The 72,089-nt window shown below is 38.2% G+C and overlaps 3 protein-coding genes and 1 long non-coding RNA gene across 7 annotated transcripts; 3 read left to right on the plus strand and 1 right to left on the minus strand.

The window, feature by feature from the left end:
• Positions 1-948: 948 nt before the first annotated feature.
• Positions 949-6,057, minus strand: LOC113298292 (beta-catenin-like protein 1). The gene is made up of 8 exons (XM_026546991.1): positions 4,843-6,057; positions 4,168-4,252; positions 2,663-2,759; positions 2,424-2,487; positions 2,251-2,307; positions 1,953-1,990; positions 1,748-1,829; positions 949-1,301 (listed from the first exon to the last, which is right to left on the minus strand). Exons 1-8 carry the CDS (start codon positions 5,914-5,916, stop codon positions 1,212-1,214), a joined length of 1,587 nt encoding a protein of 528 aa, XP_026402776.1. The 5' UTR covers positions 5,917-6,057; the 3' UTR covers positions 949-1,211.
• Positions 6,058-14,366: 8,309 nt separating this feature from the next.
• Positions 14,367-16,928, plus strand: LOC113292942. Of its 4 annotated transcripts, none has more exons than XR_003331958.1 (3): positions 14,367-14,472; positions 14,805-15,148; positions 15,258-16,928. It is a non-coding gene; the product is annotated as an uncharacterized LOC113292942 (long non-coding RNA). The 4 variants fall into 4 exon arrangements; XR_003331959.1 differs by lacking the exon at positions 14,367-14,472 and having other exon boundaries at positions 14,518-15,148; positions 15,258-15,285; positions 16,219-16,928; XR_003331960.1 differs by lacking the exon at positions 14,367-14,472 and having other exon boundaries at positions 14,518-14,917; positions 15,039-15,148.
• Positions 16,929-50,849: 33,921 nt separating this feature from the next.
• Positions 50,850-54,573, plus strand: LOC113298293 (protein DJ-1 homolog D). Its single transcript, XM_026546992.1, has 5 exons — positions 50,850-51,038; positions 51,224-51,340; positions 52,018-52,458; positions 53,459-53,821; positions 54,123-54,573. Exons 1-5 carry the CDS (start codon positions 50,988-50,990, stop codon positions 54,309-54,311), a joined length of 1,161 nt encoding a protein of 386 aa, XP_026402777.1. The 5' UTR covers positions 50,850-50,987; the 3' UTR covers positions 54,312-54,573.
• A 5,138-nt stretch (positions 54,574-59,711) lies between these two features.
• LOC113298294 (pentatricopeptide repeat-containing protein At5g13770, chloroplastic-like) lies at positions 59,712-61,776 on the plus strand. Its single transcript, XM_026546993.1, has one exon. The coding sequence runs from the start codon at positions 59,727-59,729 to the stop codon at positions 61,608-61,610; it is 1,884 nt and encodes a 627-aa protein (XP_026402778.1). The 5' UTR covers positions 59,712-59,726; the 3' UTR covers positions 61,611-61,776.
• The last annotated feature ends 10,313 nt before the right edge of the window (positions 61,777-72,089 follow it).

A 72,089-nucleotide genomic window follows, 5' to 3' on the forward strand; every position in this document is an offset into this window, starting at 1 on the left:
AAAGCTTCCTTTTATGCTTCTATAGCCTTGAAGTAAATTCTGCTGAAGAAGCTGAAGCCAGAGCTATTTGGGAAGTTTTGAAGAAAGCTATGGAACAAAAATTCACTCATATCATCATTTGATGCTAAAGATCTCATCAACCAATTTTTGACAGGCGTGTTTGATGTCATCTTTAAGGATATTCGGTACCTTTTCTTCCTGTTTAATAATCTGTAATTCTGTTGTTCATGAGCTTGCTCAGTGGGTAAAACAAACAATTCCTCTATGTAATGTACTGGTATGTTCCTCCAATCTGGCTTTTGCCAATTGTTGAGGGGATCATTAGCCTTTTTGAAGGCTGTTGTCCATTAAAAAAAATATATAACCGAAAGTACCTGAGAGGTCAGAAATTCCCTAGTCAATTGTAGTTCCTGTTTTTTGCTCAGTGTGACCATCACCGAAATGAAGAGTATGATCGATGTTCTAGCATAGTCCTGCGGTCTCAGTTAGGGACTGCAGTGCTGGGCATAGGAGAACTTGGTTTTGACCTTGAGATGGCAAAGGACTTTTATCAATTTTACGTTTTTATGTGTTTTACCTTAAGATGCACAGTATTACTCTGATCAAATAATTTACAAGGCACTTCCCACCTGTATCTTGGGGGGTGTGCAATTTGGTGTGGACTTTCTTGTTCAGGCCAGACTCGCCAGAGACCTCAAGGCCTACTGAGTGATGAGTTTAGCAAGCATCCAAAAACAAATTGGTTTCTAGAAGGGTCATAATCCAAATATTTCCTGCAGATAATTGCTCTCGACTAAAATATGGGATTGGCCACTAAATCCAGGTTTGCCTGAACCAGCACAACCACTAAATTTATCTCTACTGGATGTATTGGCATGCCATAAACACTGTTAGATTTCCAACATAGCAGAGTTATGTCAACTTTAAAAATAATGAGACCATGAAACAGAAATTAACAGGAGATTATAACATAATTTACTATTTAGAATTAGTTCACATTATGCGTATAAAGAATAAACAGGGAATTGCTCAGTACGCGGGTGTCGCCCAGCTCAATCAAGCTAGCTATGCTTTTCCAGCTTTTACATAAATCAACGTACTGCAGAATATTTGAAGAAATAATTCAATACCTGTAGGAGTTTTAATCAGGTACTACTTCCATCCAATGCCCAGACCTAATTGACAAAATTGTTCCAAAATTTCATAGCTGCTCAAAAGGAAGAAATGAACTTCTGGATCTTTGCCTGTGCTTGTTCTTTTTCTTCTGGTCCATCCACATCGCCAATATTGTCATGATATTCCTGCCATGCATTAAAAATTAGGGTCACATTGATACCATTTGAAGATAAAGAATTATTAATATATTCTACAACATAAAGTTGAAATTCTCAATCAAGACAGATAAAGCATTTATAGAGTTCCAGGAGTATGTTGTACTTTGCAACCCTAGTTTCCATTTCAGGATATGTCACAGTTCACCATAAGAACTTGTTTATACTTCGTCTGTGTCTTTCAATGGATTTGTGGGAGTAATGGGCAGAGGTGGCGAACATTTTAGAACTCAAGTAAGGGAGTTGGGGGATTTTGACCTCAATTACACTCTCGGGCAGGATTGTTAGTGGTTCAAAAAGGGACGAACCGATCCAGCAGTTGCACAGTTGTGAAAGGTAAAGTTTTAGATGCAAGTAAAGCCAGCCATATTGAAACACTTGATACGAATAAGAAGCACACTGATTACGATACGTACTTGAAGAATATCCTGCACATCTTTCCTCGTCAACTTTTGTTGCTTCAGTAGTAGTTCAATTCTAGCTCTTATTCGAGGATGCCTGCATAGTAAAAATAGCCTTCAATTAAAGCTCGGGGTTTTATGCTTTTATACAAAGCTTCCATACCGTACAAACACACAAGATCATCATAAGGAGAAGTGAGCTTTAGATGACAATACTTACTCAGAAGACCAAAGATGACCAAGAATGACAGCAATCAACTGCAGATACACAGAGGATAAAATTAGGACAAAAGTGGAGATCATAAATTTACAAGAAAATATCTCACCAAAGAGAGAAATGGAAGTAATGATTATTTCACTTCTCTGTGAAGTTCAGCAACATAACTTTGCCATGTGTTTCCTAATAACGATATATAAAAAAGAATAGCTTATCTAAGTGGTTCTGTAGTCTTTATAGTTTTAATTTTAGTTGTAATTTTCATCAACTAAGACAGCATGAAAACAAGAGCATAGCTGACCTGAAGAGTGTACAATCCAGATTCCAGTTTTCGGTTGTAGCGCTCGTCCTCATCCATCTGTGGTATTGCCAGCAGAAGAAACGTGGTTACAAGATAAGTTGACTTAATAAAGGTACATAAATACCATGTGATATCATGCAATGAAATAACAAAAGATATGCAAAGTGAGCAACCTCTAAATCATCAAGTTCAAGCTGGTTCATACGTTCCGTCTCTGCTTTAACTCTATCAGAATATCTGCACAATGTCAAGTTGTTGGAAGCCCATTAAGTTATCTCTGAAATGTCAAACACATATCTCTAGAAGCAACTCTTAGCTTATAACAATTTAACATGAAGTAGGAATTTATAATACAACTTTCAGCTTTTAATAAATAACGAGTTAATAACAACAAAACTTAAATGGGTATTACCGTATGTATAGCTCCATAAGCCGGTCTATTTTTTCACACTCATTTTCCACAAACTTACTCAGCAATCTTTCTCTTCTTGAACCCCTTTTGATGCCACCTGAACAAGACCGGATAACCACGCACGATCAGGGAATCAAATCAAACAACTCTAATTGAAGTAAAAGCAGGATGGCAATTAAATAAATGGGTATTTTATACATACCCAATATGTGAAGAAAATACGACCAGATATTAATTAACCTAAATATCTTAGACACGAGGTCACCAACAATGAGCTTAATAATACTTTCTTTTTATATACCCGCCCTGAAATTGTCTATAGATGCAAGTTACGGGACCAAACGGGTCAGTGAAATCAAATAATCATTTACAAACAGCTCTTAGTGAACATAAAAGCAGGCAAGACACTTGAGCAAAAGGTTCTTCATATGGACCTAAAATAACTGAAGGACATGAGACTAGGTGGTTACCTATCACAGAGAGGAATTAAAAGAATAAGCAGACTTTAATTTTAGACATGGGGTCATCAATTATGAACTTGACAAAACTTCCTTTACACCCACTCTGAAATTGCTCACAGTATTACAGATAAAATGGGCATGTACGTGTAGTTGACTTGCATGTCGCAATATATCAGGCCATGTAAAAAGAGTAGCTAGATTTTGAGGATCACATGGTCATTGTTCTTTTTGAGAATTACCAAAGAGAGTTCTTTCAATCCCTTTCTGTGTAGGAAGAGAATTTGTTCAGTTGAGCACTAACTTCTGCACATTTTATTACCAACTTAACTCCGCTTCCCAATCAAATCATTTTGAGAAAAAATCAACATCATGAGAGTGGGGACTGGACCAAAAATCAGGACCGTAATCAAAGGGTTTCAGGACTAAGCCTCAAAAACTAAAAAGGAAGACGAAACCGAGGTTTAGAAAAGCCTGTTGCCTTGTGCTTATAAAGAACTACTAAAATCCTAAACAGTCAGCATCTCAATGACCCAGTCACTGTCAAATGGGACTCTAAGTTGAAGCACATCTAGAAAGGTAAGGGACAGTTGGGCCATCTCTCAAATTGGTACTTAGTCACTTGCGCTAGAAGAATCCTTGAGTCAAATGGCTATGAGGTCATTACACTCCATTATACAAAAAATCAATTCCCCTAGTCTCGTGTTCCTTTTATGGCTACTCGACAGACACTCAAAGCTATTCCTGCAGAAATTATGGATGCAAAGGAGATAATTCATAAGAGCCTATCACAAACTGGAGAAGCTGATCATAGGAATGCTACGAAGTATGGCATTATTGATTTGGATACCAGGGGTAAGAATGGCATATCAGGATATTAGGAATAGGAGTTAAACTCTCCATATCCATAGAGGACGCATTATTTGTGGCTCACATGCCAAATTGGTCTATGCGTGGTACACAGAAGCTCAAGGCACTCAATGACTCAATTACACAACCAAAATCTGATAAAGATACCACCTAAGCTACCAAATTCACTTGCCTTACCGAATAATGATGCAATAAGAGATATGAGACGCTCTTCTAGTTCCTCCTGGTAGCTTTCTTTCTTATTTTTTTTGGTTGACGGAATCTGAGAAAGCAAATACAGTGCACCTTGTTGTTAGTCTAGGTATAACATAAATAAATCAATAAGTATACACAAGGGAGTTACATATAACATATAGGAAACATCTTAACATATACAAGTTCATGTGTCTCCATTTGATGTTAATATACTTTCAGCAGCGCAGGCCAAAGAAGCATTTGGATGCTTATGATATATGCACTATTATTCTTTTGTTTTTCGGACGTTGACTGACAACTCTAATGATATACCAACTACATGTGCTGAATAATGATTCCACAAAAACAAAACTCAGCAACTAAGTCAAATTATCACACCAGTTCTTCAGAAATCATTGGGCACCAAGTTTGCTGAAAGCAAAGTATTTATTTACAAAATAACAAATAAAAAGACAACAACGGCCTGACCTTTGTGAACCTTTACAAGGCTATAAACTATATCCGAAATTTCTGCTTATCATGGAACAATATGACTAGTCACAATCCTAAGACTTCACTAGCATGGTCACACATAAAATTCTTTAGTCATCAAACATATCAAATAGATGTTCAATATCACAGAAAGTAAAGAGTGAAAAGGAAGGATAAGAGACTTGCCTTACCCATGAAAGCAGCGAATGCAGTCTTCAACCCCAGAACATCCACAAATCGCTCACAAGCAGGTAAATACTTTGTCATTGCAAAATCAAGTGCCCGAATTGCAGACGCGTAAGCCAGTTTCTTCTGCTTCATAATAATAATCATTAACTCGACTCCTTCTGCTTTCATGAACCTCTCTTTATTCTCAACAGGCATTAACAAACAACATAAGCAATCAAACAAATTCTCCACCATTTCTTCTTCATCGGTACTCTTAGGATCCCTAGACTTGTAAAATGAAACAGCCTGAAGAACAACATCTACACCATTCATTTGCCCTAATCTCTTCTGATTTGCTGTACTATTCTGCAAAAGAATAGCTAATAACTCCGAAGCATATTGTTTATTACCATCAAATTCCCTAACCTTAATTTTCGCTAATAACCACCTCAATAGCTTGGTTCTCTCGCACACTAATTCAGCTACAGCTGGTTTAACCTCAACCATATTTTCAATAGTTGCAAGTGTATTATATATAGCAGTCATTTCATCAGGATCAGTTTCAGAAAGCCTACTAAGATTCTGAACAAGTAACTCTAAAGCATTGTTTTCAACTAATGAATCCACAAGTATCTTAGCTGGTTCATCATTATCCTCTAAAACATCTTCATCAGTAAGATCTTGAAGTAAACCAACAACATCAATAGCAATATCAGTATTATCATGACCTAATAAACCAAGAATCGACTGAACTGTGTTAAGATTTACTAACTCAGGATACAGTTCAGGTCCACCAGCAAGGATTTTAAGCTTCTCGATTTCTTCATGGAGTTCAATTTCAGAATCAGCAAATCTCTCAGGCTGGTCTGGATACTTCAATCGAGCTTCAATGTTATCTTTAAGTCTTCGTTCGAAGGATAATACAAGTTTTTTTAGGGTTTTGAGATCAAGAACTTCGATTGAGCTGTGAGATTTCTCTACAGCTTCAAGTAAGGAGAGATCGACATTATCAAAATCACCGTTCTCGAATTGGTCAGAATCTTCGTCTCGTTTACGCTTCGGAATGTAATTGCGGGAGTTCATATTATCCATCGCCACTGCAAAAATCTGAAATCCAAGAAGTATTACAGCTTTTGTATAGGAGAGAAGGAGGGCCTGAACTGGTTTTAGGGTTTCGTCGGGTTCTAGTGGGGTTTGGAAGGGGTAAAGAGAAGAAAGAATACAGATATACTCACTCCGTCCCTAATAAGATGCCTACTTGATTTTAAATTTTGTCCCATAAATAGATGACCTATTTCACTAATCAATGGATATTTATAAAACTACCCTTTTAAGATTTTTCCTATTTCCCATCCTCACTTTTCCTATTTCCAGTCTTCCATAATTCCTATCCCCAATTATCCTGAACACCACCCATACAAAATTTCTAAAATCCTAAATACTATCTCTTGACCTCTTATTTACACCCAATAATAAAACCACACCACAACTAAACAAAAACAAAAAACAAAAAAAGAAAACCTGGGTAGCAAATTACATTTCCATCTCCATCTCTACCATCGACCATTATCTCTTGTGCTCCATCTCCATGATTAATCACCACTGAATATATGGAAGGAGAAAATTTGGTGTGTGATGTAGGCTAGATATTAAAAATGGTGGAGGAGAGAGACCAGAGCATCATGTATTACTTACGATTATATTATACTGATTGGATTAAAATTAGTTGGAGCATTTGAGTTAACGATTTACACTTTGCTGATTGGATCATGCACTGATGTTTGTTATCTAGAATTTGTAACCATGTGTTAGTAATTGGAGCATCCACTGTCTTTTGCGTTAATTTAACCGTGTGATTTGATTGTATATTCACGAGTACTTCAAATCCTAAAGGATGATCACACTTTTAAGACTATCATGCTGATTAACAAAGTTAATTAATCACCTCTAAACTTTGTTTACAAAATAGGTTCTAGTTAGAATTAACATAATCCGATTGATCTAGCATCCAGATATGTTTTCCTAGTTTTTCAATAATGAGATTTTCCATAGTATGGTTTACCGATTAATCGCCGACAAAGAAAATTAAATGACGAAGATAATGAAATAGGTATAGTATGATAATTAATTGAATCTTAATTTAGGGTTTCTAACTTGATCGTTTTTTTTCCTTTTAATTGAAAAAAGGGATTAATGAAGAAGAAGACAAATAGTAAATGGTATTGGTGAGTCAATTTGACTTTTATGGATAGTATATAGGAAAAACTAAAATCAAAAAGTAAATTGATTTTGGTAATTCTGAAAGGGATGGGAAATAGGAAAAATGGGGGTAGGAAATAGGGAAAACCCCTTTTAATTGATTATTTTTTCTATAAGAAATATGTATAATTTGATAGTCATATTTATATTCGTTGCGTAAGTGTTTTAAAATGCTTTTCAACGGTATAAAGTTTATAAAAAACAGTGGTATAGTTTAAGAGATAAATCGTTTCGAAATTTTACTAATTATTGCTCATAAGGGTATAATTGTAAAAAATAGTTAAATATACTCCACTTTCCTCCTTGCCTTAAAATTTGTGCAAACTACAACTAGGACATCTTATTAGGGACGAAGGGAGTATATCCTAACAAAGAGGGCACGACAGTCACCGGTTGGAAATAGTAAAAACTAATTTTGTACCGGCAATTTTCCTTTTTTTCGTTTTTTTTTTTCATTACTTATCTTTATTATTTACATGAAAATATCGGTCAAAGCATCATTGAACAAAATATAACAATAGAAGCCAAATAAGTTGATCGAGAAGAGAAAATTCGAAGAATTTTGGAAGCATAGAATGTGTAAGTAAGAAGACCGATGAATCGAGTAATGATGTTAAGAGTCATCTCCGACCATTTTGAAAGTTTTCTTCCTTAAAAAAAATATGCTCCACGAAGAAGTAGTTTCCCAAGCTTTAGTGATTAATACAGCTATCCAAACCTTAGATCTAGAGTTTGTTAGAAAATTTCTTCAATAAATTCAAACCCAGTTGAAAAACCGTCTCAAAATTGACAAAGTGACACCACTTAAGTGCAAGGAGAACAAAAGGAGTTGAAAAATTCGATCAAAATAAACCGGTAAACGACATGAAAGAAAGAACAACTAACTTTAAAAGAAGTAAAAGTTCGAAGAACAATGCAAAAACAAAACTGACTAAGAAAACTAAACTAAAAACTAACAGAGAAGAAAAAAGAACTCTAATCGGAGAGCACCTAATTATCACCTTAAACCTCGTCAGAAATCGCCAGAGAAAGAATGAGCAGATAAAAGATAAAAAAATTATAACTATGTTTATTATTCTTGTCATTTGAGTTGTGTTATTTGAGCAGGTTCACTTAGTGTAGGATCGTATATGGGTTTGTGATGATGCCAATTTTGCTACAGTTATTTCGAAGTCATATCATCATTTGTTACCTGTAAAGATCTGGAGGTTAACATTCTAAAAAGTAATGTATTTTATTCTAGGAGGTTAGCATTCTAAAAAGTATTGTCATTTGATTGTAAATTCAATTCAGACTTTTTTAGGCTTTGGGATGAGAATTTTTCCAGTGAAATATCTTCAGATCCAAATTTTAAATACACGGTTATTTTATCGTGGTTGTATATATTTCCTTGAAAATGTTTGTTCTTGAGTGAAATATTTAAAGCTAGACACGTTTCCTGACTTGTTAAAGTTTTTCTTATTAAAGCAGTCCTCTCAAGCACGTTATTTATTTGGTTTATGTGTTTGTTCTGCCAAGAGAGTTCTCAACGAAAGAAACCAAATTTTTAAAAGATTTCTTTGGGCAGGTGTTACACAAGAAATCCACTATCAATTAGAGTTTTGTTTGTCAATTCATCAATCACCGATGATGACAATAGTCCAAAGATGATTTTGTCTCCAAGCCAGAATAGAGACTATTAAAGTATCACTAAGCTGCGACCTTCGGTGGATACTGTGGACTGAATTTTTCTCGTGTAGTTGAAAATCATGTACTCAGACACTCATTTTTGTTTTTTCGCCCGATAATTTCGTAGAAACAAGTAATAGTTTTTTTTTTCTTTTTGTTATCGACTGCTAAAATCGAAAATACCATAAGGAAAACTCAAAAAGATAGCTAAGGGTTATGTTATAATCGTAAGATGGCTCATCTTCATTTTCAAACTATGTTGAATTGGTAATTCATGGTTATTTTATTTATATCTATCTTACAAAAACAAATGGTTTTGGCTTAATCCAACGGTTTTGAATTGCCTTTTTCCAGCTATCGACGGTTTTCATTACTTTCAGAATGTAGAAAAGTGGAGTAGATAAATCGTGATTGAAAATACACCCTTCTCCCACGCCCTCATCAAACGTTCCAGATTCAATTTTGAAATTTCTTCTCCATAATTTCCATCAGTTACGCCTAGGGTTTTATTCAGCTTATTCGGCTCCAGCTTTTCATCCTTAACGTATGGATTCAATTAGCTCCACCATGATTCCCTTTGATTCAGTTGTTCATACGTTACCTCCAGCTTTTCATCCTTAACGTATGGATTCAATTAGCACTGATAAACATGAGTATAGAGATTCTAATGTAGTTGTGAGAATAATTCTTCTTATCTTCATTGATAGGCAAAAGCCTGATTTATACATGTTTACACAACTAGATAAGGCAAATAGAAGATACACCTAACAACTAGATAAGGCAAATAAAATATACACCTAACAATATCTAGGATATATACAGAAAGAATATATATGCAGTTACAACCAAATAAAAAACACAATAATGTCAAGATATATCATATCTTGACCATATCTTAACACCCCCCTCAGACTCAAGGTGGTGGAGTACACATCTTGAGTCTGGAAATTAAGAATCGAAGACGAGCTGCAGAGTGAGTCTTGGTGAAAAGATCAGTCACTTGAAATTATGATTTAACATGCGGAAGAGTGATTGTACCTTTCTTGAAATGATGACGAGTAAAATGACAATCTATCTCTATATGTTTTGTACGCTCATGAAAGACATCATTGTGTGTAATTTGAATAGCAGCCTTGTTATCACAATACAGTGGTGTAGGAGCAAAAATTAGAACTCCGATATCACGAAGTAGCCACCGTAACCAAATGAGTTTAGATGTGGTGTGAGAAAGTGCTCTATACTCTGCTTCAGCACTTGAACGAGAAACCACACTTCGTTTCTTACTTCTCCATGAAATCAACGAGTCTCCCAAGAACACACAATAGCCTGTAATAGATTTTCTATCTGTAATATCCCCAGCCCAATCGGAATCTGAGTAAGCTTGAAGAGTGAGATCAGACTTTGATGAGAAACACAGACCTTAATGAAGAGACCCCTTGATATATCTTAGAATTCTGAGAACAGCTGCATAATGAGTAGACCTTGGAGCAGACATAAACTGTCTGACTATGTGAACTGCATGACTTATGTCTGGTCTCGTAATGGTCAAGTAATTTAGACTCCCTACTAGTTGACGATACAGTGTTGGATTAGACAATAGAGTCCCATCTGTAGGACTGTATTTTACATTCAATTCAAGAGGTGTGTCAATTACCTTATTGTCAGATAGCCCTGCACGCTGTAGAATCTCAGATGCATATTTGACTTGTGATATGAAATAACCAGTGGGTGACATGCCAACTTCAATGCCAAGAAAGTAACTTAAAGATCCAAGATCTTTCATCTTAAAACAATCACTGAGATATGATTTGAGTTCAGTAATACCTTGTAGATCACTGCCAGTAATAACCATGTCGTCAACATACAAGAGAAGAATGACAATTCCTTTTTCTGACGATCTGACAAACATAGCTGAATCACAGAAGCTTTGTGTAAAGCCATACTGGAGAATTGCATTGCTAAACTTCTCAAACCAAGCACGAGGTACTTGTTTGAGTCCATATAATGCCCGTCGAAGCTTACATACTTTATTAGGTTCATGAGGCAAACCAGGAGGAGGTTGCATGTAAACCTCTTCTTGTAACTCACCATGAAGAAACGCGTTTTTCACGTCCATTTGATGAATCCCCCATTGTCGTGCTGCATCAACAGCAAGTAATGTACGAACTGTAACCATTCTGGCCACTGGTGAAAATGTTTCTTCATAGTCAACACCATACTCTTGTGTATAACCTTTTGCAACAACTCGTGATTTACATCGTTCAAACTCACCATCTGACTTGGTCTTAACTTTATAGACCCATCTGCTTCCAACAACTGATTTTCCAGGAGGAAGGTCCACCATTTCCCATGTGCCTACCTCTACATGTGCTTCCAATTCATCATCCATTGAATCTTGCTATTCTGGAATGGCTGCAGCTTCTCTGTATGTTTTTGGTTCATAAAATGACAAAATAGAAGACAAGGAACAGTGATAGTCTGCATACTTAGCTGGTGGTCTTCGATTGCGAGCTGGCAAAGAATTTTCTTCAGAATCAGGATCGCGTTCCTGAGTTGCACTGTTAGGTTGAGTCGTAGAGTGGTCTTGGTCATTCGTATTTGGTGGATCAACAACTAGAGGAGATGTACTTTCAGGAGTAGATATAGGAAAAGTGCTAGGATTGGATTCACTAGGAAATGGATCAGAATAAGTGAAAGACTCAAAAGATGATGATTTTCTGCTTGGAAGTGACCAGAATGGAACTTTCTCCCATAATGTGACATGACGAGAGACACGAAGCTTTCTATTAACTGGATCATAACAACGGTACCCTTTTTGTTCAATACCATAACCAAGGAAGACACACAAGACATTCTTTTGACCAAGTTTATGACGTTCACGTTCTGGAAGGAGTACAAAACAAGTTGAACCAAAGACTCGAAGCTCAGAATAGTTTGGTTTCTTACCATAGAGACGCTGATAAGGTGACATTCCTCCTATGACAGTTGTTGGGAATCTATTGATGGTGTAGACTGCAGTAAGGACTGATTCTCCCCTGAAATTTGAAGGAACTGAGCCAGAAATTAACTGAGTTTTAGCTGTCTCTATAATATGATGGTGTTTACGTTCTACAACTCCATTTTGTTCTGGAGTTTCAGTACATGACAGTTGAAGAATGGTGCCTTGGGTTTTAAGAAATTTTTTGAATGGATTGGAAATATATTCCCTCCTTGATCAGCACGAAAAACTTTGATCACTTTACCAAACTGAGTTTTTATCATGGTTGAGAAATCAACATATAACTTAAGAAAATCTGCTCTAGAGCTGAAGAGATATACCCATGTATAACGCGAATAATCATCAATAAAACTGACATAATACAAAGCACCTCCCTTTGACATAATTGGAGATTTACCCCAGACATCAGAATGTATAAGAGCAAAAGGTTCAGTTGAGACAGAAGTGCTAAGATTAAAAGAAAGAGCTGGTTGTTTTTCCAGTCTACAAGAGATGCAATTTGGTTCTTTATCTAACCGAGTATCTCCTAGTAAACCCTTATTGATCATATATGAAAGACGAGAAAAGGAAACATGACCTAACCTAGAATGCCAAGACATGAAGGGAGATATTGACACAAGTGCAGTGGGAGTAGCAGCTACGACATGACTTTTAGATTCCGCTGAGAGAGCAAGAGATTGAAGGAGATACAACCGTCCAACTCTACGGCCTATCCCAACTAGCTTCCCGGGTTTGAGATCATGTATAGCACAACCAAAAGGAAAACAATATGTGTTATACCTTGATCACACAGTTGACCAACTGAAATAAGATTCATTGTAATATTTGGAACAAGAAGCACATCTGGTACATAGAAGTTATTTGAATTGTTGACTAAGCCTATATGACTTGCAGTTACTGTTGATCCATCAGCAGTATGAATCTTAGGGGTGATGACAGGATGAAGACTTTCAAAAAACTTTTGATTAAAAGTCATATGATTTGATGCTCCTGAGTCGAGAAACCATTCTGTTGAATAAATACCTGAGGAGATAGAGAAGGCAGATGCAGCTGTAGGGTTGTTACCAATTGAGAGTGCTTGTTTAATCATCTCTTGAATATCAGCAAGGTTTGGTGCTGAACCACCACTAGGTACAACTAATGCAGTTGAGGTTGTCGATGTTGCATATGGATCTGTTGCAGATGAAACTGGAGCTGCCGTAAATCTGGTAGGTGTATTGAATTTGTTTCCTCCATTAGCATTGACCCTTCTCATGTTTCTTGAGGTTGGTGAGGTGCAGAATCTAGATGAGTGACCAAATTCCTTACAATACACACACTGTGTTGTGGGTGTGTCAGGTATTGAGGCAACATGTGATGTATTGGCCGATGGGAGATTGCAGTTCCTTTCCAAGTGTCCAAAGGTCTTGCAGTTATGACAATGTACTTGAGACATATCACGTTGCACTTGAGCATTTGAGTTTCTTGGAAAATTGTTAGGGCTGGATCGTGAGGGCACAACAAATACTCCTGATATCTCTGGTGTGATTCTTTTCCTTGTTTCTTCTATAATAAGTTCAGACAAAGCAACTTCCACCGTGGGAAGAGGTGAACGATGAAGGACTGATGCCCTAACAGACTCAAACTCATCACTCAAAGCCATTAGAAACTGAACTAAACGTGTTTCCTCTCTATACTTCTGCCACAATTCCAAATCTACGGTCCATATTGGTTCCATGAGTGCTAATTGATTCCAGATTAAAGACATCTCAGAATGAAAAACAGAAATAGACTGATCATGCGATTGTTTCATAGATCTAATATCTTGTTCGAGTTTATACCTCTGAGCAAAGTTGATTTGGGTATACCTTTTCGAAACAAAATCCCATGCATCTTTGGCTACCTCAAAACTTGTGAGTTGCATGCTTATGGAAGGAATGACTGTGTTTCCAATCCAAGTGAGAATCCTGTGATTGTTAATCTCCCATTCTTCATTTGGATCCTTTTTCTGTGTTTCATTTTCTTTCCCTTTTTCAACAGAACTGCTTGCTGTAGGTTTCTTTTCTATACCATCGACATACTTCCACATACTCTTTCCTTTAAGAAAACTCCTCATGAGGAATGACCAGTGATTGTAATTGGTTCCATCAAAACGGACAGTGATAGGTTGAGAATCTTCTCTTGACATGATTACTATGTTTTCTCTGGGTTGTATTTTCTCTGGATTGTATTGCAGCGGAAACTGGTTCTCAGATCTTTCCTACCTCTGATGCCATGATAAATATGAGCATAGAGATTCTAATGTAGTTGTGAGAATAATTCTTTTTATCTTCATTGATAGGCAAAAGCCTGATTTATACATGTTTACACAACTAGATAAGGCAAATAGAAGATACACCTAACAACTAGATAAGGCAAATAAAAGATACACCTAACAATATCTAGGATATATACAGAAAGAATATATATATATATATGCATTTACAACCAAATAACAAACACAATAATATCAAGATATATCATATCTTGACCATATCTTGACCATATCTTAACAAGCACCACCATATCTTGACCATATCTTAACAATCACCACCATGATTCCCTTTGATTCAATTGTTCATACGTTACCAAAATAATAGATACCCATTAACCTCTGAATTGTTCGACTATATATACCTCTACAGGTTATCTTGCGAGGGTTCCAGTGCTTTCAATCTCCTTTTTCTCTATCAAGATTTGTTCATGTAAGTTGCTGTAATTTTGGTATTTTTGCAGGGATATCTCTCTGATTTTGATACTGTTGTTATTATCATGTTAACCCAGCTCTAAGTTTAGGGTTTAAAATTACCAGTTCACTTTGTTCTTAGTTTTTGGTTTAGTAACAAAATGAAAGAAAGAATTGAAATCGAAGAGTTTGTGCCATGCATTCCTCATTGAGATTATTATTCTTAGTTAAATTATCTCAAAGGAACTCTCCATTTTATGTATAAGAACATCTTTATTACTTACTGCTGTCGTTTTTGGCATCCCATCTAATGACTCAAATTTTATAATGGTTTTCTTAAAACATGTAAAGGCCCAAATGTAATTCAGTTTCATCCATGTATTTTGGGCACTTATCGTGTTCCAAAGGTATCATTAGGAGGCATATATTGCAGGTATGCTGCATTCTTCGCGAACTTCTATTAGGTAAGGTAGTTCTCATAGTTGTATCACTATGTTACACATGGTACTTCAAGTTTTGATTGTATGCCGACAATCATTTCAGTTAGCTTGATAACTGTGGTTTTTGTTGTTGGAGTTTGATCAGTTTGGATGTCTAGGCATGCCTTTTATAGTGATCTTCTTGCTGAAGTTCCGGGGTTGAATCTATCTTTTCACTAGACAAAGGCGATGGATGACTCTACTTCGCTTGCTTGAGTATGTATACACTTCATTCACAATCATTCTCGCACGTTTTGATTCTTTCTATTTTTGCCTTCAATATTTTCTGTGGTTTAGTCTAACATTTATGGTTTTGACATTTCAGGTTTAGCATTGTGATGTTACAATTTTCAGTAAGTATGCGATTGGCTGTGTGTCTATATGAACTCTGAGATTCCTAACCTTGCAAGTGATTTTAGTTCGGTTCTGATCTGCGGTTTTGGGTTGACTTTCATTTTGTTGTTGTTAACTTAATGCATTTTACAATTTGCGTGACAAAGTGAAATATCTTGAGTCTTATAGCTATATATATGTAGGGTTGTTGAGTTTTATGTTCAAGATTTTGTGATTTTAGGATAGAGTAGCCATAGGCGTACAGGCTACAGCCGCTACCACTGTATGTAACACAAACTAATTAAAGAAGCACTGATATGGGATCTGGAAGCGAAAAACGCCAGTGTAGTTTATTACTCTTGGTAATCGAAATTTTAACCTTAGACTGAGATGAGGTTAGTTTGGTTCTTCAAGCCCATTGCTTATCTTCTAGCACCAATATAGGATTTTGAAGTGCCATTGTAGTCAAGGATTTGGGGGGTTTTAAGAACCAACTGCTTACGACATGAGTCAAAAGGCATAGAAGTGCTATATTTGATCCTTTAACCCAGAGAGCCTGAATATGTGATATATTTTGCTAGGAAAGTGCCTGGCCTTGGTTGGGCAGAATTTTCTATAGCCTTCACTCTTGAGATTCTATTACTTGATAATTTTTTCAAGTTGGGTGACCCTGATAATGAGTCTTACATGGCGTAGTATGTGAAACATGTTACTATTATTAACCGTCTTCTCCAGATCCTTCATTACTTGGAACGTTGTACCCGGCTTAGCTGCTTGAACGAACGGCTTTTAGAGCTTTCAGAGCATCAAATGAAGACAGAAATTAGGTCAACTTAATTTAACCATGGCGTCATCCTTGAAACCAATGCGACATGCGTCTTTCTCTCTTAATACAGTTAGTAATTTCTGCTAGCTTTTAATAGTTATGTAGCATCTAATTAATTGTATTGCAGGGAACCCACCATCCTAATTAGGAAGACAGTGTGTTATTATTAACCTGAGGAAGCTCTATGTTGTCTTTGAAAATGTAAAGAAGCTCCTACTCAGTGCAGCTTCTTCACATCGTAAGTTGTCTATTGCACCATGCCCCTCAAAAGCAGAAAAAAAAAAAACTTTCTTAGTGACTACTTCAACTGTTATCTTCCCAACGTGGGGACAATGTAGGTGGTGACAATCGCAAGTTAATTTTTATTGATGACCTATTTTGTTAATTCTTATATATTGTATTGTAGGTTGAAAATCTAACAAGTTAAACAGACAACATAATCATATTTGACCATGTTATGTGGTTTACTGAACTAGGTGTTGTATCATCAATTTAAGTTATTGAAGCAAATGATTGTGAATTTCAGACCTTATCTTCTTTCTCCTGGAAGCCGGTCTCAGGAACACCTTAGTTCAGTACTTGACAAACAATCAATATCGGTAATAGCGTCTGCCATGCATACTGTTGTTGCTGCTTTATTTTACTTGCAAGGATTTGACATGAAGCAGCGGGAAAGTCGGAATGAGAGGGAAGCTAAGCTTGGTACAGTGTTTTTTGTTTTGTTTTGTGAGGAATGGTCTCAATAGTCATGTACCAATTGTAAGGACGATGATTTTTCTAGATGCCACAAAGCAAGTGGTAACATTACGATATTAACAACCTTATTAACTCAAGAGATACATGGTTTGCAAATTGGTTTCACACATCTTTGTCATCATAAGTAATATGTGGGGGTTATCTGGCATCCACATTTAATATACGGTTAATGTAGTGGTAGTAAACTTGAGAACCTTTATGTTCTAAATATGGAAGTATACATTTTTGTGTTGTAATGTAAAAATATTAATATAGGTTTTTGTTTTGTGGCTGTATAATATAACACTTCTCAGCAAAAAAAAGGTATAATATAACACTTTACCACGACAGTTTGTTGTTATAAAGACTTGGCTGTTCCCGACAATTTCATTACTGCATTGAAGTTGCACCAGCCATTTGGGCAAGCAAACATATTATATATGCCACTCTTCGTCTTATAAGGGCACGAAAGATGACCAGGGACACAAGTCATCATTTGCAAAGACCAGGGACACAAGTCACACGACAACTAAGGTACTGCATGCTCCGAAACATTGAGCAAGCCAAGGAAGTGCAGGTTGGTGAGTTTAAGAAACCAAAATAAAAGCTTTAGTTGTGTGGGAAAATCGCCGAACTTGATATTTTCTAAAAAAAATGTGAGGATGTTGGTTTCCATACAAGGTGTTACCCAAAACTTAATTACACAAGGATTATATTAATTACCGAAATGAGAAGTGGTTAACCAAAGTATGTCAAGTTCCACTGATAATGGAAAAGGGCATCAGGGGATCAAGCAACGATATAGTTCAAGTGGATACCAAAACAGTAAACTCTATTAAGTTCAACAAATTGAAGGCGAAATACAGTTGATGATCAAAAAATCAATAAATATATCATCAAGCAACCGAAATATCATAGATTCTTTCGTATAGTACCTTTGACTAAGAGCGACAACAAACCAAATCCCGGGCCGTTAAGGCGCGGGTCATTTTTGTGAACACATAGATCACGAGGTCATCCAAGTGTTCACAAACAATACTCGCATACATCCTAACTCTAGAATTGTACATCGTATGCATAACGGGATGATTATATTGATTCATCGACTCAAAGCCTTCGGGCTTGTCATTGTCTAGTCGAATATTATCACAAATAATGTTCGTATAAGGAAATAAATCAAGAGACAAGTATAAATATAAAGCATATGAAGTTTAATGTTGAATGTAAGGTGCTGAAATGTAAATGAGACAGATTTACGTGGTTCGGCACTAAGACCTACGTCCACGGGGTTTGGTGTTTCACTATGCACTGAATGGTTACAAAGATAGTCGAATGACTTTAGAGTATACATAGGTCTGCGGAAGTAGGTGGGTTACTTACTCTTCCTATTTCTCTCTCTTATATTCTCCTCTAATTGCTCTCCAAAATGGTCTTCCCCTTCTCTCTTAGTGGAGAGGGGTATTTATAGGGAAGGAACGTGGGTCCCATCTCTGAAGTGCCGTTGTAATCTTATCTTCTTGTGCGTTGTGCCTATTACGCAGAGATCTTCGGTATATGCCGCGTCCTGAGCTTGAACACGAAGGGTTATCCTCGCTTCTTCCACGAGCTGATCGACACGTGTATATCTCTTTGGTATTTAATGCGGGTAGATGGATGTCTGCTCGTGTCAGATAAATGTCTCTGTCTGGTCACATCAGTGTCAGCCAAACTTCCTCTCGGCCGTTGATCTGGGATCTTCCTCGGGATTGGGTGCGTTAATACCCAAGGGGTATTATCTGGTGCTCCTCTGAGTCATCATACCTCTGTCATCCTCTGTCCCTGACCGTCAGATCTTCTGATGAAATGCTTGCTATCATGTTTTGATGTCTCGTTTCGCATGCCTTCCACATGTCTTTTTCTGTACACGTGGAGGATGATGAAAGGTGTACATACAATTTGCCCCTCTTCTTCTAACTTGGGCGCATTTTGCAATTTTGAAGAAAAAGGTAGTCCTACACGTTTCCCACTTTGCATTAATTTCTCCCGTAAGTGCTCCTTGATACGAGGAGCAGTTATTGTCTTCTCTAGCTTCATAAATAGGAAAGAGAATGTGAAAAAAGACTTTTATCCTCTTCTTGTCAGTGTTCATTCTCTTCTTGTTCTCTTATTCTTGTTCTTTAGTCATTTACTATCACCGTTCTTGTGAGGAATATAGCATTCAATTTTCTGTTTCTTTCTTCTGCTTCTTTCGTTCTTGATTGTTGCTGCCCCTGTATCTGTCGATATCTCTGATCCTCCTTTCTTCCACTGCGGTTGATGCTTGTCGTCCTCTTTTATACAGGTATGGGATTTTTCGTCATTTGTTCACCATTGTTTTATCTGTGTATCTATTCGTTTGTCTCCTGCTGCTGTGTTCTTGGTTTTGTGATGAAGATCATACATGTCGAAGCATATATGCTTGCCCCTGTTCTTTGTTACAGCGTCTGTGAGTATGCATATGAGTATCATCCCTGGATGGAGTATTTTTTAGTTTCTTAGGGTTTTTCATGTTTATCCGGATGAACCATCAATTATGGGTTTTTTTATCTTTAGTGATCTTCTCGTATTCTGCTCTAAACTGTTTTTGTGTTTCCTTGTAGATATGTCTGATCGTCCGCGGGCTCCTTACCAAACTCCGCCGTCTAGTCCTCCAAGGTCCCCTCTGCGTAGAGATCCTGACAGATCTCCACTTGGGGAAGGTCCTCACAAGTCTTCGCAATCGGATCCTCGGGGTCATAGGGTTTCGTCTTCCTCCGGTGTGAAGATTATGCCTTCTAAAAAAGGGGATATGCCGAAGGGTCCTTCTGGGTCTAGGTATGCTGTTAATCGCGCCCCTTCTCGTCCTCGTGAAGATTCTAGGAGCATGCAGGCTCTTCCTCGTGATGACTCTAGGAGTATGCGGTCTCCTCCTCCTCGTAATGAAGTGGTGGATGCTTCGCCCCTTCGTTCAATGGCTCCTCCTTCAGTGCCTCCGCAGAAATCTCTGCCGCCGCCTCCCGCGGTTTCTTTCAAAGGGAAGTACTCCAAGGGTACTATATCGAGAGCTGATCCGTCTACAAATCTTCCTTCTAAAAGGAAAGCTTCAGAACTGGGTCCTACTTCTGATTCCGCAGACGAAGAAGAAACTGTCCCTGTGATACGCAACATTTCAGTTGGTAAGAAGAAGGTCACTTTCAAGCATATTGATCTTGAGATGTTCAAGGAAAAACATGAACTCCAAGCTTTTGAGGTTCGCTTCTATGCTCTTGACGATGATATCACCTACGAGCTCCTTGCTAATTATCAGTTTGACGAGTTTCATCTGTTGACTACGGTTGGAGCCTTCGAGGCGGGTCTTATGTTGCCCTTATATAAGTCGGGTGACTCCTTTTATTATGACGTGTTGGCTAGTCGCGAAGGCTCTTCTACGAACACTCATAATCGTTCCGTGTCACAACTATCTGCGAATTATCTTCGTTCACTGAAGGAATGTTATCTGCGGAGCAAGGGAGAGACTATGATGACCTGCTATGTTCCAAATCCTGCTGAGAGAGAGTGGTAAACTCCTCAGAACTTTAACAGTTCTTTTGGGGATTATGTCAACAACAGAAACCGTAAGCCGTGGAGTGTTAGTCTTCGTAATATTGCTGCTCCCCGTGGTGAAATTCGTCTCTTGAGTGAGGTGAGTGATGCCAAGCTGAAGTATGTTCCTGGTACTGAGGGATATGCTAAACGGAAACTCTTTCCTGCTCGTGAAAGGATTAAGCGTGACCATGATTATGAATGGCATGCTACTGTTATTGAGGTAGTTGGTCCTTGGGCTTACGGATGGATTACGGGTCCACGTGGTTGGCGTCCTTCTGAAAATAGCAAGCCTCGTGAAACTCCTCCTGCTCGTTATGGAGATTTCTGTCCTTGGCGTCCTAATTTCGCGGGCATGAATTTTCCTTATGCTCTTGATGTTGTTGATGAAGATGAGGAGGAGGGTTCTGGTGCTATCCATCCATCAAAGAGTGTTGCTGCTGCCAAGGTATAGTTTCTTCTTATATTCTCTATCTTTTTTCCCCTTTTTCCTTGCTTGAAATAATTTTCATTTTTTGAATTGAGGGAAAAAATGAGCCTTTGTGGGATGTATACTGGTTTGTAGGTGTCGAAGAAGAAGAAACTTGGACCCAAGCAATCTTCTACTGCGGTTATCAGTGAGGTTGAGGGTTATGAGGAGGTTACGAGTCCCGTAAACCAATGATATGGTGAGGATGAAGAAATGTCCAACGGAGAAGAGCATACCGACACTTCATATCCTGATGACGAAGGTGGTAATGAAGAAGAGGTTGCCGCGGGTGGTGATGGTGAGGCTGAAGTTGCCGCGGGTGGTGATCTTGAAGAAGAAGATGCCGCGGGTGGTGATCTTGAAGAAGAAGTTGTCGCGGGTGGTGATGGTGAGGCTGAGGGTAATGTTATCGTCGGTGGTGCTGGTGGGAGTGGATCTGCCCCTGTTGGTGACGACATTGTTGGTGTGGTTACTTTGCCCGTAATTTCCCCAGAATTCTCTTTCGGTAGAATATATTCCGCGGGGAATACTTCGATGTGACTGCTGCCATGGGTCTTGCCGAGGACTTCTCATTGCTTTCCCCACATGATGATTGGGATGTGCTTGGGGACCTTGGAAAAGAATGTACCATTGATCGGCAAGCTGAGAACGCTGGTGGTCATGCTGAGGGTGGTAATGTCGAGACTTGCGCGGGTGAGGAGATAACCGCCAAGGAAAGTCTGCGGTCGAGTCTCCTTCCGAGGATTTTACTTTCTTGCTAATGCCTGAAGGTGAAGATGCCATTTTGGCTTGGATAAAGAAGAAGAACCTGATGTTCGTTCCTAACCCTTCCCCCGTGGTCACTGGTGAGAAGAATTCCGACGCTTATACTCGTCGAATGATGCAGCTGTCTTCTGAAGCCCGCGTTGCTGAGATGTGGGAGAAGGATCTTAGAGCTTCAGAAGCTAATTTAGTGGTTGACCCTCCCTCATTTTTTGCTGATATGATGGCCATAGCTGATGGGTACCAGTACGGTTTTCCCCAGCAGCGAGTCTTAGAGGTAAATCCTTGTACTCTTATTATGATATCCGCGTATTGTACTCTTTTTATGATATCCGCGCATTGTACTCTTTTTATGATATCCGCGCATTGTGTTCTTCGTGATATCTGATTCCTTTGGTATAATAATGTTTGTTGTTTGTGACGTAGATGATGAGGAGCGAACATTGTAACCATGTTCTACACCAGTTCTTTAAAGCAAAGTCTTTAAAGTTGGAGGCCAAGCTTCGTCATAGGGAAGAGGAACTGTCTGCGGCTGAAGCGGAAATAAATGAACTGAGGGGCCGTCTGAAGGAAAAAGAACAGCTGGGTAATATTGAGGAGAGTCTTCGTTCAGATCTTGCTATAGTCCGCAACGAATTGGAGCATGCTCGTAGAAGTGTCTCGTCCTTCACAGGTTTGTATTTTACGGATTTTTCGCTCCTTGTGATTCCCTATCTGTATTTTGGTGTTCTGTTTGAGTCTTCCCACCCTATCTTCAGTGGGTGGATTCCCCGAGTTGATATGGCTTCGGAAAGAAAGGGAACGACAGAAATCCCATATTGCAGAGTTGGTGGGTAAGTTGAAGAGTGAAGCCGTAAAGTGGAATGCTCGTGCTGATGAGCACAACGCCTTAACAGCTGAGTGGCGTGAAAAGCGAACACTAATGGTGGATATGCGAAATAAGTACAATCATGACCGTTGTTTTTTTAATGGTACGCTGCTATGGACGCGTGACAACCTGCGTGATGCTCGAGAACATGCTTCAGACTTAGAGGTAAGAGTGCGTTTTTTAGAAGAAGAGTTACAACAGGCTCGTTCTTTCTTAGGCCCTGGGGTTTGGGAAAGTATGCTGCGTCTTTCCGAGGAAAGAGATAATGCTAGGGCCGAGGTTGGTGCACTTAGTAAAGCCCTAGCAGCGTCTCAAGCGGATGTTGCTTGCCAAGTGGAGTCTGAAAGAGATCTTGAGATGAATGTGTATAAACTTCATAAAAGGATGGGGGAGGTGAATGATGAAGTCAACCATCTTCGTCACTTGGATTCGATGAAGCAGGTAGACTTAGACGCCAATCAATTTGCTCTTACGAACCTTCAAATGGATTATAAGAAACTATCCACCGAATATGACTTTCTTGATGAGGCTCGGGACGCTGTGGTCAATGAGTATGGGGAGGCTTCGGCTAATGTCGAAGGTATAACCTCGTTTTATCGAGTGTGATTCTGTTATTTCTTCGTTTTAACCCCTTGGTATTTTTTGTTTTCAGCACTCGAGGGACAGCTTCACGCAGCAAATGATGAGCTTAAAAAGACTCAATCTGCCTTAGTGCAGCAGAAAGGACAAACCAATTATTTCAAAGGGTTGGCCGCGTCTCGTGAGGAAGCAGCGGAGATTGCCTCCAAAGAGGCGGAACGCCTATCTGTATTGCTGTCTCAAGCCCACCAGCGGACCACTGTTATCACTTATAAGGCTCGGTGTCAGTTGGCTGAAGAGACCAACAAAGTCCTGGATAAGATTGAACTTGGCCTTAGAGTCGAACATGGTCTTGTCAAGAACTATCAGCGCCGTCCCCTTCCCGCGCCTTTGCCTGGTTCTTCTGGGCCCTCTTCAGGTGGTAGCGTACCCTCATCTCGCAGAGACAACCCCATTGATGGAGCTGTATCGTCCAAGTTGATTTATTTTATTAGTCATAGAAAGTTGATCCTCGTTGATTATATAATTTCAGATCATTTTTTGATGTATTTCCTGTTTTATCTTATTTGCCGAGTCTTGTAATCAACTCTTTATGAAATGGATCATCCTTTTGGCGTACCTGCGTTATCAATTCATCTTTTTATTTTAAAGTATTATGAAGTGTTAAACTAGAAATAACTGGTTTTGTAAAGAGTTGAGAGTGTTTGAGTGCGACACCGAAGGTAAATACCTTCGTGATCGTCTTGAGACCTGTCACCCCGCTGGCGAATCCTGGGCCAGAGGATTCCCAAACGGTGGGGGCCGAGGCAGCGTTCTAGGATATGGAATGCTTAATTGAAAATATTTACGTGCACCCATTCCGTCGACCCACTGCCTAAAAATTGGTTGGGTATCTCTTTCTGCTGGGTGCCTTCCCCCTGGTCTTACACTCATAGACACTGATAGAGGAGCCCTGAGAGATTGTAGATTAACTAATTTCCCCAATATTGTTAATAAATTTTGTTTACTTGAAGATTTCCCAAAAATCTTGTTCGATTGATAGGTTGAGGCCTGCTACTCCTCGTCCAGAGATAGAAACATGTAAAGCGGTTACGCTGCCTTCTTCTTCTGGTATTCTCCACGCAGATGCAAAGCTGCGTTGCTCCTATGGGTAGTACGGTTTGAGCCATTTAGCATTCCAAGGGTGCCGGAGGACCTCGCCTTTCAGATTGCGAAGATAGTAGGAACCATTTCCCGCAATGTCGTGTATTATAAAAGGTCCTCCCCACGTAGGTGCTAACTTTCCCCATTTATTCTCTCGTTGATACTGCGGGATTGTTCTTAGCACATACTTCCCCTCTACAAAGTTTCGAAGCTTTACCTTTTTGTTGTACTCCCTCGCTAGTCTCCGTTGATAATTTTCCATCTTCTGCAATGCTGCTTACCTCCTTCCTTCCAGGTCGTCCAGTCTCTCTAACATCATGTCTGTTGTGAGATTTTTCTCCCATGCTTCGGTCTTTGTGGTTGGCATGAGGATCTCTGTTGGGATGACTGCTTCAGCTCCATAAGTGAGGAGAAATGGGGGTTCCCCGGTGGCATATCTTCGTGTTGTCCTGTATGCCCATAATACATTGTGTAGCTGCTCACACCACCGCCCCTTATGTTCGTCTAATTTCTTTTTGAGGATAAGGGCGAGGGTCTTGTTAGTAGCTTCCGCTTGTCCGTTGCTCTGAGGGTAGATGGGGGTGGACTTGTTCTTCCTTATTTTGAAAGTGTCGAAGAGCATGTCTATATATTTCCCCTGTAATTGTTTACCATTATCGGACACGATTTCCGCTGGTATGCCGAACCTGCAAATAATGTTTTGGAATATGAAAGTAAACACGTCCACGTCTCTGATCTTGGCTAAGGCTTTGGATTCCACCCATTTACTGAAGTAGTCCGTGGCTACTATCAAAAATCGTATTTTCCCTGATCCTTCGATGAAAGGCCCCACGATATCTATACCCCATTTAGCGAATGGCCACGGACTATCCACAGAATTCAACGTTGTTGCTGGTGCATGTATCTTTTTGGCGAAACACTGACATTCTTCACATCGTCTGGACATTCTTGCGGCATCTTGTACCATTGTGGGCCAGTAATATCCTTGCATTTTTGCTTTGTCGGCTAGTGATCTCATGCCACTATGATTTCCTTCGTCACCATAATGGATGTCGTTTAGAATTCGATGCCCCTCTTTCCTGGATAAGCAATGTAGTAACGGTCCAAGGAAAGATTTCTTGTACAGGATTCCATCCCGAAGGTCATATCTTCCTACTTTGGAGAGTATTTTCCTGTTTTGTTTGTGATCCGCGGGTAAGGTTCCATCCTCGAGAAATGCATGGATCATCATTCTCCAATCATCTTCGTTGCTGAAATCTTCGTCTTGATTTGCTCTTGACAGGATATCTTCTTCGTCAAAATCGTCACGGATGTCTTCTCCCACCTGATCTTCGATATTTTCTTCCACTGTATCTTGATTTGTAGCAAAGGAAAATTGTGTTGCAATCGAGGGTTCGTATACCCTTGTGATTTTGATAGCTTCGATACTCTTGTCATTCAGCATGGATGATATATATGCTAGGGAATCCGCGTGCCTGAGATCCCTTCTGCATAAGTGCCGGAACTTGATGTTCGGAATTTGTGATGCAAATGTTTGGACCAAGGCCATGTAAGCTGAGAGGGTGTCGTCGTACACATTGTATTCGAGCCCTATTTACCATATGACAAGATGCGAATCACTTGTCAGTCTTACATTGGTTACCCCCATCTCTATTATTAAGCGGAGGGCATGTACGACTGCCTCATATTCGACGATGTTATTAGTATGCTCTTTGAATTCTAACCTGAGTGCCTGTACGATCCTTTCTCCAGTTGGGGTGGTGATGACAATGCCTATTCCTGCCCCTTCCTTATTTTTGGAACCATCAACGAAGACTTCCCATTGTCTTTGACTCGCGGGTTCGAGGAAATCAACTGGATCCTTGCTTTCTTCGTCGGCTTCTGGTATTCCCCTAATCTCTTCGTCGTTGTCCAGGGGGAGGTCTGCTAAGAAATCCGCCAAAACTTGGGATTTTTGGGAATGTTGAATTTCATGAATGATGTTGAATTGGTCCAGGTGGGTGTTCCACTTGGCTATTCTGCCTACTTTTCCCGCGCTTTTGAGGACTGCTTCCAGTGGTGCTTTGCATGGGACGCGGATGAAGTGAGTTAGGAAATAGGTTCTCAGCTTTTGAGTGGCCCACACCAATGCCAGGATAAGTTGTTCGATCTTTGTGTAGTTCCTTTCTGTATAATTGAGGGTCTTACTGACATAATAGATAGGTTGTTCTATCTTCGTATTGGTTTTGACCAACACTGCGCTAACTGCGTCTTCTGTCGCTGCTATGTACAATGCCAAAACCTCATCAGGATCAGGCTTCTGCAGGATTGGAATTGAAGCTAGGTGTTCCTTGATTCTTTGGAAGGCTTCTTCGCATTCTGCGGTCCATTCAAACTTACTCCCTTTTTTGAGAATATTAAAAAATGTTTGCATTTGTCCGAGGATCGGGCAATAAATCTGCCCAAGGCTGCTATGGACCCATTGAGCTTCTGCACTTCTTTTAAATTCTTCGGAGATGGCATCTCCACTATGGCCTGAATCTTCGCTGGGTCTACCTCAATGCCCCTTTTTGTTACCAGATATCCGAGGAATTTCCCTGAGGTGACACCGAAAGTGCATTTTTCTGGATTTACTTTCATGTGATGTTTCCTCATTGCTTCGAAAATATCTCTCAGGTCCTGGTGGTGATCTTTGCGCAGCTTACTTTTGACGAGAATGTCATCAACGTAGACTTCTAAGGTACTACCAATCCATGGCCTGAAGATAGCATCGACCATTCTTTGGTACGTTGCCCCTGCGTTTCGAAGTCCAAGGGGCATTCTAGTGTAGCAATAAAGGCCATGCGGGGTGTAGAATGCTGTGTGTAGTTGATCTTCTTCTGCCAGGGCTACTTGGTTGTAACCAGAATATCCATCCATAAATGACAGCTCTTCGTATCCTTCCACTGCTTCAACCAGCTGATCAATGCTTGGCAGGGGATAGCTGTCCTTTGGACATGCCTTGTTGAGGTTAGTAAAGTCGATGCATATCCTAACCCCTCCATTTTTCTTAGGAACGACGACCATGTTGGAGATCCATGTAGGGTATTTGACTTCCTTGATGAACCCTGCTTCTAGTAGTTTCCGAAGTTCTTTTTCTACTACCTTATGATACTCCGGTGCAACTTTTCTTATTTTCTGCCTGAAAGGTGGCGTGCCTGGTTTGATGCGCAGCTCGTGTTGGATTATTTTCGGATCAATCCCCGGCATATCTCCTAGATTCCAGGAGAATACATCCGCGTATTCTTTAAGTAATTTGGTTAAGAAATCTTCTCTTCTTTCGTCCATTATGATCCCTACTTTGATCATCTTCGGGTTTTCTTCCGTTCCTATGTTGATTTCTTTTACGGGCACTACTGGTGTGAACACCGGCTTGGGGTCCCCGAGGACTGGGACGTTCTTTGATTGCTATTTGGTATGTTTATGTCATTCGTTGGCTGCTGATGTACCTGTCTCTGTGTTTAGGACATTATCATCTTTTGTCAAACCCCTCCCTGTGGTTTCCTTGAGGAACAGGTCTATGGCCTTTTCTTTCGCAGCTTCTTTATTTTTAATCCTTCGGGTTTTTCGCTGCTCTTCTTGCTCGTTGTTGATACGATCCTGAGTGGTCTGGCACTCTTTTGCAGAGACCCGATCTCCCTTGATTTCCATCACTCCCTCGGGTGTAGGGAATCTGAGATATTTGTAGTAAGTTGCAGCCACTCCCTTGAGTTTATGTAACCACTTTCGTCCAATAATGACGTTATAGGGGGATGGGGTGTCAACCACGATGAATCGTGTTTCTACTTTCATGGGTCCGGCGTTCACCTGCAACACGATGTCTCCCAATGGCTTTGTGGGTTCTCCATTGAATCCGTAGATGGTGTAACAATAGGTCATTAGCTGTTCATCATGGAGCTTCATCCGTTTGAATGCGTCGTAGAATAGAACGTTTTCCTTGTAACCAATTGCCAGAGAATTTTTTTTATCCATTCTAGTGTTGACAGCTTTGTTGTACATGTATGTCCTCAGAAATTTCTCTGCGAGTTGATAGTAGGAGTTGATGGGATCAGGTGGCAGGTTGTCAAACCAAGAAAAAGCCGATCCCTTCAGACTTGATGGGAAATATCTACAGAGGACAGCGTCGTTCTGACTCCATCGGGCTAAGACACGGTTATAATACCAGATATGTGCCGCGGGATCACTGGATCCGTCGTAGCATTCAAAAGTTGGGACAAGGCACTTTAACGGAATGGGGGTATTTGCCAGGCGATGAGTCAGGGGCGTGGAGTTAGCTTCTTTCATCACCTCTTCAAGCCTTCCTCCGCCTTGTCTGGCTTTTAACTGTTTGATCTCATCCATCATCTCATCACGCAGCTCCTCCATTGCGCGGTAATATCCCACGTTCTCATGCTCAGTTGAGCGTTTCTTTCTTCGATCTTCGCTGTCATAATAGTCTAACTCTTCGGTGGCATATTCCGGATCGGATGCACTGCTTGACTTGGCGTCATTTGCTAGGATGATTATTCGGTCTCGATTAGGCTCTGGTGCTTTAGAATTCGCTTCGTCCAGTTGTTGGCTAGTCTTCGTGCTTTGGGAAATCTTATCTTTCAAGTCTTGGTTCTCCCTGGCCAGAAGAGCTACAACATATGCGTAGACCTGTTGGCTCTTTTTCAATTCTTCGAGCTCTACCATCAGTCGGTGGGATTGGTTTGATCCCTGATTGGGAGTTCCGGCTGGTACCCCTACGGCCATAGTTCCCCCTTCGTCTACAGTGTGTATTAAGGGTGGCCGTGGATCAGCTTCAATCGTTGGTATCTCCAAGTTTGGTCCCCTCGGTTGAGCTTCCACCCGTGGTTTAAAACCACTGGTATGGTTTGATTCTGACCGTTGGTTGACGACATTCCGAAGATTGGTGGATCTGCGGGCTGATGTGTCATCGATTCTGCTACCCCTTCTTTTTGTTGATGGATTTGGCTTGAAACCAAAGTCTTGTTAGCTTCTGTAGCCTGGAGTGCCGCAACAATCTTCGTGGCTGCTGCTTTGAGAGTCGCGGCTGCAATGGAGTTAGTGTTCATAGGTAAAGTGATTTCCGCAGCATCCTGCCTCTGAGTAGTTGTTTTAGCTTTGTCTCCTTTCTGCTTGCTTCGGGTCATGACCGAGGTAACCCTCGGTGTCTCCTTTGATGAGTCTTTGGTTTTTCCTTCTCTAGTATCTTCTCCATTTTTAATCCTTTCCTTCATAGGGGAATAAATAAGGAGAAGCAATGATATCCACGAGGATCGGGTTAGCGCCACTCGTACCCGCAAGACTATTGGAATAGAAGGAAATGAGTTGCCCAAGGGCCCTAATAGAAGAGAAATGTAAAGACTTCATTGGTCTAGTTTTTGAAATACAAATCCTCTAATAAACGATCGTGAATCTTGTTTTCAGACTACTTTTTGAAAAAGAACTATTGAAAAGGCAGATCCGTCGCGAGGACTCATGAATCTGGATTATTAAATCTTAGTTTGAAAAAAACACCTCCCGTGCAAATCTGTGATAGATAGCCGCGGTTTGTCTGTTTTGAAATGATGTTTGTGAAAATGAAGAACATGAACCCAGAATGAAAAAGGTTTTGAAAGTATGCTGAACCCAGAAAAGGGGCACAACCATAATGCGCGTTTTAAAGTGAAATCACAAGATAATATAAATCTTTTACCGGGACAAAGTCCCTGTTTCTAGCGCCAAATTGTGAACACATAGATCACGAGGCCATCCAAGTGTTCACAAACAATACTCGCATACGTCCTAACTCTAGAATTGTACATCGTATGCATAACGGGATGATTATATTGATTCATCGACTCAAAGCCTTCGGGCTTGTCATTGTCTAGTCGAATATTATCACAAATAATGTTCGTATAAGGAAATAAATCAAGAGACAAGTATAAATATAAAGCATATGAAGTTTAATGCTTAATGTAAGGTGCTGAAATGTAAATGAGACAGATTTACGTGGTTCGGCACTAAGGCCTACGTCCACGGGGTTTGGTGTTTCACTATGCACTGAATGGTTACAAAGATAGTCGAATGACTTTAGAATATACATAGGTCTGCGGAAGTATGTGGGTTACTTACTCTTCCTATTTATCTCTCTTATATTCTCCTCTAATTGCTCTCCAAAATGGTCTTCCCCTTCTCTCTTAGTGGAGAGGGGTATTTATAGGGAAGGGACGTGGGTCCCATCTCAGAAGTGCCGTTGTAATCTTATCTTCTTGTGCTTTGTGCCTATTACGCAGAGATCTTCGGTATATGCCGCGGCCTGAGCTTGAACACGAAGGGTTATCCTCGCTTCTTCCACGAGCTGATCGACACGTGTATATCTCTTTGGTATTTAATGCGGGTAGATGGATGTCTGCTCGTGTCAGACAAATGTCTTTGTCTGGTCACATCAGTGTCAGCCAAACTTCCTCTCGGCCGTTGATCTGGGATCTTCCTCGGGATTGGGTGCGTTAATACCCAAGGGGTATTATCTGGTGCTCCTCTGAGTCATCATACCTCTTTGGTCCTCTGTCCCTGACCGTCAGATCTTCTGATGAAATGCTTGCTATCATGTTTTGATGTCTCGCTTCACATGCCTTCCACGTGTCTTTTTCTGTACACGTGGAGGATGATGAAAGGTGTACATACAATTTTCTAGTAAAATAATAATAAAAAATATTAGTTGTGTTTTTCTCTAATTTATTAATTTATACAAATAATTTTTTTTTATCAAACATCAAGCTTGGGATTATAGCTAAGTGGTGGGCTATTTTTTTGAATGTGGAGGAGATCAGTTGTTCGAAACTTACAGTAATAGCGTGAATTTCTTTTCTTTTTAGTTATTCGATATATTTTTGTATTGTAGAGTAACGCTTATTGGACTGGAATGCAAAAAAGGCCCTTATTTCTCTAAAACACAGTCTACTACTACAACATATATTACTTTCCGCAAGCAATTCTTCTTATAATTTTTTTTTGAAGCAATTATACTTATGATCTGTATGAAATCTCCGTATATCTCTCTTATCTAAACCTACAATTTATTAATTAGCCGAAAATCAGAAATAAAAAATACAAACTTTTTAATAAAGGAATTCATTGTTATCTACCAAAATTTCCATATAAACAAATACCTAAGTAACTCTCCTATCCTTTTCCATTAAGGAGTGAGGACCCTAAAAAAAAATTGTGAGAGAAATTGAAACCAATTGGAAACGGTAAAAATTATATTAATACTTCCACTACCCCGTCATTTTTCGAAGTCCACCCAAATACCATGTCTTCTCCTTCCTTGAGAACCCCATGACACGGCCGTTGATACAATAAATCTAATGTTTAGCAAAGAATTATGAAATCAGTCTTTAGATGAAACCACTAGATCGGTTAAAAGTTGTTGTGGGTGAAAAATATTTAAAGATAGTGAATAAATAAATATTTACAGAACAATATCAATGAAGGAGCAGTGAGAACTGAGAAGAATTTGGGCTAGAGAAAGAGAAAGAAAATTTGAGCCAAAGAAAGAAAAAGAAAAAAGAAAAAGAAAAAAGTATACAAAACATAAGGGATTTTGATTTTCTTTATTGTTCTGAAAGAATGTTTAGAAATATTTTTGAATCACATGATTTTAGTCATTTATTTACTGGGAAAAACTATCCTAAATTTCATCCTCATCTAGACCCAGATAGAACATATGTGAGGTTGAATGGGTCTATGATTATCCATCAAAGGAAAAAATTGTTCTTAATTATAGTCAACCTGAAATAGTCAGTAAAGATGTAAAGTTGGAGGATATATATTACATGTTTCCGGGAAAAAGTAACCTATTATTTTCTAGCCGGTGGACTATAACGGGAGACAATCCCGCCAAGGTAAAGTTTTTTATTTTATTAGGTTTTGATCATTAGGGTTTTGTTTCGAATATGTCATGTAATGAGGGTCTTGTTGTTTTCTCTTATAGGTTGTTGATGTTTTGTTGGCTAGTTCTTAGGAAAAGATATTTTTTTTCTTTGTTTTTCTTTTAGGATTTTGTAGCTCTTTTTTTTAATAAAATCTCATTTATAAAAATGTTAGAAAATATGTCTCTTGTTTATGTTTTTTTTTCTCTTTAAATGTTGTATTTTTTAATTTTTGTTTTCTGCGTTTTTGTTTTCTTTCTCTAGATGAGTGTGAAACCACCTCCAACTGGTGAATACAAAGAGGTCTGATGCTGACATGAGGCATCCATCTATACCCAATTTTCCATCTTTTCCTCACACACGTTGTAGAATATTTTCATATCTTGTTTGGTTTCGGCTTTCCCGATTATCTGGCATAACTTAATCTATAAGTTATGAATTCTTAAATTTACTACTAATGATTGGAACATTTTTAGATTCGGTGGTGTATTTAACAATTAGAGGGGGATCGGGGAAGCTCTACCATTAAAAGGTTTATTCTCAATGTTTTCATTTATTTATGTTATCTAGAAGAGAGAAAATGCAATGCTCTTTGCTTTTACCTCCAGAGAAACCTAGGGCATGTTTGGTACCATTTTTAAAAACTGTTTTTAAAACATATCCTTTTTCCCTATTTTCATTTTCTATTAAATTTTTAAAATGTGTTTGATAGGAAACTTAAAAACTGTTATTGAAAACACTTTTTCAAAAATCAGTTATAAATTAAATTAACAATTCAAAATTTAGCTATAAACTTACACAAACGTTTCACACATCACAACAAATATTTGTATCAATCTTAAATGTGTCTTAATGCTGGTGTTGATGATAAAGTCAGTTTCTATAAATACGCGTTGTGCATTAAAAATCCCTAAACGAGTCTTCGGAGTCTGAGGATGAGTCACTTGATGAACTTGTATCACCAGATTCCATCTTAATATTGCACTCTTAAAAAGGATTCTTGGTACCCGAGAAGTAGGTATTGAATTAAAGAGAAGCGAATCTTAATGAGAAAAAATATGTTCATATAAATATGCGTCATATTGACTTACTAGAAAATCTACTAAATGAAAGTTCTAATTTTAAACTAGCATTCCATAAGGTTCCCACAAAAACTCAAGTACAAGAACCCGATGTTTTTCAATATAACTGATGACTTCGCTTCATATGTGCAATGATAAACACAACCAGAAAGAAATGCAATGCCATAAAAATGGGAGTGTGGGTTTAAGTAGAGAAGTCGTGACATATAATACGGAACATTCAAAAATAGGGAGATTATAGGGAGCAAATGAAACACAGATATATGTATATTAGTCACGACAGGATCATAAATATAGAAGTGACTTTCCTTCATTTTTTCTTCTTCTAAAGTTTCAAAAGGAAGAAAGAAAATTAAGACGCATGCACCGTAAGAAAATTAGGATCACGACATGATCATATGAACTCAAAAGATGCATTTTGGTGACCTTGTTTATGGAGCTGGTGTCCAAGGTATTTATCACTAATCTCCATCTTCTTAACTCCCAAACTGCTAGCCACTTCAACTCTTCTGCCTTATGTAACACCTTTGCTAAAAAGAACAACAGACTTATGCATTTTTGCATTTTGCCCAGACCAACCAACATAAGTGTTGAGAATCTTCATAAGGGTATGTATCGTCATCGAGAGTGCCAAACAGTAAAAAGTCATTTGCGAACATAAGATGTGAAATAACATGAACATTTCTTGCACATTCTATATCCACTGTAAAGGGAATTGTTTTCCATGGTTCTCATCAACCAAGATCGACCTTGAGAGCATAATATTATTATGTAGGGAGACAAGGGGCATCCTTGTCTCAACCATCTTTCACTAACAAAATAACCCTCCGCCTGACCGTTAAGTGTTGAGAATCTTCATATGGGTATGTACCGTCTTGTAATCGAGAGTGCCAAATAGTAAAAAGTCATATGCGAACATATATGTGAAATAACATGAAAATTTCTTGCACATTTTGTATCCACTGTAAATGGAATTGTTTTCCATGGTTCTCGTCGACCAATATAGACCTTCAGAGCATAATATGATTAAGTAGGGAGACAAGGGGGCATCCTTGTCTCAACCATCTTTCACTAACAAAATAACCCTCCGCCTGACCATTAACTACAATTGAAAAAGAAGCAGTGTAGATGCACTTCATGATAAGGTCATTTGTTTTACCAATACTACCAAAGCCTTCTAAGGAAATGGATTAGGAATCTCCAGCAGATTTTCTCGTAAGACTTGCTAATATCAATTTTTAACGCAAAAGCTCATGTAGTTGATCTAGAAGTGGAGATTGAGTGCAAAATATCTTTAGCAGTCACTATGTTATTAATGATGAGTCTACCCAGAATGAATGCAGATTGGGCTCTATCTACTAAGTCATAAGATAATTTTTTAATCGTTGGTAAATGCAGATTGGGCTCTAAAAATGTTGCCAAACTCTTTCCTGCTCTATTTATTCAGATCTTTGCCCACATTACTAATCTTGTCGAAAGTACTTATATTGTTTGAAGTCCAAAAACCATGAACCACATTATTGAACGCAAAATGATCCACCCAATAATATTCAAATATGATGGAAAATTTCCCCTTTCTCTTGTTGAATATATATGTATTAGTCATAATTGGTGCATGTTCACTACTTATTGTTAGAAGATGCAAAACATCATTATTTTGGAACAAGAATAACCACTCTCGGGTACACAATGTTCTATATAGCCTTTCAAATTATGGGTTCATCCATATTACCACCATTAGACCATGTAAGTGCCAGACCAGTAAACCCCCATATCAATCAAACTTCTACTATGATTGAAGTTCTTGAACTAAGAATTTTTCAGTTTCATTTTCTGACTACCACTTTATTTCCCACTCAACTGACTAATGACATTCAAATCCCCCTATTGTGCACCAAAGTTTAGTTAATTGAGCAGCATAATTCGATAACTTAACCCAAAATCTGTTTCTAAGATGGAGTTGGGGAGGACCATAAACACATAGAAGATTCCAATCATTATTTACCATACTATGAGCTCGACAGTAAAACACATTTTTATTAGTTCTTACAACTTCCATATCAATAGCATTATTCCAAAGAATCACATTACTAGTACTACTTCTACCTATTGCAGGAATATAATTAAAATTATCAAAACCTAAAGAATTATATAACTTCTGAAAATAAGACTCACCAATTGGTGATTCAGTGAGAAAACCATTTTGAGGGTTGCAAGCCCTGAGATACGCCTTCAAATTACGAACTGTCGAGATGTTTCTCAATCCTCGACGGTTCCAGGAAAAAAGTAACATCGGTCATGTTGTTGATTTTGGGTAGGCATGTTAAGTGCATATTTTGCATATATTTAGTGCCGAATCCATGCTAGTAATTGCTTAGTTTTTTGCAAATTATTGTATATTACGTTTTTTTATTATTTTTGTTTTGCTAGGTGAATCATCCAAAAGAAGTGAATTGGCACTTAATTGTGCAATAAAAGAAGTTAGCGATGAGCGGAAAAGGGCCAAAGACCAAGTGGAACGCATTCAAATCTAGGAGTCCTTGATATCATCTTGAAGAGGACAGAAAGACGAAGCTAATGGCGAAAGAATGGAATCATTCCGACGTCGTATGAGGAAGTTACAAACGTTTGAAGCGAGTCAAAGTTGTGGAATTTTGTCAAGGCACAACATTTATAAAGGCACCCGCTTACATTACTCGGGGCAGGTGTGGCAGGTACATGAACTGAACCGTCAGTCTTGCAAGAATTGAAATGTTAACAGCACCTGAAGTTTTACTCGGGGCGCCACCATCTTCATTACCTTCTACATGCAAACAACAGGGAAATCTCTTATTCTCCAATTTTCACGATGATGGTTTTGGCTTGATGTTATCACCAAAGAAGCTCATGGGATCGAGCATAGGTCGTGGAAAACATATAATGGTAGGAAGAGCTGGATTTTGGTGTTTCCATTGAGAATGGAGATGGAGTTTGCTGTCACGGTGATGGCATGGAATTGATAATCGAATGAATGGAGTTGTTTGCTGCTGCTGTGGTTTGGTGGACTGTGGAAATGTTGAGTCGTTGTTGAAGAATCAAAGTTAGAAGATGGTCTGGATCTGGGGAAACATGGAAGCAATGGAGAGAGTTGGTATCTTGTATTGGAGCTTGTTGCCATGGATGGATTGAACGAGAAACTGACGATGAAGTTGCTAATGCTGCTCTGCTTCCAATGAGATACGATGGAAGCACGTTGCTGCCATTGGAAGTTGAATGAAATGGTGGTGTTGTTGCTGTTGGATGATGGGTTGCTCGAATTTGAGAAGTTAGCAGAGCATGGGAGATGGAGCAGGAGACTTGATGGAAAGAGTTTGAAACTCGAGTAGAGAAGAATCGATGGAGGAGTTAGCTGAGACGACGCTGTTGAGATTAATGGTGATGGTCGTAATGATTGGCAGGGAGATGGTTACGCTGTTGATGGTTGTATAATAGAGAATGGAGGAGTTTGTAATGGGAGTATCTCAAGATAGAGTAAAGTGTACCAATGATCAACTGTTGCTGCTGATGATGGCGAGAGTATGAACTCAAGTTGATATGGGAAGAAGTGACCAGAAAGCTGATATGGGAGCAGAAGAGAATCTAAGAGTTCTGTCGAGTAAAGAAGAGTAAAGGAAGCAAAAGGAGTATAAGAAATACAGTTCAACTTACCGATGAATCTCCTCAGCGTATTGAAACTCATGTAAAGCTACGGAGGAGTTTCTAAACCGTAGCTAATCTCAGGTAAACTCAGGGAAACTTATGGCGTGGAGTTTCCAACCGTATGTAAAGGCAGTCGAGGTTGCGGTATGGTTTTACAGCCGTATGCAAACTCAGGGGAAAAGGAGAAAAAATCTGTGAAATAACTAAACAGTTTACACTGTCAGTTCCGCGACACCGACAGGCTTTTCAGCTTGGGACGTGACATGTATTGGGAAATTGTGACTTTTGGCAACTGTTTTTGACCGGGATCTTAAACATGGGCGCAACTACAACTTGGTCACCATAAGAGGCTCATCTAATATTTTTTGGGATATCTTTAATCTTAAGCCATTAAGCCATTGGAGAGAAAAATTAAAAAAATAAAAATAAAAAAAACTAGGATTTTGGAGCGATTCATCACCGTAACTATTTCTTTTCCATTTTATCATATGAAAATCATGGTTTTGTTAGTAGCATGAGTAGCTAAACTTCTTAGTGATTGGGGATGAATTCTAGTTCTAATACATGATTCAATTTAGCATATAAATTTATTCAAAAATTATTCATATGATTATTGTTTGCTTTTACTTTAATAATTTTACGATTGATTGATAAATTGTTTAGGTGGCCAACTAAGTCAGTTTATTAGTGAATCTAATGCTTGTAATGAGTTAGGATATCCGTAATTGTTGAATAAGTAACTCTTACACAAGTAGAAATTGCGAAACCCTGCAGAGGGACTCTGTAGAGCAATCGCAAGTAAAAATAACCCTAGTACCTAAGTTCACAAACCTTAAGGCATTCGACTAAATTACATCTTCTAAGCGAACCTCAAGGTGGTTAAGACGGATAGAATTTGGAGACCAAGCGTACCTGTTTTCCATTGATATAAGGAATTTTGGGGATAGCTAAGCGTACCAGCTGCTTTCCTACGGTTGGTAATAATCTGTGATTGATAAAGAATAGATGAATATGCTACTTTGATGACTGTTTAGTAACAGGAAGAAGGATTCCCTGATCATATTTCTCTCATTGTTTGCAATCTTAATTACTTTTCATTGCTTTATTATTTATTTAGCTTTAAAAATCTAAAACAAACCCCCATTATGACACTTTTTGACAACTAAAACTCCATGCTCTCAGTGGGAACAAATCTTATTTACTGCTATACTATTCTTTAGTAGAATATAAGTGAATTAATTTGAGTACCTACGACACGCATCAAGGCATCACACCCATTTATGGAGAGATTGATTGTATGGTCTTCTAAGTTGGAGTATCAATGTCCACTGGACATGCTACTTTCTTAGTGGGTTTTCAGTCAATTTCCTAGTAGATCTTTTCCATCCTGTTTTTTTCTTCTTTGTGTTCGTTGTCTCAGAGATTGATGCAGACAACGATGAACTTTCCTATTCAGTATCATAGATGCTGAGATTAGATTTAGTTAGGGGAGATGGAGGATTTGGGGGATACAAATTGGATGGTAATGTTTGACGGGTTGATTCAACTCCAGAATTGGATTTGGGATTTTTGTCTGATGGGTTTGCACCATCGGTAAGTAAGACCTCTTTCAAATGTTAACCACATTTGACGGAGATAAACAAGACTTACTGATGAATTTAGACGTGGGTTGAGATAACTTTCTAACAGTTTTAAAGCTATTGTCTAGCAAAGTAGAATTGCTTACCGTTGTACATAGACCGAATTCTTGGATCTGCTAACCTTTCATTTCTGAAGCCTGACATTCCAACAACCTTATCAGAGTCGGTTTTGTTTGTTGCGTAGGTTGTTGTGATGAGATCACTATTGTTGTCTCTTGTAAAAGATTCTTCCTTAATACCCTCTTTAGCTTTATTACTGTCGCACTCTCAACCATTGGATTTAATCAGCAAAACTTGATCAACTTCGCTAGTTTTTCCTTTACTTAAGTTAACTACACTAGGACCATTTGGACCATTTAATGGGACTTCAACAGCTGTTGTTATATTTTGAACTTTAGATTCATACCTTTAAGGAAGCCAAATTCATCTGGAGATCCCGCGTGGCTTCCATTTATTCGTTCATTCCTCCTGCGAAGATCGACGATTCCTGAATTGACTCCATTGTCTTTCTCATTGTAGCTCTGTTAGAATTTGGATTGTAAGAACCTGGGTATGATTTGTAGTAAGCTCAAATTTCTTATGTGTATCTAGCCAAGAACTTGTCATTCATTTTGAATGCAATCTGTTCAGTAGATAAAGTATGATCTGCTTCCAATTTTCGTGATAGAAGGGGACATTGTTTCATCAAATTCTCGAAGAAACCACAATAGAAACATAATCCCGGTAGTTTTTCATATCTTAATGTAATTATTATTCTCTACTTAGACTTCAAAACGACCACCATCCCTTTAGGAATAGGCTTTGTAATATCCAGAGAAACTTTAATTTTAGCATACTTCCCTTGTTTAGCTGTCATCTATTGATTTATTGGCTCTGGCGTGTCTAGTTCGTTCGCAATATTGAACACCTTTTAAACTTTCATCATGCTTAGAGGTAATCCATAGAAGTGCATCCAAAAAGAAACGTACTTGAACTCATACTCTTCCATAAGCAGATCCCCATTGCATCTCTCCAAAATAAACAGTTCTTCTCTTAGTAGCCAAAAACGTGAGAAGTGGTCACAGATCTGACTGAGAACCATGATATCAATGAGATTCGTGATGGGAGCGCACTCCTAACCTAAGATAAACGCGCTCCCATAAAGTGAGAAACGCTTCACTCGTTCAGTATTTTCTCATATCTTCAATTCTTCATATCTTTATATACTAAGTGGGTATATTCTCATATATCTTTATCTACTAAGTGTATATATCTCAGATCTTCGTATCTTTATCTACTGATTGTGCTAACTGTGTATATTCTCATATATCTATCTAGGTATTTTCATATCTTCAAGTCGTTGTATATGATATGTGTCATCACCTAATTTATATTATATGTTTATCCTGCCGGACCCGCTTTCCACATCAGTTTCCTACACGATACTTTTTACCTCAAGAAATTCCAAGCAGCAACCTCTGTAAATATATAAGTGTATGTATACTTACTTTAGTGTGTGTCTTCACCTCTTAAACCCTCACGATCAGCAACACTCTTTTCAACTTCCATTCATATCCTTGGTATCGTAGTTCTATTACATTAATCACATTACAGTTTAAAGACCCACAAGTACTAAGTTTTTTAGCTTTTTGTCTTATTTCTACATTAAAAATTTAGAAACTTAATAGTCTAATTTACACTCCCAACACGCTCCTCGAATTTGATTTTTAAGACATTTTATGATTCTCGTTCCCGGTTTCGATTTCGTTCCTCGCTACTAAGATTTGTCTCTTACAGCCCAAGGAGACCCTTGTAAGACTACCTCCAAATCACATAGAAGAGTAAACTTAGATTTGTAGATACCACTACCCAGATCTATTAGATTTAACGCCCTCAATTGTCTCCAAGCTTTAGTTACAATTTCATTCAGGATACTCAGCTTGTATTCCTTTCCAGAAATCAGTTTAAAAACAAGATTATTATTATGTTATACATTAACCTCATCTAGATCACCATCATCTTCATACACATAAGTTTGATCAGGTTCTTCAATTCTATGTAGTAACCCTTCAAAATCTTCAACTGTCTTTGAAATTGAAGTCATAAAATAAAAAAAAGGAGCAAAACATGGGGTAAGGGGGATGGAAAAAACACTAACAAGTGAAAATGAAGAAAAAAGAGAGTAACATGAGAGAAAGAAGATAAATCTAACTGTAGATAGATGACAAAGAAATCACCAGATTGTGACATAAATACCACACTAACTAGGTGATAAATACTCATCAAAGAGATGAAAAATAACATTGACTAGAGTCAAAGGAACGACGTCCAGAGAAGACCATCAAATGATAGAACTGTCTAACATGTGGTATCAGAGCTAGTTGGATCATAGTTAATTACTCATAAGGTATACGGTTGAATTCATTTGTATGTTCAACCCATGTTGTATATTAATTACTCATAAGCCAGTATACCTCTTCTCCATCACCGATGAGTAGTCACTACAATCACCTACACCACAGATATTACCAACCAACATCGATCCATCATCATTTCCGGTTGCATTCCATTAAGCACCTGTCATGGTAGTGAGTTCACCACGGGTCAATATCTTATTTTTATTCCTAGTTTTATCTCCAAGCATCATACATCTGCACCATGAACCAACATCATCTTCCTTGATCTTCAACACAAAATCCGATTTCTCAAACTCCAACTCTCGGCTGCAACCCAAATCTTTTCATCTCCATTATCATTAAGTCATTGTCAATGGCACAAACTTCTCCATTTCCTTGAGCCCAAACATCCAACAACTATCACGGAAACAACAACACAGAGCATCACTCTGTCGTAGAACTTTCCTTACTTTTCTACCTGATGAAGAAGATGAAGGTGCCTTAAACCATTTGTTGGCGTTGTAAAAGATTTTCAAACATCGGCGACCCCAAGTATAAAAACTGGTGCTTTTGTATGATTTGACTGCCTGTAGTAATTCGTCAGACCTTGGTGGCTGCCCTGAGTAATCCTAGCGTGCGTCTATATAAATTATGTGCTTCAGCACCTTTCCCAACTTTGACTTGCTTCAAACGCTTGTAACTTCTTGATACGACGTTGGAATGACTCAATTCTTTCGTCGTTCTCTCCGCCTTTTCGTTCTTTTCACGATAATGAGAAGAAATCCTGGATTTGAGCAAGTTCCACTTTGTTTTTGACACTTCTCCGTTTGTAGCTAACTTCTTTTATTACACAATTAAGTGCCAATACAATTCTTTTAAATGATTCACTTAATAAAACACAAAATAATAAAAAACAAACGCAATAAATAATACTTTGCAAAAAAAAGTCAACAAATACTAGCATGAAACTGACATCAAATATATGTGAAGTATGCACTAATCAAACATCAGCATGTTAGTATCTAGTTTTCCTCCCCCACGGTCAAAAAATCAACTTTCATCTAGTTCCTCACTCGATTAGGTAGTGAATGAGTGCTTTTAACACTTATTCCACATGCCTTGCTCTTAGAGATCGAGAGATTTAGAAGAAGAAAAAACTGCCTGGCGACAGCTAAGTCGGCAACGAACTGTAATATTATCTGATATGTCAAACAGTTTCCTATCTCAAAAACCAATACCTAAATAGTTTAGCTATACCATTTTTAAGCCTTTATATATATATATATATATATATATATATATATGTATATATTATATATGTATATATTATATATTTTTTGGCTATTTTATTTAGATTGTAGTTTATTTTGTAACATTTTTATAAATTTATGTGAACTTGGTTGTCACAAGTTTTTATTAATGGTTCATCTATGATCTATATGCGGATGGTCTAGTTATCGGCTATCCATTTCGTTCTACTCGCCTATTCTCCATTGTTCTATTTCCCTATGAGATTTCCAGGATATGGAGGAGGAGGGAGGGAATAAAGGTTTAGGGGGAATTTCCAGCCTAGGTGTTTGTGGGTGAAGACTGTTTCTGCCGATTTTGGCAATTTTGGGTGTGTGGGTGAGAAACAAATCTAAACCCTAAACAATGTACTGCACGGGAGTATTTTTTATTCAAGAGATCAATCTTTACAATCCTGACCTAAACTAAGAAATGGCCGTTCCAGGCTTGCTTCAGTCACAAAGTGAAGGAGAAGAGTTGGTCTTATGGAGGGAAGCGAAGAAAGTGTTGAGACCAGAATAGTTGATTCTGGAAGTGTGGGTGTTTTGTGACTTGTGACAGAAAGTTGAACTGGCTAGCTGGATAAGAGCTATCCGATGATTTCTGGATGTGGTATTGTTCTCCTGACCAAAACTTGTCGTTTGGTGGAAAATAGGTGAGACCTATTCATACAAGTCGCAACAAAACGTACCATGGTATCGTGGGAAGTGGAAACGATTGAGTGGTGGAAGAAGGGAGTAACGGTTAACGCCTGGAATTTATGTTTCCATAATGAAGGATACGTTTACACCATTACTTCTTGCCATTACTAACCACCCCACTTTATGATACTTTCTGTAACGGGCGTATTGCACGCCGCACGCTGTAAACCGCCAGACCAATACCCTGATGAGTATCCCCCAGTTTGTGACATGCTTTGAAGTCTCGAGTATTTTCGTGGAAAACATGTATCACTTTTCTACGTGTGGCAAGTTAAAAATGAGAGGCTTGCCATAGGTAAATAGCATATGTGATGGTAGATTCGTTTTGGCTAGTCGCCTAAAACTTGTCACGAGCTGAACGGCTCGGTGGAGAATTTTGATGGCTGAGATTACATCTCATGAGGAAGAGTGACCATTGATTATGTCCGCATCTTGTTGTATATCGAAGTGGCGCCATTGACATAGTAGCGCCCGGTGGATCCATGGCATAACGGCATGCTAGTGGCATGCCAGTGGCATAGCCCTGGCATAGTGGCATGCCAATGGCGTAGCCGCGACATATCGACATGCTAGTAGCGTTGGAATGGTGGCACGCCAGTGGCCGTGGCATAGCGACATGCTAGTAGTTGTGGCATGGTGGCATGCCAGTGGCCGTGGCATAGCGACATGCTAGTAGCAGTGGCATGATGGCATGCCAGTGGCCGTGGCATAGCAGCATGTCAGTGGCATGGCCACGCCTGTAGTGTTTAGCATGACCAAAGTTAAGATTTGGCTCTGTGGCCAAGGCTAGGGCTTGGCGGCATGGCCAAGGTTAGGGTTTGGCACTGTGGCCGAAATGAGGCGCCGCGGCCAAAATGGGATTTGATGCCGTGGCCAAAGTTTAGGGTTTGGCAGCATGGTCGCTCAAAAGTTTCCACAAGCCTGTTAGTTTGGTGGCGAACTTGGATGGCTGAGATCGCATCTCAGGAGGAAAGGTAGTCGTCGATCATGGCTACCTTTAATTGGCAGTGACGCCTTTAACTTGCGCTAGCGGTATTGCGGCATGGCTGGCACGGCTCGTGCATTCCTTTAGCACGGTTGCGCGCGTAGCCATAGCCACTGAAATTTTTGGCACGTTGGTGTGGAAATCTTGCCTAAATTAGGGCTTGGCTTGTCGAAACCCTAATTAGCCTATATGGCACGTCGCATGGGGTGAGTGGTCATGTTTGGCGCGGTTGGCATGTGCATCTGGCATGTGTGCCTGGTATGTGCGTTTGGCATGTTTGGCATGCTGCTTGGCATGTTGGTGCGTTTTTGGGAAGCCAATTGGCTTTGCGACCATCTGGCGCGGTTTCCTTCTTTTCAACACTGTGGCGAGTTTAAAATAACCTGGTTGGTTAATGTAAGAGGGCCGGCCAGGCATGGGCATGGCTACACTTCTGTGTGAGTGTGGAGGATTCAAAGAGACCTGATTGGTCGATGGGAAGTGGGGCCGGCAAGCTAGGGCGTGGCCACACTTCCAGTGCGCTGTGGCGGATTTAATTGCCTAGTTTGGCTAAGCATAGTTTTTCGACCAACGGGGTCTAGTGTACTGCGCGGGGCGTGAAACCCTAATTTTGTAAATGAGTCGGGTTTATGAGCTTTTTGTGAGTTATCACAATAATTGGCTGAATTTTGTATGCTGCCAAAAAAATCCTTATCTACAGAATGCAGTGTGCTTTCCGTATGAGCATTTCGTGCGATGGCCTTAACTTTGGTACTTGAAGGTTCATGCTACTCCGTTTCGAGTGAATATAAATCCGTCATGCCATACCGATATTAAGGGTTCTGCCGGGGAACATAGCACAGGAAAGTACTCAGTGAGTCTTGTATTGGCGAGGTGCCGAAATTTACAGAGTGTTTGGGATGGTTGCTACATTCGCCAGTCTGGATAAATTTCATGTAAATATATCGAATGACTCAATAAATATGCCGGTGGAGAGGTTAGTACTCACGACACCGTTTTCTTGCAGAGTGACGTCAGATGCAAGGTTTTACGATTTTAACCCTAAGCTAAAAACCAACATCAACACTGGGATATATAGCTTCTCCTAAAGCATACTTTCCCCATGGGACATGTTCTTACGGTATACTCTTCAAAGCTAGTAAATGATTTTGACAAGCAAAAAAAACTGCTAAAACACATTCAGGATCAGGGTCCAGGGATTTGTTCACCAGAAACATGATCTTTTTTTATGAACCCTGATTTTGGGCATACCAAAATCTTTCTAGGCGTACAAAACAATAGTCCCATCTTGGGTGACCTTTTAAGGGGTACCCTATGGGTAGTTCAATTACCTATATAACCTTAATACAAAAATCTAAAATCAGTTTTCTAAAAAATCAAAATCAGTTTCCCTTACCATCTCTTCTTCCTCTTCCTCCTCTAGCCGAACTCTTCCCCCTCCTGCGAAAAAAATAATTCATCATCGTGATTAATTGTCGATTCGTAAAAATTTGATCATCGATTAAACTCAACCACATAATGACTCGTACAAAGAAAAGCAGGTACTAGGAAAACCAAATCGTCTTCTAATCCATCAATTGAAGAAGAAGAACCAATTGAAGATGAAGGTGTAGAAACTGAAAATCAACCACCAATTGAACCATAAATTGAACCAACTGCATCTCCAACTCCGGAAATGAGGATAAGAAAGCAAGTTTTACAAACCCAATATCCTATTTGTTGTTTTTCATTGATAAAATGACGGTTACAGTGTTGGGTTCGGCTCAAAATTGAGTTGTGTTTTTAGCCGAACTGTTCTTCACAAAAGCTTCCTGTAAGTGTATATGAACAGTTCGGCATGAAATTTCATGAAATTTCAAGCCGAACCTAGTCACAGATAAAGATGCATAGGGGTTCGGCGTATTCGATAATCATAATATGTGCCGAACCTAGCACATTAACGAGATTCGGATATTACGATATTCTCAATATGTGTCGAACCAATAACAATATTTTAACCCAAAAAATAACAAATTGATGTTCGGCTCATACGATTTTCGAAATATAAGCTGAACCGGTAATTATTTTTTTTCCGAGCTATTCAGGATGTTGTTCGGCTTACTATGAAACTTTCATATAAGCCGAACTAGTGTCTAGCAAACAGTTCGGCACATGCAGTAAACAGATTCAGTAAGCCGAACCGTTCATCAATTGGTAGATTCGGCTCATAAATGTGAGCCGAACGTCAACCTGTTTCGCCGAACCATGATTCAAAAAACCTAACTTTTGATAATTGATAGCTATAGAAGTGAGATTAAGTATAGGATATAAGTGTACCTGTGTATTAGAAGCATTGGGTTCCTCATCAATGTCTTCATCATCAGGATTTGGCTCATAAAAATCATCATCTTGAGTTTGTGTAAACAACTCATCCTCAAATTTTTCATCTAAACAACTCTTATAATTCTGAAAATTATTTTAATCACTAAACAAAATATTTAATCACTAATCAAGGTTATTAACACTAATACGTAAAGGGCAGATTTGCCATTAAAATTTTTTTGGGTTAAGGGGTTATTCTGATTTTGCTATTTCACAACCTTTTTTATCTTCATTAAGTATGCCTTGGAAGATTTTGGTATGCCCAAAATTATAGTTCTTTTTTATTAGGCTTCTGACTTCTCCATTATTCTTCAATCATTCACATGGGCGGCCCAAAACTAGTCTAATCACAGATTTTTGGTGTTCTGTTTAATTTGGTTTGTACATATTAAAAATCGTTTTCTAAAAGTGGGTGATGATAATTCATGTTTGGTAGGATCTAAAAAAATCTTTAATAAGTTCAATTTCTCAGCGAAACCTTTATTTTCCGAAGGTGGCGGCTCGACGAACATTTTCAATTTCTCCTTCTATAATTTTAAAATCCCTTCAGGCTGCTTATGTAACTACTTATTTATAGAGCTTTCTTCTCAAGGAGTAGTTCAAAATATTAGATCCTCGTCTTCGATTCAATTACACACATTCGTTAATTTTGTCTCTATCTCTCTCTCACTGTATTACAATGGCGATTTCTGCAACTAAAAAAACTATTCTGATGATATGTGGCGATTGCCAGGGACGGACCCAGAAATGTTTGTATGATAGGGCTAGAATATCACTTATGGAAAGTGCAGTCGTAGGGCGCGGTGATTTTTTTGTTGGAAAGAACTGCATATTTAGTAATTAACTGGGTTTTCTGTAGAACATTAGATAAATAGTGAAGTACAAAAATTAAAATGCATAAAATTTAGAATAAACACATGATTGGAAGAAAAATGAAAAAATAAATAGATAATACGAAGAAAATTTCAAATTATAAACAAGATCATGGGCTAAAAGTTATTTGGGCTAAAATTACATTGACTAGCCATAAATATAAGTGGGCTAGAAAATATTTTTAACACAAGTGAAAACTACTACTAGACCTATTTTTTCATTTTTTTCAGCATCAAACCCACGGGCGGAAGAGTTCACGCGCACACCCATTTCTGGTGAAAAAAATTCATCATAGGCCCATATTTTCAAAATTGTGTTTTTTCCCGAGATTTCTTTTCTCTTCTTCATAAAGAGAGGCAATTTATCTAGTTTATCAACATCTTCTTTCATAATTGTAATTCTAAGTCACCAGGTATAAACTTAAAAAGTGAGAGTAACGATTAGTATTGTTTGACTTACAATCATTGTGTTTATGTTGGTGTCGACGGGTCAGATGGTGAAGATGGTCTCTAATATCTTTTCCTAAAAAACCTTGACAATTCCAAATCAAAACTTTCATTTTTAAGTTTAGGAGGAAGATGAGCAAGCAAATATTAAAATAAGTAAAGTTTAGAAAACTGAAAATAAGAGAATAAGTGAGAAATTACCAAAACAGCAACAACCTTTTCACTTTCATGAAGGTACTCTTTTGCAAGTTATTCTCCTTCTTCAGCCAAATCATGTTCCATGTCATCAAAAACTTCATTAGTAGTTGCAGTATTATGATTCATGATGTTCTTAAGATTACCCTGATGTTGGGAATCTATAATAGACTCAGAAGTATGATCAGTTTCTTCATCATTGCTCCTTGATTTCTTAGCGTTTCTGACATCTTTTTGCTCTTCTTTTCCTTCATTAATCTGCCTTTGGCTAGCTTCACAAATTTGCTGGATCATTTGGTCTAAGTCATTAGAGATCTCTACTTCATATGTTGTGGCTAGCTCATTGATGTGAGTTATATACTCCTCATTTGTGTATCTTCTTACCTTTAAATCTTCCGCTATATTTTGTCATTCATCATCAATATGATCAACATTAAAACACTCCTGGCAAAGTTTATGAGGTTGTCTCTCCCAATGATATCTGACCAAAGTAACTCCTCCCGATGCAGTATCCCACCAACCACCTCTGAAGAGAGGCTTTTTTAAGTCAATCCCCACTCTTGTTGTTATCATGCTACCAGCAACAAGTCTACAATTTTCTGGTTCAGTCCAATTTTTTGGACCTAGTTCTTCTAGAGCTTTATCAATAACCTGAACTGAGCGATGTTCAAGAAGAAGATTCTTAAATTGAAAATTCCAATCTTGATAAGTGAAAACTTGATTTTTAACGACAATAGAGGCATCATACTTTTTGAGGTTCAGATGGCATTTTTGAACATTCCCTGGGCCTTTTTTGAGAATAGCTTCTACAACTTCCATGGAGTTAAACTTGAAAAGGAATACGTTTTTGTCTAGGGATCTCACTTGTCTTACTTTGTATTGCTTCCACAAAATTTGAGTAGCTTCCTTTCTTACTATATAAGTCTCAACATGATCTTTAAAGTGGAGTTTTCCAATAAGAGTGTTACTCCATTCATCTGTAGCTTCCTAGATAGATGTTGAAGAACCAACTGCACGCCTTAGTTGTTTTGCATCGATATCACGGATTCTAGTCATTTGCATTTGGGAGGTAATGGCAGAAACTTGGTTGTTTGAGGATGAAGCCATGGTTTTAGGGTTTGAAAAAGAAGTATGAAACTGCAGAAGGATAATCTTAGAGATGGTTGAGACTTGGTTAATATAACGACTCAGAGAATATCTGTAATAACTAATTTTAGTTATATTGTGATAACTATGATAAGAGATATAAGGTAAGGAAATATGCTGAAGATTAGGAGAAAATTTGCTGGGGTTGAGAAGAAATAGGGTCAACTGAGACTTGAACGAAAAGTAATTGTGTGTCCTCCAATCACGCTTGAAAAAGGCGAAAACTTCTTGTGTAGAAAATTCAAATTTTGAATTTCTCTGATCTGAATCAGACTAGTCAACTTGCTACTAGGAATCTTGAGAAGATCAAAACAATCATATACATGATCAAAATCATAATACTTGAATATATTGTTTTGTTCTACCGTATTGATAGATTGCAATAATGTTGGTGAAGATGTTGTTACGACTACACGAGGCTGCAACAACACCATTGTCAGAAGAAGAAAATATTGGACAAAAGTCCAATACTGAATTACTTTCATGATGGTAAATTGGCTCTGCAAAAATTAACAAAACATTGGATGATCTATTATCATTGTTTTGATACTGAAGAGTTTAAAGAAGTAAGAAAAAAAGAGAAAAAATTAGGAAAAGAAAGATAGGAACATTACCGATTCAGAAAATAAAAACAAAAACGATAAAAGGAAAAAAGAGAGAAAAGAGATTTGAAAAGAAACTAATGCAATAGATTTGGATGATGAGACATTAAAGAAAAATGATTGATATTGCAAACCAGAGAGTTTTAATCAAACCGAAAAAGCGATTTTAATCACTGAGTCACAATAACATGGTCGCCCGATTCACCAGAGAGAGAAGAGAGCCACATCCTACCCTGATCGATTAGAGTTTCCACCTGAATCCGTGTGCACTATAAAAAATCCCTGTTATATTATTCTATAGATTGTTTGTCAATTATACCCCTAAAAATATATGATGCATAATGAGTCATGCAAATATTTTTCATGATTACAAATAATTATGGGTGTCACAGAAGCTGAAAAATATAAACCGATCATAGCCTAATTTCCCCTTTTAACAAACTCTCCTACATGATTTTTTTGGGGCCAAAAATAGGGACGGGCTATAGCCCAGATTAGCCCCTTGCTAGGCCCGTCCCTGGCGATCGCATGGAGGAATTTGAGGTAATTGATTTAATTACCTCACTCCCAGCACAAAAGATGCAGTGCAGTGCAGTGCAAGTGCACACATTTTTTATTTGATTAGTTACCTCGTCAGCTGATTATTTTCGAACTGGATTGTATTTTGCAGGCGAAGGTACCATTTCAAGCACTACAGGCTTATGGATTCACAGTTGATGCAGTTTTCCCTGGAAAGAAAGCTGGTGATTCTGTGCACACATCTATTTTTCAACCTCCCGCCTATCAGGTGTGTCAGTGTGCGAAACTAATTAACCTATTACTGCATTAATTTTCTAGTTTGTTTTCCGCTTTGCAAAAAAGATGTACAATGGCTTAGTGTACTGTACGCATGTCATTTCAATCTCTTCAAGCTCTTGGATGTCATGTTGATGCAGGGTGCCCTAATAAGAAGGCAGGTGAAAGCTGCATAACAATTATTCGTGAGTTTGAATCAGGGGCTCAAACATATAGTGCGAGGCCGGGTTATAGTTTCCACCTCACAGAAACCTTTGAAGCTTTAAATTCTTCGAGCTACGATGCACTTGTTGTTCCCGGTGGCCAAGCTCCAGAGTACCTCTCTTTGAACGAAGATGTACTTAATTTAGTAAAAGAATTTACTGATGCAGGAAAGCCTGTTGGATCTATGGGTCTTTCTGCAAGCAGTGACACAACTACAGTATATATAACATTATCAGCATCAGTGTTAACCTTACACGGTTACACCTATTACCTAATGCTTCTTCCATATGAGTGACACGAAATAATGAGATTATCCTTGTACACACGTTTGACTTTCCCCGGACACCCAAATCCTACTTCTTCTTCTACCTGATTATAAACCAAAGAAGTCGCTCTATTTCCCTCTCTTCATATCATATTCATAGTCCACACTACAGAAGAACAACTACTACACTCTCGTATCTCTCTCTAGAAAATGGCGAAAACAGTTCTTATACTCTGTGGAGATTACATGGAAGACTACGAGGTAATTCATGAAAGGAAAAACACACACACACTAGGAGATTGTTCATTTTCAATCTTAATTACTGTCTCTTATTTTGTTCAATCGAAATCTTAAAGTGAATCAATTTCTATATATATTTCCAATCTCATAATACGGGTTTTGATTATTTGGGTATTTTGATTAAGTTCTGATTGTTGATTTTACAGGTGATGGTTCCATTTCAAGCATTGTTGGCTTACGGGATTTCAGTGGATGCTGTATGTCCTGGAAAGAAAGCTGGTGATACTTGTCGAACTGCCGTTCATCAGCTTTCTGGTCATCAGGTCCAATTACTAACCCCTCTCAATCTATTTATGACAGTTCGCTTTTCAATTTTGAAGAAACCGAGTTTGAGAAATTATCAGACATCAGCGGGTGTACATAAGATGAAATTTACTAGGATATGGTGTTAATGTGAAATTGTTTGTCTTTGAGAATAGGAGATGGTGATTAGGTTTTGGATTACACAAGGTTCGACTTTGGCGTTGACATAATGTAAGTTTAGATCCACATTAGGCCTGTGATTTATGTGAGGATATCTCCCAGTTTACCCATTCATGAACAACTAGGGGAGTTATGATGTAAGAATTCCTGTGCAAATGAGCCGTGAACATGTATCTTGCAGTAACACATGTAGTACAAATGTAACATAGTTGCTGGAATATTTTTTCAATTGTATTCATCGTGATAATGCTCAGAGGTACTAGGTTGATGATTTTACATTGCAACTTGTGTAAGACAAATTTAAGCACATATAATAAATTCCCCATTTTGATAAAATAATCGCCACAGTTATTCTAATCTAAACAAGTATCCAGTTTTAATAAATACTTTGATTCTTTGATATATCTGATATCACTAGTTGAAATGAAGATGGACTGCATACTTCCGATCATGCTTTGGTTCTTTATTACTTTCGGTTCTTTTTTGTGATGAGCCTGATGTATATCCGTGGTTGCAGACTTACTCAGAGTCACGGGGCCACAATTTCACCCTCAATGCCACGTTTAGTGAAATCGAAGCAAGCAAATACGATGGATTGGTTATCCCTGGAGGGCGAGCCCCGGAATATCTCGCCATGGATGAATCCGTTCTAGCCTTAGTAAAAAATTTCTCTGATTCGGGAAAGCCAATTGCCTCTGTTTGCCATGGGCAACTGATCTTGGCAGCTGCAGGTGTTGGTAAAGGAAAGAGGTGCACAGCATTTCCCACTGTGAAGCCCACACTACTTTCTGTAGGTTGTCACTGGGTTGAACCACAGACAATGTCAGCATGTGTTGCAGATGGTAATCTTATAACTGCAGCAACATATATAGGACATCCCGAGTTTATCCAGATTTTCGTTAAGGCTCTAGGAGGAGCTGTGTCTGGTTCAGATAAGCGGATTTTGTTTCTTTGTGGGGTATGTGGTGTTTTCCTTTTACATTCACACCTGACTGAGTTATTCATTTCTCTAGTAAAAAATATCCAAGCCAGTAGGTTTTTTTTTGTGCTGAATTGGAGCATCTGGTTTTACGCATGAATATTCTATCTTTGCTATATTGGTTAGCTTTGTGTGAATAAATTATTCCCTATCTCATGTCTGCTTATTTATCATCTTGTTAGCTTACTTGATCTATTGGTCGAGTCATGATGCACCAATGTTACATTCATCAGCAGAAACTATTGATGCAGATATAGATAACCAAATAGGGGCTTAAATTTAGAGGCACAAAAGTGATGCACCTTTTTCGCTATACAATCTTATTTGTTGAGCCAGTAGGTTCTAACCATTTGATGGATTAATTTGTTTTCTTCAAGGACAAGGAGTTGGAAGTCTTCCAGCATGAAAAAGAATCTTGCCGACGTCATGGTTATGATTGTTCGATGACGCGTATCTTTTTTATTCAGATATCGTAACTTGCTAAGTGGCGAACCTAGCATGGTATCCTACAACCCATATAGAGATACTAGGATTCACAAATTAATTATTGAGCCTCTGTGTACTGTCTGTTACGACATTCTTAGCTACTAGCAATTCACTTGTGACTTGGCGCTGTACTATCTGGGACTGGGTTGAATCTGAAGTGTTTTGTCTCAGACTCTAATCCACTCAAAAGAATATGTAAAACCATGGTTTTTATCGGTGTTTCAACAATATACAAAGGGACCTCTTAGAAGTACAAAACACAGAACAGAAAATTGAATTTTTTGGATAAGGAAGAAAGTGGCAATATATGCTATATGTTACACATATTTAAGAAACTGTGTAACAATGCTATCCTTTTGGAATTACTCTCCCTGTATAAACGTTGGTGTTTACATTATACATGGATGTGTCAGAAACTCTTTTTGTTCGTTTTTCTATTTAATCCCAGCCAGTTATAGCAGATCACTATTCATTTTTGTTGCATCTTGTGCAGGATTATATGGAAGATTACGAGGTTATGGTACCATTCCAGGCGCTACAAGCTCTTGGATGCCATGTTGATGCAGTTTGCCCAAAAAAGAAATCAGGTGATATCTGCCCAACAGCTATCCATGACTTTGAAGGTGATCAAACATACAGCGAGAAGCCAGGTCATGATTTCAACCTGACAGAAACCTTTGAAGGTTTAAATTATTCGAGCTACGATGCACTTGTTATACCTGGAGGCCGAGCACCAGAGTACCTTGCATTGGATGAAAAAGTGCTAGTCTTGGTGAAGCACTTTATGGAGGCAGAAAAACCTGTAGCATCTATCTGCCATGGACAACAAATTCTATCAGCTGCAGATGTTCTCAAGGTAGCTGAGACTTGAAACTCCTGATACTTACACAGTTCTTAAATTTGATGTGAACAGGAACCCTTATTGATACTATATTGGCCCATTTCCATCAACTGAATGACGATACACAGTATAAGCAAAAGGGAAACATGGATATTATTGTAGATGTGAACAGAAACCCTTATTGAATACTAGATTGGCCTATTTCCATCAACTGAATGACGATACGCAGTATAAGTAAAAGGGAAACATGGTTTTTAATTGTTCTTGACCAGTGTCTAACACTACTTTTTTTTTCTTGTCTGGCAATGTGGTACAGGGGAGGAAATGCACGGCATATCCTGCAGTAAAGCTTAATGTAGTTTTGGCAGGAGCAACGTGGTTGGCACCCGACCCAATAGACCGCTGCTTCACTGATGGGAATTTGGTGACTGGAGCAGCTTGGCCTGGTCATCCTCAGTTCATTTCCCAGTTGATGACATTGCTCGGTATCAAAGTATCTTTCTAAATGCTGATATGAAATACATCAAATCTGACATCCTCTCATCCTCCTCTATGTTTGTATTCTATCTGCAGATCAACCCCTAGACAATTCACCACTTATCTATATGTACCTCTTCTCAAATAAGAATAATGTTCTTCGTTGTTTGTTCACTAGTGAATAATAATGTGTTCTAGGAGTGATGCCTAGATTGGATTTACTCTCCCAAACTTTTCCACTTTGGGATCCCAAGTTAATAATAATAACTTGCTTTAAAAATGCTTTTTACTTAATTTGGCGCACACCAACCTTTTCCCATATCGACAATGGTTACACCTTCCTCTGGCGACATGATTGAACTGCAGATTTTTATAATGATCGCGTTGTTAGTTGTAATGGTGCCCCTTATCTTTAGAGTGTCTGTATTTATAATTCTGTGTCAACTGCACGTGTATAGTGTAGTATAAATGCTTTGTTCAGACAACACTTGTAATAACAATTACACTGATATTGATACACAATATGAAATATCATTTTCACCTGTCATTATGGTACCAAGAGCAGGTTAAGCTTTTGATCTTTCAATGGTGATTTTTTCTTCACCTTCAACAAAAATCGGTGTTCTTTTTCTCTTGCAACACTGAATCACAGATACTCTCTTGGGTGAAGATTATTTTTCTTTGGTATTCTTTGATTCTTCACTTCCTGCAAACTTTTTTTTTTTCAGATCTACTTTTTCTTTTCTTTCAATTTCGATTTCTCTATCAAGATTGCATCAAATTCTTGATAAAATTTGTTCATCTTACTAGCTTCTATCTTCATTCACTTTCGTTGTTTGTTCAAATCTTGTCTTCAACTTTTCAATTTTATCTCAAATCTTGATTTCTTTCAATGGATCAAAGACCTACTGTTCGAATTTCCACACTTCCGCTCAATACTATTGCTCATATAATCCATTTGAAACTCAAAGATGATAATTTCATCACCTGGAAATCTTTAATGTTACCACTTTTCAAGAAATTCCAGGTTGAAAAGTTTATTGATGGTTCTTTTCCATGTCCTGATCAATGAACCACAAGAGCTCAACTCACTGAATATCAAGATTGGATTGCTGAAGATACAACTCTTCTTCTTTGGATTCAATCAACAATCTCTGATTCAACTATTGGTTATGTTGCTGGTGCTGCTACTTCTAGAGGATTGTGGCTCAGCATTCAAGAAAGATTTTCTCATACTTCTGCAACTCATGTGATTCATATTCGTACCAAGCTTCAGTCTATCAAAATGAGTGGTTCTGTATCAAAATATCTAATGGAGATTAAAAGTCTTCAAGATCAACTTGCAGCTGCAGGATCTCAAATTTCAGACACTGAAATGGTGGTAACTATTTTATCTGGATTGCCTCTAGAGTATCATTCTTTTGCTACTTCAATCAGAATTCGTAATCCGCCAGTATCAAGCAAGGAACTCTTCAATCTACTCATGAATGAAGAAATTGTTGTAACCAATACCAAATTTGATTCTGAAGCCAAAGCTTTTGCGGCTCAACATTATCAGCAGTTCAAGCCTAACTCTAGTTACAATCCTAGACCTTCATACTCAAACACAGTTTTTCATAGAGGTGGATCAAGAGGTCGAGGTGGTCGACATCCAAATCCTAATTTCTTCTCAAGACCTTCCTATGGAAGAGGCAATACTTCTGAAATTGAACCTTGTCAAATCTGCAAAGGCAAGAATCATGATGCTACTGAATGTCACCAAAGGCTCAATTTCTCCTATCAAGGTAAACCTCCACCAGCAAATCTTCAGGCAATGTTAGCAGCTGCAGATATTTTTGATGATTCTCCCTGGTATGCAGACAGTGGAGATAACAATCACATCACCTCTAATGATGCTAATCTGACTACTTCTTCTCCTTATGAAGGTGATGAGATGATTTCAACAGCTAGTGGCCAAGGTATGCACATCTCTCACATTGGCCACTCATTAAAACATGTGAATGATCATTCTTTTACTCTCAATAACATTTTAGTTGTGCCAAAAGCCTCCCAAAACCTTTTGTCAGTTCACAAATTTACAACAGACAACCACTGTTCTTTAACTTTTGATTCTTTTGGTTTTTATGTGAAGGACTTGACCTCTCAGAGGATCCTTTTGCAAGGGCCACATAAAAATGGTCTTTACCCTATTCAATTCAATTCACCCACTGCTCCTGCTGCATACTCCAGTTCTCTCATCACCAGAGATATTCTACATAAAAGACTTGGACATCCATCTTTTCAAACCTTGCAAAGACTGTGTCATCAATTACAACTACCAAAAGTCTCTAGCACACCTTTATTTTGTAATGACTGTAAACTTGGAAGAATGCACAAACTTCCTTTTAGTCTTTCTAATACTGTTGCTGCTCAACCTTTAGAGCTTCTTCATATGGACTTATGGGGTCCCTGTCATGTTAGTTCTCTTTCAGGCTCATACTACTATGCTAATATTGTAGATGAGTACTCAAAGTATTGTTGGATCTTTCCACTAGTCAATAAATCTGATTTCAGACAAGTTTTCATTAATTTTGTCACTCAAATTGAAAACTTCTTTTCTTTGACTGTTAAATGCATTAGAACTGATAATGGTGGTGAATTTACTGGTAATCTTCTTAAAGCTTATCTTACTCAAAAAGGAATACTTCATGATTTTTCCTGTCCCAATACACCTGAGAAAAATGGGGTTGCTGAGGTAAAACACAAACATATTTTGGACATTGGTAGAACTCTTTTGATTCAATCTGGTCTCCCTGCCATGTTTTGGGTAGAGGCTTTTCAAACTGCAAATTATCTAATCAATAGATTACCAGCAAAAGCTCTAAACTTTGTATCTCCTTTTGAATTTCTCTTTCATAAGTCTCCTAATTATGATTTTTTGAAAGTCTTTGGCTGCTCCTGCTTTCCATGGTTGAAACCATATACATCAAATAAATTACAACCTAGAAGTAAGCACTGTGTCTTTCTAGGATACAGTCTTTATCACAAAGGTTATAGATGTTATGACTTCACCACAGGCAGAGTTTATATCTCTATACATGTTTTATTCAATGAATCCAGTTTTCCTTTCAAAACTTTTTCATCTCATACCATTTCTGCAACTGTTCCATCCATCATCCCTACTTGTGATGCTTCTACTACTCCTTCAATCTCTGAGTCAGTTCCTTCTACAACTACCACCACCCCCACTCCTAATACTACAACTAAAATCATTCCTCAAAATGATCATTCCATGATTACTAGGGCTAAGCGAGGTGTGTTTAAACCAAAAACTATGCTTGCCACTAAACGTTTATTGCCTGCAACTTACTTAAATGATACAACATCTCCAGTTCCAACATGCTTCTCTCAAGCAATAAAGAATCCAAAATAGAAGGTAACACTTTTTCAGGAACATGAAGCTTTACTTAATGCTGGTACTTGGTCTTATGTTCATTCTTCACCTGAGAAAAATGTAGTTGGCTGCAAATGGGTTTTCAGGATCAAGTATAATGCAGATGGTTCATTGGACAAATATAAAGAAAGACTAGTGGCAAAGGGGTTTCATCAACAAACAGGACTTGACTTCACAGAAACATTTAGTCCTGTTGCCAAACCAACAACTGTGAGAATTTTTCTTTCTCTTGCAGTTCAATTCAACTGAGCAATTACTCAACTTGATGTAAGTAATGCCTTTCTCCATGGGGATCTGCAAGAAAAGGTATTTATGGCTCAACCACATGGATTTATTAATTCCCAATACCCAAATCATGTCTGCCTACTTCATAAATCCATCTATGGACTCAAGCAAGCACCCAGAGCATGGTATGCTAAACTTGCTCAAGCTCTTATTTCTCTTGGCTTTGTTACTTCATACGCTGATACTTCATTGTTCATTCACAAAGTTGGATCATTTATTACAATTATCCTAGTTTATGTGGATGATATCTTACTCACTGGCAATGATTCAAATCATATGCATCACATTGTCACAAATCTGCAAGCTAGTTTTCCCATCAAGGATCTAGGCAACATACATTATTTCTTGGGTTTAGAAGTCAAGAGAGATAATTATGCTTTACATCTTTCTCAATCCAAGTATGCACTTGATCTACTAAAGAAAACCAATATGACTGGTGCCAAAGCTTGTTCTTCTCCTGCCTCAGCAACAGTCAAACTGAGCAAGTCAGATGGTTCTTTCCTTCCTGATCCTTCAGAATACAGGTCAATTGTTGGAGCTCTTCAGTATTTGACATGGACCAGACCTGATATATGTTATGCTGTTAATCAGGTCTGCCAATTCATGCAGAATCCTACCACTACTCATTTTGAAGCTGTCAAAAGAATTCTCAGATATATAAAAGGCACAATTGAGTATGGTATCAAATTCACAAGAGGTTCTTCTTTTTTACTGGGGTTTTGAGATGCTGACTGGGCAGGCAATATTGATGACAGAAAGTCTACTGGTGGTTACTGCATTTTTCTGGGTTCCAATCCTATCTCCTGGTCCTCTAGAAAGCAAAGTATTGTTGCTAGATCAAGCACTGAAGCAGAATATAGAACTCTAGCTCATAGTGCTGCTGAACTAGTTTGGGTCTGCTTTATTCTCAATGATCTTCATTTCCCACTACCTGCAGTTCCAAGATTAGGTTGTGACAACATAAGCTCAATCTCTTTAGCTTCCAATCCTATTCAGAACAGTAAAATGAAACATGTTGCTCTGGACTTTCACTTTGTCAGAGAATTGGTGCAATCTAAAGCCTTAGATGTCTTTTATGTTCCTACTCTTGAACAGGTGGCTGATATCTTCACCAAAGCCTTACATGGTCCCAGATTTGGCTATCTCAGAGACAAACTGCAAGTTCATCCTTCTTCACTTCAGTTTGAGGGGGGGTAATGGTGCCCCTTATCTTTAGAGTGTCTGTATTTATAACTCTGTGTCAACTGCACGTGTATAGTGTAGTATAAATGCTTTGTTCAGATAGCACCCGTAATAACAATTACACTGATATTGATACACAATATGAAATATCATTTTCACCTGTCATTAAGTTGGGCTAGAATTCTGGAGGGAGACTTATGTACACAACGGACCAAAAATATTGATTTACTAGCATTTTCCAAGCAAGAACACTTTCGGTCCGGAAAGAAAAACCAAACGGAAAACTGGAAAGATCTTCCGATCAATTGCCAGGGGTTTTGCGGAATGAGTATCCGAATATATGAAAGAAGTGGTTAAGGGGTGTCACTGAGTGAGCGATACTAGCCGAGCCACCCATCTCAATCTCTTTGCATTTTCTACGTGTCAGTTATTTATTGGATCGTCTGATACACGGCTACAAAAGAGATTCAAAAAAGATAAGGTATATATATAGATTCCAACGTCCCAATTCTCTCTCTACATTCTTCCCCCTCGCATCATCTTATGGCGATTTGGAAGACCATTGATTGGTCCCTAACTTCCGCTCACAAGGAACCCCTAATTTCACCGCCATCTTCTTCAAAGATTATCATTTCCGTCGTATCTCTTTCAAATCGTCGGTTCCTGTTAGTAAATTCCTCTACGAATTCACCAATATCATATCCTTCATTAGAAACCTCGACAAAAAATGACCTTCTAACACTCCAATTAGACTCTCAAAGCCAACAAAATCTTTTTCTAGACGAGGGAAATTCGAATGAATTTCTGTGTAAACTTTGTAAGGATCCTCAAACAGAATCTGTAGCTTTCCAATACTACGAAAAGGCGAAAGATCGTCCGGGATATCGACCTAATCAGTTAGTATTCAAGCTATTACTCAGGTACTTGATTAAACACAAACAATGGAATTCAGTTTCATCACTTGCTAAAGATTTTCAGGATTTTCAAATTTTTCCTGATGTGATTACTTGTAGTAAGTTGGTAAGTGGTTGTATGAAAGCAAGAAAATTCAATATTGCGGAGAATTTGCTTGGGATTTTCGAATCTAATCAAGATATTGCTGTTTCTGCGTTTAATTCAGCCATGAAAGGTTATAATAAGCTGCATATGTACAGTAGCACAATTTTAGTTTACAATCGAATGAAATCGGCAAGGATTTCGTTAGATTTAGATTCTTATTATCAGACATTGGAAGCATTTTACAGAACAGGGAATACAGAGGAAGTTCTGTTCTTATTCAAAGAACTACAGAGCCAAAATTTTGATACAAACAAGATTTATACACAGATTTACTTGGTATTATGCAATTCTTTAGGGAAGTCGGGCCGCGCATTTGAAGCTCTTGATTTCTTTAATGAAATGAAAGGGAAAGGTGTTGTTGAAGATTCGTTGATTTACTCATCTCTGATTTCTTCTTTCGCTAGTATTCGTGAAGTTCAAATTGCTGAAGAAATTTTTGAAGAAGCGAAGGAGAAAAAATTAGTAAGAGATCCAGCTTTGTTTCTGAGACTTGTTTTGATGTATGTTGAAGAAGGATTAGTAGAGAAAACATTACAAGTTGTTGAAACAATGAAGGAGTTAGATATAAGGGTTTCTGATTGTATCTTTTGTGCAATCATTAATGGATATTCGAGAAAACGAGGACTCAATGATGCAATCAAAGTGTACGACGAACTGATTTCGCAGGGATATGAACCAGGTCAAGTTACTTATGCTTCGATCATAAACGTTTACTGTCGATTAGGATTATACGAAAAAGCTGAAGTGGTATTCGCGGAGATGGAGAGTAAGGGTTTTGTTAAATGTGTAGTTGCTTATTCCAGTATGGTATCAATGTATGGCAAAATTGGGAGATTAAGAGAAGCAATGAAAATGGTGGCCAAAATGAAAGAAAGAGGTTGCGAACCAAATGTTTGGATATACAATTCTCTGTTAGATATGCATGGGAAAGTTCCGAACTTAAGACAAGTTGAGAAGATTTGGAAAGAAATGAAACGCCGGAAAGTTACGCCGGATAAAGTTAGTTACACGAGTGTCATATACGCATATAGCAAAGCCAGAGCATTCGACGAGTCTTTGAAGTTTTACGAAGAGTATCGGTTTAATGGAGGTTCGATTGATAGAGCTATGGCAGGGATTATGGTTGGAATTTTTTCCAAGAATAATAGAATTGATGAATTGGTTAAACTTTTACAAGATATGAAAGCAGATGGAGCTGGTCTGGATTTGAGACTTTATAGATCAGCTATGAATGCTTTAAGAGATGCTGGTCTTGAAGATCAAGCGAAACGGTTTGAAGAAAGTTTTGATTCCATAAATACTCCAAACAGGGAACCAAATCGTCCTGTTCAAAATATTTGGGTTCGTAAACTGCCCGTTGAACCATGAGAGCAGTTTCCAGTAGCTGTGTTAGCTGGTACAAATTGTGCAGCGTGTATGGAAACAGATCATATACTCCACATCCTGTATTTTAACTGATTCTTTTCTTTACTTAAGTATTTTATACTATGTGTCTAAGTCGACATTGCTAATTTAGGATCAACATGGTGCCCGATCCCCATTATCCTTGCTTCTCCCTCTTTTTTCCTGTTTGGTTCTAACCCATACGCTGCAGCAATTTTTTTAGATGTCCTGTCCTTCTCAACAGAAATTTATTAGTAGCCCGTATATATAAGGTAGTAGACAGTAACATATTAAGTTGATATTATCCGTATTGAACAAAAACGGCAATAAGGACACCAAAAACTTGTATGTTGCACAACTAGATGAAATGAAAGTTTACCCATTAATCATCATCCAAAGATTCCAACCCATATAGTTATTAATTGTTCACATCATAATAAAAATAAAACTCTTTAAATCATAATTAAAATCTATGACAAGTTCGATCTCTTCCCACGAGTGTTAATTGATGCCGAAGATGATGATGATGTACTTTCCAAATAAAAAATTAATCATACTCATAGCAAGTTCCTCATCTTGTAATAGTTGTTGTATGGATTTTCAGGCTTCGGAAGATCTTATAAACATCCTAACATTAGACAATGATCTGAATGACTGTGATTTCCCTTGGTAATACTTTGATAAACCTCTCCTACAAGAACAATAACACGAATAATTAATTTTCATAGACAGAATTTAGTATAGAAACAACAAACTTTGAGAAAACCAAACAAAACTAAAAAAATTCTGAAATTTCTTAGAGTTCAGATATTTGACAGAGATGGAGGGGGGAAAAAAATACTTACTTGGTGGGAAGTCGTTGGATGCTATCTGCATTATGACCGGCTTGATGTTGATGAACAGATGAGTCTTCCGCACCATCTGAAGATAAATGATTCTTAAATAGGTGTCGTTTATCTTCATGATGATCATCTATGATGAACTCAACATTCCCATTTTGTTGTTGTTTGTTATTTTGACAGCTTGAATCCATGGTCAAATTTCACCTCAACAAAAGCCTAAAAATTAAGAGATATGAGGATATGTAGTTAATGCATGATATACGGATAATTATCACTGTGGGATAAATAGGGACGATATTTAGAAACTTAAGCTCTTTCTTAATTATTAATTTAATAGATAAGGAAATAAAAAAAAGGAAAGTGTCCATGGTAATTTGGGTGTAAACTCATAAAAGGAAAGATAGAACTTAGCTATTTGCAGAAGTAAACCAAAGAAAATAGTCAGTGTATACTGTTTCTTTGTTTCAATTGATTCGGCAGGTTTTTGGAATGTTATGATTAGGAGGTAAAGATTGGATGTGAGGAGGGAGAAGATTCATCTTAATTCTAGTCAATTAAGGTCAAAGTTAAATATCATAAAATGAGGGAAATATTTTGAAGATTTGAAAATTACCCAATAACATAACAAGAAACATGTATAGATTACAAAATCTAGAAATATTCATCTTGTGCCTTGCTTCAATATACAATCAATGAATTCTAACGAATTAAAAAGCAAACAAGTTTCCATCTACTTTTTTAGACAGCTAAGACGAAAAATGAGAGGAGATTTTCCAAGAGCATTAATACCAAGTATAGACTTTAAACAGTTGCGGCTAGGAATTTTAGAACAATATACTTATGATTTTGATGTTGATTAGGTGATTTGTCCAGCTAGTACTTAAAACTTTCACGGAGCCACAAACAATAAATTTTGTCTAACTTTCTCTTTCTAAGATAAAGAGCCAAATCCTTAAATGTCGTTGCTCAGATCTGCTTCTCTGGGAGCGGACCTTAGCATCCCAAATCCTCAATGATATCTTTTTTCGTTTAATCTCTTTCAAGCTTCTTTTAATCTTTTTAGATTTAAATCTTTGTTTGTGTAACAATATTTAGGTTTTATTTTCGATTGGATATTCTGATTTTGGAAGTTTTATCTTGTTCTTCTTCAATCAAATGAAGAGGTTGGCTAAGAGTAGGAGGATGATTCTCTATGGATGGTTTTCAACTACAAAAACAACAAGAACAACACCATCAATGGAATCAAGAACAATCATCACCATCATGATAGAAACATCAAGATTTGCATCAGCAACATCACCAACTACAACAATACATGTTCTCAAGACTCCGAGGACGATTCAAACTTATTCAAACCGATTTGTACTGTTCCAACAAACTCCAATTACCCTTATTACTATTACTCTTATCTCCAAATTATCAATAATTCTTGGTTGATTAAAACTTTTTTTACTGTTACTCATATCACCAAGGAATTAAAAACCTTTAGTTGATTAAAAAACCCCTTCATCACCAAGAGATTAAAAACCCTTGGGTGACTGAAAAAGTCTTGGTTAGAATTTTCAAAGATCGCACGACTGGAATTTTACAGAGTGCAAATTTTTTTTTTTTCAAAACAAATTTGGCATCTTTGTCTTGATATGTCACTGTTACGTCTTTAAGATTTGCGGGAATGGTTGTAATGGTTAAAATTGGAGAATCCTTAGTCTTGAACATGTGGAGTCACCGTTACTACGATGATGTAATCTAATCTATGATCACTATTGTAATATTTCTGAACTCAAAATGGCCTTATCAATTAATATATGAAGTTTATCTCTTTTATGAAAATAAAAAAGAGAGTCTAGATAGTACTATTTAATTTTACAACTGCTACTACGTAGAAGTAGATGCACATATTCACTTATTTAAGCTCATAAGTGTTTTGGGTGTGCCATCGAGAAACGAATTTAAACCCAAAACAAATGTACTGCACAAGAGTACTTTAGATTCGAGAGATCAATCTGTACAATTCTGGCCTAAACCAAGACATGGTCGTTCCAGTCTTGCTTCGGTCACAAAACGAAGGAGAAGGGTTGATCATAGGGAGGGAAGCGAAGAAGGTGTTGAGATCAGAATGGTCAACTCTGAAGGTGTGGCTGTTTTATGACTTGTATTAGAATGTGGAACTTCCTTGATGAATGTAAGCTATAAGTTCTTTTTTATGTTTTCTGGATATTTGTGTTAATAAGCGTTGTTGGTTGAAATAGGTTGAAAACCTATTTATATAAGTCATAGTTGAACGCACCCTGATCTCATAGGAAGTGGAGGTAGTTGAGTGATGGAGAAGTGTGGATCGTGTAAAATGTTGAAAACCACGTCCCTACTATGAGGGAAAAACCGGTCGGTTTACACCCACTACTTCTCTGCTGCCACTAACTGTCCGCCTTTCCTGACACTTTCTCATAATGGGCGTGGTGCACGCCGCACGCTGTAAACCTCCAGACCAATATCCTGATGAACATCCCCCAGTTTGTGACATGTTTGATGTCTCAAGTATATTTGTAGAAAATATGCAGCAGGCTGCTGAGTGGGTCTTGCCTGCAAGACCTAATTATTCGAGCAGCTGCCAGGAACCGCTTGGGCAGGTCGAGGGCAAGCCGATCGGCACACATGGAAGAGTGGCGGCTGGTAAGCACGACATCACCTTATTGGTTGCCCAGAATTAAATCTAAGCCGGTCAATTTGGCTATCCCAGTTGGATGGCTGAGATGATTTACGGCATTTGCATACTGTCGTTGATTCGATTCAAGGCTTTTAAAGCCGTGTGACTGGCGCACTTTGGCTGATCGGTTTGTGGCATTACTGGCGCATTTGAAGCAATGTGATTGGTTGGAGCTATTGTTGATCCGCTAGTGAACATAGCCGCGCCTTGCCAGTTGCTTGAAATCAAATCTTGGCCGGTCGATTCGGCTAGCGAAGTTGGACGACCGAGATTGCTTTGCGCCAGTTATGTGCTGCCGTTGGTCGACCATGAGGTTTTAAAGCCGTGCGACCAAACTATTTTGAGCTAACGGTTTGAGGCGTTAGCTGTGGGATGGGGGCAATTCGATTGGCCAGGGTTGAAGGCAAGCCGCCGGTGAGCATACTAGCACTTCATTGGCCGGCTAAAATTGGATCTGGGCCGGTCGATTTGGCTAGCCAAGTTGGACGACCGAGATCGTTTTGGGACAGTAATGTGCTGCCGCTAACATAAATTAGGGTTTTAAAAGACGCCAACCAACCTTCATTGAGCAATCGGTTTAAGGCTCTGCTTGCAGGTTGGGTGGGCTCCGATTGGACGAAGTATTAGTGGACCCACCAATGTATATGATGGTGCTTGTCCGATCCCGTCAGGAGGTGTCCAAGTTTGACAAACCAGCCGGCCAAAACGTGCGGTCGTGATCGTTTTAAGACTGACATGGGCAGCCTATATTCGATTCCTTAAGAAATTAGGTGTGTCGACCAACCAACTTCCACTTTTAATTAAAAGTGTAGGTTGCGCATTTAGAGCGATTTGATTGGTCGACGGAAAAGGGGGGCCGACAACCAACAAAATAGAAGAAGGAGCGCCGGCCATAGGAAGCTCGAGTTAGGGCAAATTAGCCGGCCAAGTGGCGTGGCCAAGCCTTTTCTGCCACGACTCCTTATGGTCGCGGTTTCCTCTTTTCTATTTATTTCCTGTTTTTGGTAGGGTTTGCTCCTACTAGCTCCATGGTGGATCAATTTCCTAGTTTTCCTAGGTTTGGTCTCGACCAATAGGGTTCGAGATATTGCGCAGGCCGCAAAAAAACTAATTTTTGCAAATTGATAAAATTAGGTTAGAAAAATTGAATTTTGTGAGCTGCCACAAAACCAATCAACTTTGGTGAATTTTGCACATTGATACAAAAATCACTAATTTTTATCTCAGAGGACAGCATAACTTTGCGTGCCTCTGATTGAGTACTTCTGTGCACATCTTGATCCTGACACTTCGGGAAATTCATGCTACTCAACTGCGAGAATATTAATTGTCATGTCATGTCAATATCAAGAGTTCAGCTGGGGAATATAGCATAGAATAAATACTCGACAGGCCATGCATTAGTGAATAATGCAGGTGGAAGATTTATAAAATTTATAGAATATTTGGAATTGTTGCTACATGCACCATTATAGATAAATTTCATATGTAAGTATACTGAATTGCTCGATACATATGTAAAGTAAAGAGGCCTAGGCACTCATCACTTTTAAATGGCTCTGTCTCTTTGCAGAGGCGGCGCATTAAATACAGGGTTTTAAGATTTTTTTAGCCCTGAACTAAAAACCACCATCAACAGTAAGATACTAGAGTTAAAGCTTCAGTTGGCTTTGAAGAAAGTTTTAGGTTGAATGGATAATCTAGTCATTTCAAATATTTTTTAATGAGTCAATTCATCCTCTATAAATTTGAATCCCTCATCTTGATCTTAACATATTCATATCAATTCCTTCCCTCCTATTATTATAAGTCATTTTTTTGTGAAATATATCCAAAAAAACAATTTTTTTGTTGACTAACCCTCGGATTGAATTCCTGAGTCTAGAAGAAATACTTATCTTAAGGTACTTGTCTAATACCCAAGAATCTTCAAGATACTTTTTTACTATCCAAATTGGATAGTTCACCAAATTTTTACCAAAAAGAATACGGTACCAAGTACACCACTGTAGTTACCTAAAATATGAGAGAGGCTAGAAGTGGGAATCTAGGGTTTCTGAAAGTGAGTTACGGGAGGTTGAGCACGAATAGTCTCTGCCTAAACCACATACAGTGGTCATTCAAAGGCTGCTTCAGTCACAAGGAAGAGGTTTAAGGCTGGTCTTAGGGAGGGAATCATACGAAGAGAGAGATCAAACAATTCTAGGGTTTGAAGAAGAACTGCTCATAGAGGTTATGAGAAAGATTTTGTTAGCTTGAGAAATAGATGACTTATTTACAGCTGAATTCTCTAATCTTAGGTCGGTGAAGATAAGGATTGCTTTCCGTGTCGTGCGAAGCAATTCTCACGTCTCTTCAGAAATAGATAGAGATAAACTAGGTTAAGTTTATCTTATTATTCCACCGCATTTACTCTCTTCTGCAGTGGGAAATAATCCGAGTATTTCTCACACGTGCCATAGACCGCCAGATCAAAACCCTAATTGTTATCCCCCCATTTGTGTGAAGCTGAGTCAACCTTTATGATGATGTGTTGAGAGAGAGAAATATTTTCTTTAGCCGATTTGGCCAAGATAAAGAGATATTCTATGATTTGTGAGAATGACTAGGATGAGTCACGTGAAAAGGAATGGGGTGCCTCAGAATTCATGTGGAGAGTCTGAATGGAGACTCGATTCCTACATGAGGCTCATGCCTATCATGGGGAATATTCGACCATGTCTGAGATATCCAGGGAGATTTGAATCTCTCTGATATTTAAAGGAGAGATGTGATTCTCTCCGATATTTTAAGAAGAGATAAGAATCTCTCCGAGATTTTGCAGACGGATCCAAATCTCTCTGTGGTCAGCTGGGACTCGTCGTGAAGACATAGAAAGGGATTTGTACACCCGATTAATGTCTCTGCGAGACTCTGGCTCACTTGTCTTTGACCAGTGTATCTTGAAGAGATATGTTAGAAATCAATTGTGTCCGTATTTATGGGGCCAATATGACCAGTGTATCTCGGAAGGATGTTTTAGGAATCTGTCGAAAAGGCCCAGAGGCAGAATAACCAGCGCATCTCGCAGGGATGTCCTAAGAATTATTCGGAAACCTCATTAAGTCGAGTCAGAGCCTAGAGTAGACATGACCAGTATATCTCATGATGATGTACTAGGAATTAGTCATTGATCTCAAATAGGGTGAGTCGTGCTTACAAGAGACATGTATGTCTCCGCTCTGGGTCATCAATCCATCGGGGACGTTTTTACGCATCTACAGAGCCTACATGACCATCAATATCTCGCGGGGATGTATACTAAGAAGCATGGCATCACAGACAAGACATCTTTGAATTTTTCAGGACCTTATTGGGTTTATGATCTCAGACAAGACAAGTGAGGAAAATCTTGTTCAAAAATGTGGAGAAGAGGAATCCATCAAAGTTCAATTGTAGTGTTGGATAGAATTCCTCTCCCATGTTAAACTTAAACCCAAAGGATGCAGAGATTTTTTTAGATGTCATGTCCTTCTTAACAAAAATTTATTAGTAGCCTATATAAGGTAGTAGACAGTAACATACTAAGTCGACATTATCCATATTGAACAAAAACTGTAGAGACTATTAGTCCCACATTGTTTGGGTTATCTAAGATCATGAAGTTTATATTCCTTAGGGCATCTCCACTCATTGCCAATTGATTTTGAGTTGGATGCCCGAAAACTTTAACTTGGTACAGGATATTTGCGACGAGTCTTTTGACCACGTTGTCTGGGTTATGAAAGCAGATGGAGCTGGTCTGGGTTATCTAAGATCATGCAGAAATTTTAACTAAAACGACAATAAGGACACCAAAAACTTGAATGTTGCACAACTACATGAAATGAAACTTTACCCATTAATCATCATCCAAAGATTCCAACCCATATAGTTATTAATTGTTGACATCATAATAAAAATGGAAAATTTGGCTAAGGCCCCACCCATAGGTTACCCATAATATGAGGCCCCTAATTAAAAGAAATTTAAATTTAGGCCCCGAATTAAATTAGAAGTTGAAATGACTAGATTGACCTTTGGTATATAACTATCTAATCTAGCTTTTTCTCACACAGACCACATTATTTTAAGTTTCAGAGAGAGAAAGTAGATCTCGTCACATGAGAAACCAAAATAAAAAAAGAAAAAGATACTAAAACCAATCAAATCAATTCATCTTCAAGACGAAAAATAGAAGAACATGTATGTTTTCATTCAGATGTTGATGGATTTGTTGATGATTTTGCATGTTTGATTTGTTGAACAGATTAAACTCGGATTAAACTTTTTTCTTCTTCTTCCTATTTCAATCTTGTAGAAGAAAAACTAGAAGAACAAATCATTCAGATTCACAGTTATTTCAGGTATATTTTGATGTTGTTTTGATTTGTAAGCATATGATTTCCGTTGTATTTGATTTTTAGGTTTTGATTTGAGTTTACGTTTGGATTGATTTATTTTGGAAGATGAAAAGTAAAAGGAGACTAGTTTCATCAGGGTTCGTGGAAGTCACTCTCACATCTCTCCTCTTTATAAATATTTCCCAAACCTTAATCTCGATTGTTTGTTTAAAAGGTGTTTTCATGATTTTCAGATCAAGATACGATTATGGAACGAATCGAGCAAAATCCCCTAGCTTTTAGTAAAAAATTTGATGAAATTTCTGCTGTATTAAGTAGTGATTTCAACTGAGAATTAAGATCGATATAGATTTGTTGAATCAACTATTGCATCTGGAGATAAACAGACTAGCTTGTGTATCTAGAAGTTAGCTTGTGTATTTTGCTTGTGTAGCTACAAGTTACACATGCAAATGAGCTTGTGTAACTACCAGTTACACATCTAAAATCTCACCACTGACTTCTATCTGCATGTGTAACCTGCATCTACACATCCAAATTGCATGTATAACTTGTGTCTACATATCCAATTAGCATGTGTAACTTTCGTATACACTTCAACTTAGCATGTGTAGCTCCAAGTTACACATAGAAATTACAAATCAAAAGAGCTTTTGTAACTATCAAAGAGCTTCAAGTTACATGATTACAGATTTTTGATGGGGTTGTAGTAAATAGGATTCGTTTCAGACTTGTGAAGGAAATGGAATTTTTAGATTTAATAAAATTATATATACAAAAATATTAACAATGGGTGAGAGGTACTAGGACTAAGGATTTGGCTGAATTCACTACACAAGGTTCATTCATATATTCTTTGACAATTAAAACTCAATAAAATTAACATGGACTCTGATTTTTCCAAGATAGATTCTTAAAACATTGATTGTAAATCCTAAGCATGATGTATCAAAACACCTAAGCTAAGCATACATCATCAAATTAAATAACAACCAATTAATTCAAATCATATTTCAATTTTAAATTAATGCAAAAGTCATAAAAAAGAATAAAATAAATTTACCCGTGTATGAAATTCACCCTCCTCCGTCGTCCCAGTGTTGGGTTTAGCTCATCATGATAAAAACACACTCAAAATATTTATTTATTGATCAAATGGTGTTTATAATGAAAATAAGAAGAGAAAATGGTGTAAATCGGGTGTTTGCAATGTTTATAATCGTTTCATAATTCGTTACAAAGAACGAAACATATGAAATGATGTAGTCTTTGGGAAACTACGACCCACACTCCATTGTCGCTGTCCTTGTTGAAGAACCACAGTCTCTTACAGTCTATTGTTCTTCGTGTTCATCTTCATGCAGCAGCAGAAACAGAGTTTTGTTAAACTCTGATTTCGTCTTCTCTAGATATCCCTAGCTCCCAAAACTCTCGACCCCGCTTCTAGGACACCCAGGGAACCTATTTATACCCAACAGCGACAAGAAATCACGCTCATTAACTCTCCATGATTCTCCATTACTCGGTGTTAAAAGAAAATATTTTCCTAATATTTTCTTCCCGGAAATGATTCTTTACGCGTAAACAGCTTCTGATACTCCCTTATTTAGCTTCCACACACATCTTCAATGACTAAGTGTCATCCAAACACGAGCAGCACACATCAAACTTGCTGAAAATCCGTGAATATCATTTTCAAACCCGTGTTGCCCTGATTTTTTCCACGTGATTATCCAGCCAAATTCAGTCGAAACAATCACCCATACCAGCTCTGTTATGATATATTACATCTTTCCACAAAGTTCCAGCGATTGAATCGCACAAAATCACGTCCAAATGCAATCGAGAAAATCTGCCAGTGAAGAGCAAATATTTTCCCGCCAAAATATATTTTTTTGAATTTGTGAAGAAGGTCACCCCTTATCCAGTGGTCGCCCCCTTATCCGTTGCTGGATTTCGAATAACACATGTCCCTTGGGGTGCCTTTAGTAATTTTTCTAGGGTGTTTTTAGTACTCTATCCTAGGGTGTAAAACACCACTTTTCGAGCCAATTTCGCCGCAAGAGCTTATTTTTCCAAAAACATCTACAAAAACATAAAATAACACAATAAGTATTTAATCGAGTCTAACAATACAGAACATTGAGAACAAAATAGACACATAAATGCGTCTATCAAATACCCCCAAACTTATTATTTGCTAGTCCTCGAGCAAAACTAATAAAAAAATAAATAAAACCGAGTTAATCTCGGGAGGGTTTACCAAAGGTGTGCCCACAAAACCATTACTCCAGACCCTAGCTATCTATGCAGAACCTTGGAAGGCACTAAAGAATCTCCTTGGTTGGCTTACAATCACTGACTACAGGAGGAAGTACCCTGATGCGAAATTCCAATTGTTGTACACGAGTTTACACTCAAGCATACTAAAATTCATATAAAGTGACAGAGCTCTACTCAGATAGTTGCGCTATGGACATCATATTCGGAGTCAAACTAATCATATGGATAGAAAAAGGAGATGTAAATAGAAAAA

The sequence above is a fragment of the Papaver somniferum genome, chromosome 7 (genome assembly GCF_003573695.1).
Source record: "Papaver somniferum cultivar HN1 chromosome 7, ASM357369v1, whole genome shotgun sequence".
Taxonomy (NCBI): Eukaryota; Viridiplantae; Streptophyta; class Magnoliopsida; order Ranunculales; family Papaveraceae; genus Papaver; species Papaver somniferum.

Coding starts and splice junctions, on each gene's coding strand:
- LOC113298292 (XM_026546991.1), bottom strand. CDS start 5,916: ATGGATAATATGAACTCCCGCAATTACATTCCGAAGCGTAAACGAGAC. Junction 1,991..2,250: donor CTGGATTGTACACTCTTCAG/GTCAGCTATGCT, acceptor GTGTATCTGCAG/TTGATTGCTGTCATTCTTGG. Junction 1,302..1,747: donor ATGTGCAGGATATTCTTCAA/GTACGTATCGTA, acceptor AATGCATGGCAG/GAATATCATGACAATATTGG.
- LOC113298293 (XM_026546992.1), top strand. CDS start 50,988: ATGGCGAAAACAGTTCTTATACTCTGTGGAGATTACATGGAAGACTAC. Junction 51,341..52,017: donor ATCAGCTTTCTGGTCATCAG/GTCCAATTACTA, acceptor CCGTGGTTGCAG/ACTTACTCAGAGTCACGGGG. Junction 52,459..53,458: donor GGATTTTGTTTCTTTGTGGG/GTATGTGGTGTT, acceptor CATCTTGTGCAG/GATTATATGGAAGATTACGA.
- LOC113298294 (XM_026546993.1), top strand. CDS start 59,727: ATGGCGATTTGGAAGACCATTGATTGGTCCCTAACTTCCGCTCACAAG.